The 72,089-nt window shown below is 37.9% G+C and overlaps 1 protein-coding gene and 3 pseudogenes across 3 annotated transcripts; 3 read left to right on the top strand and 1 right to left on the bottom strand.

Annotated features, from left to right (window-relative positions):
* The first annotated feature begins 459 nt into the window (after window positions 1-459).
* Window positions 460-12,479, top strand: Neurod4 (neuronal differentiation 4). 3 transcript variants are annotated; one of them, XM_028785158.1, is made up of 2 exons: window positions 460-691; window positions 9,200-12,479. In XM_028785158.1, exon 2 carries the CDS (start codon window positions 9,209-9,211, stop codon window positions 10,199-10,201), a length of 993 nt encoding a protein of 330 aa, XP_028640991.1. In that variant the 5' UTR covers window positions 460-691; window positions 9,200-9,208; the 3' UTR covers window positions 10,202-12,479. The 3 variants fall into 3 exon arrangements, with proteins under 3 accessions (XP_028640991.1, XP_028640990.1, XP_028640992.1); XM_028785157.1 differs by having other exon boundaries at window positions 460-557; XM_028785159.1 differs by having other exon boundaries at window positions 576-832.
* Window positions 12,480-29,256: 16,777 nt separating this feature from the next.
* On the top strand, window positions 29,257-35,302 carry LOC114637031 (annotated as a pseudogene).
* LOC114637032 lies at window positions 32,675-33,592 on the top strand (annotated as a pseudogene).
* A 30,405-nt stretch (window positions 35,303-65,707) lies between the features above and the next one.
* On the bottom strand, window positions 65,708-66,708 carry LOC114637027 (annotated as a pseudogene).
* Window positions 66,709-72,089: the final 5,381 nt, after the last annotated feature.

A 72,089-nucleotide genomic window follows, 5' to 3' on the forward strand; every position in this document is an offset into this window, starting at 1 on the left:
GTCCAAGAAACAAAACCAAAATCCTTTGAGAAAACAACAACCAACCAATCAAACCAATAATCTCCCCATGCAATGTAGTAGGGTCACTAGCACTGTGTCCTTGCCATGTAGTTTTCCCAGGTTTTGATTCTTTATAAGCATGGGCCACCAGCCTCATCTACGTTTTTAACTTTCTTTCCAAGTGTGTTTCCAGTTTTCTGACTCCCTCCTGTTCTGCCTGCTCTGCTCTACCTTGTACCTTTTTAACCACAAGTCTTTTCAGTTCTCTTAGTTTTCACCCCTCAACTTCAGCAGCCCTCCCCTCCAGCCCCTTCCTGGTTTAAACAAAAACAAACACGCAGTGGCAAAGCTGGACCTGGTCAGAGAAGCCTTGTAAAGGAGGTGTGTCTTTAGGCTAGGAGGGGGAGGGGCTAGCCTGTGGGCAATATCTCCCGCTCTGGTCAGCAGCCAAAACCAGCAAAACTGCAGCAAGTCAGAAGCTCCAGTCAGATCTCAGGAGCTGCCCAGACACTGTGGTACTGAAAGAGCTACTCGCGGGAGCTGACCCCGGGAAAGAGGTACTGAAAAGACCTAGGAAACCAGCTGTGGTGGAGGCACTGACCTGAAGGCGTCTTGGTGGTGCATCAGAACTTCAGGAAAAAGTAGAATAAATAACGGCCAGGGTACCCAGACCAGGAACAGTCACTAGAAGGTAGCTACCAGCTTAACATGGACGACTGAAAGTGTCTTCTGTTTCCCACAATCTGCCTGGTCAGGTCAGGATAGATCTGACTGCTCTGATAGTCCTTCAGGATTCAGATTAGAGTTTAATCTTGGAACTGGACTGCCGGAGGTGAGCTTGTGGATGGGATGTGGTTACTAAAGTTTCTGTGTGAAGTTCCCACAGATGCAGAAGAAAAGAGGTTGCTGGTGACTCCTCTGTCACTGTGAAGCTCAACCTTCCATCTTGCTAATGCTAAAAAGCTGCAAAAGTTTAGCTGTTTCCCCAAAGTGGCTTATCAAGCAAGTTGGAAGAATTGGCTCATTTGAGTGCTTTGTTCACAAAGCCCAAGGTCTTGGCAAACAGTGCATAGAGAGAAGAGAAATGAAAATTAAATAAGGAGAGGGAGATCATGGGAGGTCACAAGTGAAGATTCTCCTTACTGTCTCCATTTGCTTTGCCAAAAGTTCTTCAGTGGTTTGAATGGGATAGAAATGTATTTTCCCTCAGCTGTTTGAGATTGTAAATTAGACGAAAATGATTGTCTAAGTGTATCTTTCCTCTTCTGTCATCACTTTTCCACCAAAAATATATTCAAGAAATACTAACAAATGCAAATGGCCTCACCTTAGTTTTTAACACAGTAAAGAATGTGGAGAGAAAATTGGACACTCATTTAACTTTTGCTAATGAAGTTCACTATTATGATCTGAGGCTGTGAAACTGAATGAAGTTTAGTATGGCCTTGTATATTCTCTCTCTCTCTCTCTCTCTCTCTCTCTCTCTCTCTCTCTCTCTCTTTCTCTTTCTCTTTCTCTCTCTGTGTGTGGCATGCACATAGTTAATAATCAGTGGGAAATTGTAGTTGTAGATTTAAAAGCTTGGCTATGAAAGACTTACTATTCTATTCACTGTTCCCATAGAGTGCCACTTGTGAACTTTTGGTTTGTGTTTTTTGGTTTATTTTTGTTTTGTTGTAGGCTCTGCAGCTCTGAGCAAAGTATTTAGTTTATATGGTCCTTAAATTCTTTAGACATTAGCCTGTATAATCCCTTTCTGTTGTATTTAGAGCCATAGCAGCAAGAGGTAATCAAGTACCTTCAGCTTATAAGAGGAAAGACATTGGCCAACCTACCACAAATACATGTGTAAATACTTTTCACTCACTTTTCAATTGAAACTTTTCCAGAAAGAGTGAAAGTAAAGGTATAGGAAGAATTCCATGCTGTCCTTCTCCACATAATAGAAACATACAATGACTATGACTTCATTAGCCAAGATACAGAAGTCAGAATTGTCTATGGCAAATACCTTTTCAAAACAGGTTTTAAAGTGAAAAAATGAGATTAATATAGAATAAATAGAGAAAATAGCTCAAAACTGAGATTTTATTGAAGGAAATAAAGAGGTAAATCCTGTAATGCATGTGTATGTGGAAATCCAAATACCAACATCGAAGACTAGAATCAACTTTATAAGATCAGAATGAGTTTGTATATGTTGGGTGTAGTAGAATTCTGTACTCAAAAGCTAGTATTCAATAATACATTTTAGCCACACTGGCATATGTCCTATGTATTTTGAAAACTAATTTTTCTTCAAGAAATTGAGAGAATCCTGACATGATTTTATCTCTATGTTCTATGAGGCAGAACCATAACCTTTAATATCCATACAATATCTACAAAACATTAAAACAATTTTGCTATGTTCATCTCACACTTTAATGACAAGAAAGTATCTTAGTTTTGTGTTTCTTTCAGGATACCTATGAGATGGCATATAAGCAGGTTAAAGGATGAATTGGGCTTCGATTTTTGCTTTGAAGAGAATCCACTTAAGTTTTATTCATAAAAAATTAGAAGTGCATCATACATTTTCAACACTCAAATCTGAGTTTTGTTTTCCTTGTCTATCATGTGATACCTTGAAAATATCAAAAGTAGAAATTGAGAAAGCCCATTTTATCTTTTGAAAGTTCTGGCTTTTCCTTCTATTTGTGAGATACTTCACTTTTCTCTGGAGCTCATGTTGTGAATTGAAGATAAAACAGTCCTAATAGACGAGGGTTTCTGCATTCCACCAGAAATTTGATGAACATGTAACTAAGAATGAATATCAAGTCAAATTTCGTTTGCATGAGCGAGAACTTTCCCTCTTTCATCTTCCTTTCATCTACACAAATATAAACAGAATGAAAATTTGGAAGCTAATTTTATGTCTGACTGTAGAGGCATCTGATAGAGCTTGGAATCTTCATTCATCCCTTTTAGTCCTACAGGACCTGTGATATTTAGCTTCATTATTACATGAGTAAGCAGGAGATTTTTTTAAAAAAAATACCTTTAAACAAAAACTGAAATAGATCACTGATTTTCATTGTCCTGAAATTAACATTAAACAAAGATTTTAAAATTATATGTGTAATTATTGTCATTGTGACTCATGATATTTAGTAGTCATTTCTTACCCTTATGTGGAATTCATGACACTTGGCACTAATCCCAAGGGTTAAATGCATCAACTCATTCTATGCTGAGAATAATCTGTGAGTTAGATCTGTTATTATTATTATGTCCATTTTAGGAGGAGAAGATTAAGGTAGATAAAAGTTTAAGATACAAATATAGGAAGTAGTAAAATTGAAATTTGGATCCAGTCGATCTGACTCCAGAGTGTGTGCTGTCTGGTCTAGATGAGAAGTGAAGATTATTGGGCAGTTATCATATTTGCTTCTGTACCAAACAGGTGAGGTGGCACTCAGATAACAACATCATATACAGTGTATTTTATTTATTCATCTGTGGGGAGAATTTAATTTTGAATGAAGAAAACACATGCAAGAATGGATTAGATGTTTGAAATTCCAAAAATAGATTCAAAATAAATATGTAGATATTGTTTTACATTATACTTTGCCATACTTTTGTGTTGAACAATGTAAACTATATCTTATCTTTTTATTATATAAAATAATATAATAAATAAAACTAGGATTAGGAATCAGGAATTGAAAATATTGAGTTAGAGCTCCATCTGTACTTTCTAGTCCTCATGTTTTTGAAACCACATTTATATACCCACAGAATTCTCTTAGAGCTACTGTACCAATACATATGGGAATAGAGAAAATTAATTCAGAGCTATCCCTGTTCTTCTCATGGTTCTCATAAAAGAAAAATAGTAAAATTTCACTGCTTTGTTTTGCTTCACATTGTTTTTCCAAGTCCAATAGGCTTTTTCCTTTATACCCACCAACAGTATCATTTTATGAAGCCTCTTAAAATCACCAAGCTTGTTAAAGTCAAATATTAGTCAATTTTATTTTCCCAACCCCAATTCCTGATAGGGTGTCTATTGACATATATAGTAAGATCAAACAAGAGTTGCCAGGTACAGAGAGAAGATAGGAAAGCCAAATATAGAAGTGAGAGTGGTACTCAGATCCAGGTGGGTCAGGTGATTCTCTTCTCTTTCATCTCCTCTCCTTCCTCTCCATGCACATCAGTATGCCACAGTGCAGTGATAACAAGGAAGGTGAGAGAAAGATGAAGAGGAAAAGGAAAAAAGTACAGAAGAGAAGAGGAGTAGAATAAGTAGCTGAAAGCAACAAAGAAAAGCCTTTGAGATGGGAATTAATCCTGGAATGTGAGTTCAAAGCTGCCTCAGAGAACATCAAGGGAAGCCTTCTTTGGATAATGATCACTCCTGTTGCCTTAGCTCTATTGATCTACAGTTGCTAAAGACAAAATGGCTTTCTTCATTACTTGTGATGAAAGAGAAAAGGGAGGAAAAGAACTATAAAGCCTAGGATTTGGGACCAGAAATGTTTTTATGTGCTGTTACACTATGTATTTACATGCCCACCATTTAAAATACTGGCCTCATGGTGCTGCTGACTATACTCATCACCTTCAACAGTATGCTCTATTGGATATATAGATTAATGAGTGTAAAAGTGCTGCAAAATTAGAATGCTACACAAAAGCTATTGTAATTACACAGAGAGCATTAGGTTTCCCAAGCCCACCCCACCCTTTTTTGGCCTCAGCCTGCACCTGCCTCTGGAAGATCTGTGTTATTTTAACAGAAAGTTAATTAGGTCCTTACCCATCCCTCTGGATATTTGCCCGACTTAGAAGTGCAGCTCAGCACACAAGCTTCATCATCCATATTAAAAGTGGGATTTTCTGACTTGGCCTGGGCAGCCAGTTGACCAGTAGGTTCCAATGTGTGTTTTCAATAAAGCTGCTTACCAGGAAGCCTTATTAAGTGAGTAAGTCAAGCTGACATGATTTCTTTGCTGATTAATATGAAACCTGGACTGTTTTTGCAATGCAATAACATTAATTATTTATAGGAGGTAAATGAGGTTACAATGAAAACAAGTTCCAATTACCAGAAACAATTCAAATAATATTTTTATATTTTTGTAAATGCCATGTACTAATCCCTGAATTAATTGATTGGAGACTCCAGCTTCAAGGATCAAAAGGCATTTTATCATGTTCTTCCCTTTTTCATAATCAAAGGTGATGGAGGACTTAATGTTTCAAGGACTAACTAGTAAGCTGAGATGACCCAGCAGGGCTTATCTGATACTTTTATTTGCTAAACTATATACCTACGAATGACTCAAAAGATCTGAAAACTGCTCAGACTCTTGTAATATGAATACAAGATGTTTACTAAACCTATTTTTTGTATGGTAAAATTTGCATGCTAAGCATATCAAACAGTATCTGTTAGGCAAGTGAATTGAAGTAGTTAGGCTTTTTCTGTGTTTATCTAAAACAGTCCTTTGTTATGTTCACAGTCACTATATTCTGTTTTGTTTTACATTTGTTTCATATTTTTGTGTAATAAAGTATTTTCTGACTGTTTCATTGAAATACTCTTGAATAAGTTTGGTGGATCACTGACTTTTGCTTCTAACCATTGTTATAGTCTTTTCTGATGGTGTGAGATTCATGTGCAAAGGAAAGAGTTGTCAATACATGGGTAAATTTGTTAATGGCCAGCGGCAATTTTATTTCATGATTCTTTCATGAAACTGTGACACAAGTCTGACACTCCTAACCCCTATGAGAGAACACAGGGTGCTTATGAAGAATTACAATGCTCTTTTGGACATGGAGCAGCCCAGTCACACTGGAACTAATATAAAGTACTTGAAGTCATCTGTTGGCAGAGCCAGTGGGGAACATGGTAATGTACAAGTTAGATGCTTGTGAAACATCTCTAAATAGAGGCTAGCTAAGCCTCTGTAGAACAAGGAAGGTAGTCTTGATGATCTTGCTATAGCTAGAAACCCAGAACAGTTTACTTTCTTAACTTCTCAATATATGTTTTATTTGATAATATAAGTTTATTTTCATACTATATATCTATTATTTAAAAATAATTTTCACTTTCAGCAAATTTTCTTTTTCTTTGCTTATTATGTTGTACTTTTTGTTACAACTCTGACCAAAGTTTCCTCTTCCTTCATTCCTCCCACCACCCCACCCACCTCCCTTCTTCCCCACATCCACTCATCCATTTCCCTTCAGAAAAGAGAAGGCCTCACAGGGATATCAACCAAAAGCGGCATAATAAGTTACTAAGACTAGGCACAAACTCTCATACCAAGGCTGGATAAGGCAACCCAGTATGAGGAAAAGGATCCCAAGACTAGGGAAAAGAGTCAGCGATGCTTCCCATCCCCACTATTAGGAATTCCAAAGAAGAACATGCTGCAGACCCATAACGTATATGCAGAGGACCTAGCTCAGACCCATACAGGCTCCATGATTGTTGTTTGAGTCTCTGTGAGCCTCTATGGTTCCTAATGAGGCGATTCTATGGGCCATGTTCTTCTGGTTACCTTAACAGCTCTGACTCCTATAGTCCTTCCTCCTCTTCTGTGGGGTTCTCTGAGCTCCGCCTAATATTTGGTGTGTTTCTGTGCATCTGCTCCTATCAGTTGCTGGATGAAGCCTCTGATGATGATTGGGCTAGACACCGATCTATGAATATAGTAGAATATCATTAGGAATCATTTAATTGATTTTTTTTGCCACTTGTGTTTGGTTCTATCCTAGGTGCTTGAGTTATCCAGCCTCTAGTTCCTGGCTATCCAGGCAGTGTCAGATGTGGGCTCTCTCACATGGTGTTGGCCTCAAGTTGGACTAGTCATTGATTAGCCATTCCCACAAATTCTGTTCCATTGTTACTTCAGCCTGTTTTGCAGGCAGGACAAATTATAGGTTGAAGGTTTTGTGGCTGGGTTGATGTCCCAGTCCCACCACTGAAAACCTTACCTGATTACAAAAGATGGCCAGTTCAGGCTCCGTATCCTCCATTACTACAAGTCTTGTCTAGGGTCCCTCTCAGGACCCAGGGAGTTTCCACTACACTAGGTTTCCACAGTGCCTCCCTCCAAGTCCCCCCTTTCCAGTTTTCTTTCCCAGTACTCTCTACTTTCATCCATATCCCCCACTCACCCCTGATCCCTTCTTTTCCCATTCATACTCACCCACAGTCCACTTGCAAAATCTATTCTATTTCTCTTTTCCAGGAAGACCCATCCATCCTCCTTTGAGCCCTTCTTGGCTTAACCTTTCTGGGTCAGTAGTTTGTAGAATGATTTCTGAATGGTTAATATCTAAGCACATATCATGCTTGTCTTTCGGGGTCTAGGTAACCTCACTCAGGATAATTTTTTCTAGTTTCATCCATTTGTCTGTAAATTTCATGATGTTATTTTTTTGTAACATCTGAATAATACTCCATTGTATAAATGTACCACACTTTCTTTATCTATTCTTCAGTCAGGGGACATCTGTATTGTTATCAGTTTCTGGCTATTATGAATGAAGCTGCCATGAACACAGTTAAGCAAGTGTTCTTGTGGAAGATTGGAGCATTCTTTGGGTATATGCTCAAGAGTAGTACATCTGGATCTTGAGGTAGATCCATTTCCAAATTTCTGAGGAATCACCATACTGGTTTCCCGTGGCTGTACAGGTTTGCACTCCCTCCAGCAATGAAGGAATGTTCCTTTTGCTCTACATCCTAGCCAGCATGAGTTGTCACTTGTATTATTGATATTAGCAATTCTGACAGGTGTAAGATGAAATCTCAAAGTAATTTTGGTTTTCATTTCCCTTGTGGCTAAGGATGTTGAACATTTTTAAGTGTTTCTTGGCTACTGGAGATTTCTGTTTTGAGAATTCTGTTGAGATCTGTACCCCACTTTTAATGGGGTTATTTGGTTTGAGTTCTTTGTATATTTTGGATCTTAGCCTTCTGTCAGATGTGGAGTTAGTGAAAAAATTTTCCCATTCTGTAGGCTGTTGTTTGGTCATATTGATTGATGGCATCCTTTACCTTATAGAAGATTTTCAGTTTCATTAGGTCCCATTTATTAATTGTTGATCTTAGAGCCTGAGTTATCAGTGTTCTGTTCAGGAAGTTGTATCTTATGCCAAAACCATTCAAGGCTATTCTCCACTTTCTCTTCCATCAGGTTCAGTGTATCAGGTTTCACACTGAGGTCTGTGATCCACTTGGACTTGAGTTCTGTGAAGGGTGATAAAGATATGTTTGCTTTCTCTTACATGCAGACATCTGGTTATACCAGTGCCATTAGTTGAAGATTTCTTTTTCCATTGTGCACTTCTCTCTCTCTCTCTCTCTCCCCTCCCCCCCCTCTCTCTCTCTCTCTCTCACACACACACACACACACACACACACACACACACACACTACTCACTTTTAAATAAAAAAAATCAGGCATTCATAGATTTGTGAATTTATATCTGGGTCTTCTATTTGATTCCATTAATCAACCTGTCTGTTTTCATGCCAACACCATGTGGCTTTTATTATTATAATTCTGTAATACAGTTTGAAAACAGGGATGGTGATGACTCCAGAAGTTTTTTTAATTGTACAGGATTGTTTTAGCTATCCCATGTTTTTTCTATTGTGGCAATTATTTATATGCTCACCTATTTCCTTTATGTTATAAATTTGCTAAAGAAAAGAATGTGTGCTTGGAGTTTTACTTGAGTTATTTTGTATAAAATACTCACAATATAAATAATCTAAGAATAAAGAGTCAGACAGTAACACCACAATGAGGATTCAATTTTTTTCTTTTGTGTTTGCTTTTTTTCCCAATGTGCTGTAAATAGATGTATGTGTAGAACAATTCTTTGAGCCTTAGTTTAATTTAAATTGAGAGCTTGGCAAAGAAAGTACGAAACACAACTGCTCTATATCCACAGATTAAACAAAGTTTATGTGTCTTTTGACAATACGCAGCTCAGACTGGGGTTAAACTTTTTATGCTGCTAAAGATAAACTCCTATATACTGATAAAGACGAACTCCTGATTTTCCTGCCTCCATCTCTTAAGGGCTGGGGTCATAGGCATGTGCCATCATATCTATCTCAGTTTAGATTTACACCAGATATTTGGGGGTTTAACTTTTTATGTTTTCCTTTTTCCAGAATCTATAGATGGCAAAAATGTACATGAAATCCAAGGATACGGTGGAGCTGCTCAACACACAATCCTGGATGGACAAAGGTCTGAGCTCTCAAAATGAGATGAAGGAGCACGAGAGAAGACCAGACTCTTATGGAATGCTTGGAACCTTAACTGAAGAGCATGACAGTATTGAAGAGGAGGAAGAAGAGGAAGAAGATGGAGATAAACCTAAAAGAAGAGGTCCCAAGAAAAAGAAAATGACTAAAGCTCGGCTGGAAAGGTTCAGGGCTCGAAGAGTCAAGGCCAATGCGAGAGAACGGACCCGAATGCACGGCCTGAATGATGCCTTGGATAATCTTAGGAAAGTCATGCCATGTTACTCTAAAACTCAAAAACTTTCCAAGATAGAGACTCTTCGACTGGCAAGGAACTACATCTGGGCCTTGTCTGAAGTCCTGGAGACTGGGCAGACACTTGAAGGGAAAGGATTTGTGGAGATGCTATGTAAAGGTCTCTCTCAGCCCACAAGCAACCTAGTTGCTGGTTGCCTCCAACTGGGGCCTCAGTCTGCCCTTCTGGAGAAGCATGAGGAAAAATCTCCAATTTGTGACTCTACTGTCTCTGTACACAGTTTCAACTATCAGTCTCCAGGGCTCCCCAGCCCTCCTTATGGACATATGGAAACACATCCTCTTCATCTCAAGCCTCAACCATTTAAGAATTTGGGAGACTCTTTCAGGAGCCATCCACCTGACTGCAGTACGCCCCCTTATGAGGGTCCACTCACACCACCCCTGAGCATTAGTGGCAACTTCTCCTTGAAGCAAGATGGCTCCCCTGACTTGGAAAAATCCTACAACTTCATGCCACATTATACCTCTGCAAGTTTAAGTTCAGGGCATGTGCAGTCAACTCCCTTTCAGACTGGCACTCCCCGCTATGATGTTCCTGTAGACCTGACCTATGATTCCTACCCCCACCATGGTATTGGAACTCAGCTCAATACGATCTTCTCTGATTAGAGCAATAAATTAAGCATCAACATTTCAGAGAATGACATGGAGATGTTTTCCATGTTTCTAGTGGCTGAGCTAAACTCTCAGAAAATTTAAAAGAATCTTTGGATATACATCAAACATAGTAGTCTTAGTTTGTTCAGAAATTCTTGTACCTGCTAACTTTCTTCTCAATAACTTCTCACATTGAACCAATCCTATATTTGGGATCCTCAAGTGAACATATTTGACGATTTAAGGCCACATAGCAATAGAACAGAAAGCCTAGGCCCTGCTCCAGTGGTGGCAAAGACTAATTGAATGCTCTGCCAATTAACTTTCCATTTCCAGTGTTTGTTGCTTTCTGATAAACATGAAGCAACTGTTCTAAGTCAACATATACCTTTCATCTTTCATACATTTTTAAAATTAAAAAGCAATAAAAGAAAATAGCATAAATGGAATGATTATATAGAACTGGAAGGGGCATCAGGTACATGTCTGTTGGCTTATAGAACACAAAATTTGTGTGAATTTGACAAATCATCTTTGTGTATATTTAAATATAACTTCCAGAGCCTAAAATAATGACTTGGATATTACCATAAATAGTCAAGTATGTTCTTTAAGAGATTAACTCTACTTATTACTGTGCTGAAAGTTATACAAATCCTTTTTAGTGATTGCAGAATCATGATAGAAGCCTCACACAAACTTTATTCTTGATACTACTTAAAAAACAACTGTTTTAGTGGAGTCAAGCAAGAAAGACATTGAGATTTCTGTTCTGGGACACAGAAATATTACCTAGCTCATTTCTTAGTTTCCATGACTAAAGGGCTGTGGGAATTTTGCAAGTGTTCAGGTGCTTCAGTTAGAACCGGAACTCAGCCAGGTTCATATTGTAGAGCAATAAAATGGTGGTTGGCTGCCATCCCACTAATAAAACTGAAGGATTCTGCCTCACACATAGCCACTGGAAAAACATGGATATTCCCTACCAAGACGAATTTCACTGTTTAAAGCAGTGTGATTAAAGCCATAGAGTTTTGTCCACTCCAGTATCACAAATTCCAGGACTGCAGACACTGATCAATCTTGAATTCTCACAACATAAATGTAACTCCTTACTTTCCACCCTCCACTGATTGTTACTTTGTCTTCATTTCCAAGTTATTATGTTATTATATAGCAAAATTTTTGATTAGAATCAAAATTTTGATTAGAATCAAAATTTAGGGTCAATGAATGCTTTTATCTGTCTGTATCTTCAGCACAGGTTTTGATCAGTTTTAAGAAAGTTTATTTTTCTTTACGTGCTGTCTCTTTTCTTTGTATCCACACTGGCTCTGCCAAGTTTCTCTTCTCCAGAGAAATTAGCCCTGAGAAATTTTACTATCATGATCCATCTTCCATAACAATTATTTGGGTTCAACCCAAGAGTATAAATAGCCTTGATGAGGATACATCTCTAGGAATAAATTTTGACAATATTAATGACAGCTAAATATGCCATTTTATCTACCAAACCATGTACGTATCTTTTTTCTTTATTGCTCTTATTTATTTCTTCACTCTGTGAGTTATTTTGTGTCCATCTTATTGCAGCACTTACTCTGCTCACTTTGCACCTTTGACTTATAAATGTGTTTAAAAGTCTGTAAAGAAGTCTTAAACAACTCATGACAGTAACACCCCTCCCCCTACAACACCTTGAATCACCCTAGTGGGAATAAGAAAACAGAATTATTTATAGAGTCATTCTATGTAATTTTTTTGAGAATTTGCTGTTATTTGCCTAGAATTTATGTTTATAGATAATTGCTATCTGCATTATTTATTAGATACTATTTATTTAATCTATTTTTCCTTCTTTTTATGTAAAAATTTGAGTCCCATAGATATAGCCTTAAAGCTTCAGTGGGAAAGTAGCTTATAAGTTTGGAGTGAGAGAAAAGAAGGAAATCAATTCTTGATTGCTTGTGATGCTTTCATAAAAAAGAACAATAATTTGAATAGCTATGCAACTTAATGGCTTTAGATATTTTTCTTTAAGGTGCAGGAGAGTTATATTATTATTATGCCTTTGGAGAGTGTAGTACATGTGAATCAAGACTATAGACTTGTGAAGGGAGATTTTTATAATTAATACAAATTTAGTACTGTACTATGCTTGGAAAGAACTCATTCTTTAAATAATGTCTAGTCTTCTGAAAATGTGTTCAGATAAAATGAAGCAATTGTTTAAAAGAAATGACTGTTTTCTCTTCCTTTTCCAGTAGCAATAAAGCTTTGAGTATTATTACATAATGTGTTTTTCTTGACAATATTACTCTTTGGAGATTTCATTCAGTCTTTACATGTATATTTGGTGAGCAGCTAGCACAGTAAGTCCAGCCAGTGCAGAGGGTTTACACATTTCTTCTTATAGGTGATCTTGCCAGAAGATTTGGAAGGCCACAGTATAGTAGATAAATGTCTATATCACTCATACAATAAATTACAAAATTTGCAGTTGAGAAAAGAGGAATCTTTCAGGCTACAGAAATATTTAGAGTCTTAGTTCAACCCGAGAGAGGTTGGCCATAGAAGGATGGACTACTATCTGCAATTTAAGTGAGCTTGCTAACCTTTGAAACAATATGAAGTATGATTTTGACAATTGCCTTTTAATATTTTCTGATTTTTTAGGTTTCTCAAAATATTTTTCAATGAGTCCTTCTAGAATTAATAAAATGCAAATTAGAAAGATCTAATAATGATGAATGTAAATAAAATTGGTTAACAAAGAAAAGACTTGAGCTTAAGATTTATGAAACAAAACGTATAAAGGAAAGTCATCTTCCTGCCTGTCTCTCGAATCTACTGTTCCTGGTCTCCACAAAGAAACCATTGTTTCAAACACATTACGTTAATAATTACTAGAGATCTTTTATAGAAACAGAAGAAAATATTTGGTACATTTGTCACAAACATTATGATATATTGTCTCCTCTCCATTTCTATAAATAGTTCTGTGTATTGACATAATATTTAAGCACATATCTTCAGATTTTTTATATTTAAAAATATTTTGATTGTTATGCTTCATTTGGCTATCATTAAACAATAAAATTCATGAAACTAAGTTGAAGAATTTAGGTTGGAATACTGAATGACACATTATTTGGCAGTTACTGAGAGTCTCTTTACTTTGTAAAGACTGCTCCAAAGAGAAAACGACATGTCTCAGTTATAAGATGCTTATCACAAAATGTCAGGTCTCAAATAATTTGCATATATTTATTTATTTGATTGTAAAGTCATTCCCATAAAGCAATCACTCATTGCTCTCATTTTATAGATTAAGAAACTGAGGAAAAATTATCTGCTCATGTTTTCATTGCTTGTTAATGGTGGAGCCTGAAGCAAAATTGCTGTTTGATAAGCCGTAAGTTGTCTTTGGCCATGCTATATCCCAGTCTGATCAATTACCACATCCACAATAGAACCCGAGAGAGGAAGATTCTATTCCTTGGCAAAATATAAATGTTTTATTGGATGTGGCCCGTGTAGGCTATGAAGACAGTGGGGGAGAACCTAGGTTAATTTGTTTTTGCTTGAAAACACCCACCATTCCTAATACACATATCTATTTAATTTCATTTTGCATATTTTTATGATGTAAGAAAGATGTTTTACTAGTAAATCAGAGATATGAATATAAAATTTATCAGCAAAGAAGTATCAGATGTTCAAACTTAGCTTCTTCAGCCTGAGTGGCTGATGGGTACTGTGGTGTAGTGATTATATTGTAACATTTGAAGGTAAATAATAGCACTTAGCTAGAGAATTTACTGGATGAGCAATCTTTGTTCAGGTAGCTAACCGTCACAGCCTCATGTTCCTCATATTTATAAGAATGATCATGGAAATGCTAGTTGTACCATCTTCATGGAATTACGATGATTGATTAATTGAGAGTCCATAGCCAAAGTACTTAGAAAATATTTAATAAGATATGATTGCCACAATTTTTAATGATTCATTTATTTTTTTCATATATTAATGTTAACTTGTCTTTAAGCATAGGACTACTTTAAGCACAGGAACTCCACAGAGTTCTTTAGTTAAGAGTGTTGATTCAGAAAGAACTTAGATCTGAAGCTAACTGGATATGTAGTCCTAAGCAAGTCAATCATTATCTGTCTCAGCTAGGCCAGAAAATTGGTATGATGATTAAAACTGATTAAAATGACATAAAAGCACTTCGATCAGATTCAAGCATAAAAAAACCCTCTCTATTTCCTTTTATTGTTATTTACAATAGGCTGAAAATAGTCGAGGTCACTGAGAACAAGGGTTCTAGTTCAGGTCAACTAGAACCAGTCTCAAAATCCAGGATTGTCCAGAATCCATACACTGGTATTTTCTATTTCTAACTAGTCAATATTTTTAAATAGACATCCCCAAAAGCAAACTTTCTAAATTTAGGAAAAAGGAAACTTGAATTTTGCTTTCTTTATAGAAATTAATATATAACTGAAAGAAAACTTGTTGCAGCTTTTTGCTCTGATCTGGGCTGCAATGATGTACAAAAGTATACCCTTACCTCAAAATATGTAATAATCCTGAATTTTGATTCAGGATTTTTTTAAGTTGTTATTGAGACTATCTCTGGGCTAGGAAGTAAACCCAAAGCAGAACTACAGAAACCAATATTAGAATACACACTGATGACAGTCTATAGACAGTCTAACAGTCAAAGTCTTTTTATACATATTAGCGGTGTGCCTCACACCACTCAAATATTATACAAAATATTTAACAGAGAGGCTAGAGGCCTTTTCTTACTCACATGTCTACTGGTTTACAGTTAAAACAGACTATGTGGAAACTATGTATTTGTCTTAGATTAGTGAATTCCTACTTTATTAGTGGTTAAGTAAAATATATTTCCTGGGATGAGATTAATGTATTAATATGGAAATTTTGGGAAGACTTACAGGGGGAATAACCCTGATTAAATTAATTAATCTTGAGAAATCTCCTTTGTTTTGCTAAAATAAATTACAGCAAAATATTGGATTCAGGGAAACAGATGATTGTATTGAAAAGCCCCCATTTAGACTGTCATACTACACAGTATCGGGTATGTCTATAAGCAAATGGATAAATTACTAAAAGTGAATCAAAGACAATTTTAAGAAACAATAGCTAAGGGTGTGGTGACACACTTTTGGTGGCACAAGCCTTTAATTCCAGCAGAGGGCAGAGACAGGCAGATCTCTGTGAATCTGAGGACAGCCTGGTCTACAGAGTGAGTTCCAGGATGTCCAGGAATGCAAAGAGAAACCCTGTCTCAAAAAACAAATAAAACAAAATTAATAATAATAATAATTAATAATAATAATGAAAGATGGAAGGAAGAAAGAATAGATAAAAGTTTGAAGAAAGAGGAAATAGTTGTTTAATTGGCACATTACTACAGAAAAGTAAAGCAGTTAAGTTATTGATGATAAATCTACATATTTTTGAAGTAAGACTATTTCCCCCCCTCCTGACTCCCAAGTCATCTTAGGCCAGATCGCAGGAAAAAGCTACTGCAAATCTCTTTCTTTTAGCATATTGTCAGTTTCTAGAAAGGGGAAAATATATAAATAAGCCACTGAAGTAGGCTCTGTACATTGTAGAAATTTACCAATAAATGTATAAATAAATAGTAGAACATGACCCCTCTCTTTCAGTCCTCTGTCTACATGTGTCCTGTATCTCCAAGGGCAGGGACTAGATAAGGATGAGAGTTCAATAAACTCTCTAAGCTTCTATTATCATGCTTATAAAGTAAGATGCTTTCAACATTAGACACCTGTCATTTCTTTTAGTGAAATATATTAGTAATTCTATTAATACTGTCTGTTCATTTCCTCCATGACAAGAGAGCAAATTTACATACTTTTGGAAAAGAAAAAAATAAATGATTGAATAGAAGCTGATAAACAAGGAAATTATGATCTTCATGTTAAAATCTAAGTGCTATTTAAATGCCATTATGTAGTTGCTATTTTAAGGATGTGGTGTGTTTTAAATTTATTCTCATTTGGGAAAATTATTTTATTGGCAATGAACTTATTCTTAGGCTCCAGTTATCTAAAATATATTTCTCTAAGGCCAAATGGAGACATTATACTATTTTTATAACTGGGAAACTTCTCTGTTTCCTCTATAAGTTGATAAATTTGACTGTATTATTTATTTTTATTGCAAATATTGTAAATTCTGAGCTATCCATATACATAATCTGTGCTGAGGATTAGTTTTAGATTTTTTATTTTATTGACAATTTCATACATGTATAGAATGTATTTCAGTCATGTTCACATATATTACTTCCTCTTATCCCCTTCTCCTCCAGCTGAACTCTTCTTCCCAAGTATCATCTTGTCTCTTTTGTGTGTTATCCACCTAGTTCAATCTGAGTTGCTTTTAAACACATGGGTTTGGCATTATTTATCAATTCATAAAAAACTTGCCAGTGTTACATCACTTCTTTCCTCTACACTGAGGTCTGTTGAAAATACTTCATATGGGGGACTTCTGCCCCAAGACCAAGCAGAGAGGGGCCACCCAGAACCCCCTCTGTCAGGCGATCTGAATTCTTGCTTAGGCTGCGAGGCTAAGCACTGCAAGGGAATATAAATAAAAGATAAAAATATCTCTCTGGGTTCCCTGAGGGACAAGCCTGACTGCATAGGGGTTGATGTCAAAAGTATCCCCCTCTCCAGGAAAAAGACATCGGGATGGGTATGGCCCTCATGCCTCACTGGACAACGACAGGGGGACTGGAGCCATTACAAGGTCCCCTTCAAATACTGGAGGTCAGGCCTCTATCCCCGCCTTCACAAGATTAGAATTGCCACAGCCCTTCTATACTTAGAGAAGGGAGGAGATGTCAGGGGCAGCCCTCCTTACCCACTGAAGGCCTAAAATCAGCAATAGGCCTATCATACATGTATACTAACACCAAGTCTTGGGTCTCAGTGGAAAAACTTCGAAACAGATGGCTATAAGCTAATGTAAACAGGCAGCTTTTGGTGGAAATTTACAACCCTGAGTAGTCATAGACCTTGTAAATAGGTAGCCTTGGCAGACAATACCAACTTAGATAAGGACAAGCGAGTCACAGGCAGAGTCATAGTGACTTGTCCCCTGAAACTTCACCCAGCCATTACCCGGTTCTGATGATATCTGTATTCCTCCTGAACACCCACACTCCAGTGTCATTCCCTTCCCTACATCCTGCCTTTCTGTGTTTATAACCCCTGTGTGAATGAATTACGATTTGAGAAAAAATAAATTATATAAAAAAAAGTAAAAAAGAAAGAAAATACTTCATATGAAACTTATTTCTTAGTGTCAGCTCAAGTGTTCTTAATTTTACATTGTGTTTCTTTATATATATATATATATGAATGCATACATATTAAAATAAACATATATAAAGGTAAATGTCTGTTATGTCTATGTATATTTGAATATGTGGATAATTGAACATAGTTTGGTATACATTGAACACCAACTCTCTCTCTTTCTACTATATATATATTCTCAACATGTCTTTGTTTTATATATATATATATATATATATATATATATATATATATATATTATGTTTGAATACACTCTCAGTAAAAATACTTTTTGGTTCATTTAATTTTTGACAAGTCTATAGACAGTTCCTTCATTCACACTGTAAACACCTAAATTAGAAGTTTAGGCTTCAAGAGAGGAGATAGGGCAGAAAATAGGAAGAGAGAGAGAGAGAGAGAGAGAGAGAGAGAGAGAGAGAGAGAGAGAGCCCATTAGACTGGACCTAGAGGGGCACTTTAACAATGACAATCATTCTTTCTTATCTAATGCTGTTTCTCCTCCTTTGAGAACTGGCCTCTGTGCCAAGCCAGATCCAGGGCAGGCAGGCATGTGGCTGACCCACTGAGGGCCAAAAAAAGCTGCAAGCTGCTCGAGGACTCCTAGAGCAGACTATCCCCTGGCTCCTGCCCACCCCACTGCTGCCAGCCTGCAGCTTCCCTCCTGCCAGACTCCTGGGCATACTGATGGGAATGGCATAATTACCTAATCCCTGCCTAGGGAGATCTAGGACACATGCAGACAGATGGAGGGCCAGGGGGAATCAGAGTGACTTTCTGTTGGAGGAGGGATAAAGACAAGTTTAGGAATCACAGCCAGCCTGAGGGAAAGTTCTGAAATTTCCCACTTTCCTTGCAGCGCTAAGATAACTCATCTTCCATCTAAACAGGAACTCTGGAAGGAAGGACCTAGATTTTCTTTTAAGTATGGGAAAATGCCTTGAGAAAGAATACTGATCCTTAGAGTTTAGATTTCCACAAGGATGAATCCAACATGAGCAGTTAGTGACAGAAGCAATATGGGAGAATCAGAATTCCAGCAGGATATAGAGAGGGCAGAATAGAGTCAGATATGAAAAAGAAAGGAGAACCTTTACAAACGATCTGTCTAACTGCCTTCCATTCACCTGACTCCTCAGACATATTTCCTTTCCCTCGCTTTCAGACTTTCAGCATTCATGCATCTGAACTCATACAATAGTGATAATATTTCTTGTATTCAATGTCTCTTTTTCTCTATCTCTATACTCTGATAAACTATTTTAAAGTAAGGTCAGCATAATGGTATTTAAAAAAAAAACTTCCTTAACCTGGGGAAATGACTCAACAGGTAAAGCACTTGCCACACAAGCGTGAGGGACCTGAGTACAGACATCCAAACCCCATAGAAAGCAGGGTGCAGTAAAATACACATCTCTACAATCCCAGTGCTCCAACAGTATAGAATCAGCTTAATCTCCAAAATTTTAGGCCAGCTAACTGTGCTATGCTTATTGATTCTATGCACCGTAGTGGTCAATAAGAATAGAAGGTCAGATACCTGAGCTTTTCCTCTGATATCTTTATGCACTGTGATATGTAAATTCCTGTACTTACCAATACAAATATGTACTAACATGCGTATCCATGGACACACACTGATTTAAAAGTACTGCACTGATCTTCCTGTCATCATGGAATAAAGCCCCCACCTTCCAAACATAATATTTAGCCTCTCTCACCCATGTATTCATGGTCTAGAGTTCCAGACATACATATACCACTAATTCTTCCCTTAAACCCATAAGCTACCCACTCCATACTCTCTTCCTTTCTTTACTATTCTATGTAAGTTTATGTTGTCTCCCTGGGTTACTGATCTCCTGATCACCACAAAGTGAAATTGCTACCTGTCTTAGCTCAATGTAATGTTTCTTGAGTGCTCTCCTTAATTACTGTAACGGCCGTTTCTTTTGTAACGGCCGTCGGGTTCTGTTACTTTGTAAAGGCCGGCCGGTTCTGCTGCTCCGGTCAGCAGGTCAGGGTCTAGCAAGAGAGAGTGGGGACGGAGGAAGGGGAAAAAAGGGGCGAGAGACGCAAAAGATAGATACAAGCTAGAGTCCGGTGGAGTCTCTTCAAGTCTTCTTTATTCTCTTCTCTTCTTACTATATTCTCACTCCTTCAGTCTCCTGACACCTCTCACTTTCTCTCTCCTTCTTCTACTTCCTACTACTTACTACCTCCTACTTTCTACCTCTACCTCCTCGACTCCTCTACTCCTCTACTCCCCTACTCTTCTACTCTTCTACTCTTCTACTACCTCCTACTACTTACTACCTCCTACTTTCTACCTCTACCTCCTCGACTCCTCTACTCCCCTACTCCTCTACTCTTCTACTTTCTTACTCTTCTACTCCCCTATAGAAGGGAAATCCTGGGTATTTATACCCTTTATCACGTGACTTGCCCTCGTGGACAATCTCAACTGAAGCCACTACGTCACGTGCCTTGTAGCCATGGATACCAGGAGCACCTGGCAGCTGGGGGCACTAAACAGTGTAACAAGATGTTTATCAGAGTGCGCTCAGCTATTGCAGGCTGTTGAAACAAGTCTCTTGTCAGGGTATATGGCTCGAGATGGCTGTAAAGATGATAGCCACTTTCGGCTAAGAGCCGGCTCCCAACAATTACTAAATCTGTTCAAACATCCAGGTCTGGATGGAAATTATGTCTGGTAAAACATTCCCTAGCTATCTCTGTAGTTATTATATCGCTCATTGTTCACAGTTTAGAAACTCATGATGACAGATCCCAAGAGTTAACTAACAGTTTCTATCTGTTTTCAGTTACTGAAGAAGAGAAGCTGTTTAGGGTGCTTGTTATATTGATAGCCCCCAGGGCCAGAAATAAAAGAGTAAATCAAATTTTACAAGGAAATGTTTAAAGTATTTACTGGGAGTTGTGATGTTCACTTTACATTCCAAAAACAATCATAAAATGTTTGTTTCTTCCTTCCTACTTTGTCCATGCTGGCATCCAATTTGTGATTCTCCTGCTCCAGGCTACTGAGTGCTGGAATTATAGGCTTTATTCATTATCTCCTTCCTAATAATACACAAATATACTTACAATAAAGTAGTAGTAATTGGTGGCCAGTGAGATAGCTCAGAGAAAAAATTTGCATGTGGCAAAACCTGATGACCTGAGTTTCATGTGTACACGTGTGCCCGCGCAAGTGCATGCATGCATGCATGCATGTACGCATACACACACACACACACACACACACACACACACACACACACACACACACGAGAGGAGAGAAAATTTTAAAAAAAGGAAAAGGAAGGAAAACAAAATGAGTGACTTCATATAGAATTATTCTGCTTGCTTATTTGTTTGAGACAGGATCCCAAGTAGCCCAGACTGCCTTTATAATTACTATGTAGCAGAGAATGACCTTGATAAGTGCCTATTTCTGGTAATCCTACATTGGCTTCCTCAGGGCTAAGATTACAGCTGTAGGCCAACATGCTCAGTTTTATGTGACGTTAGAGAGTGAATTCAGGGTTTAGTATTCACTGGGCAATCACACTGCAAACTGAGTCATGTCCCTAGCTCCTTGAGTTCTATTTTCTTCAGAATGTTTTTGCACAAATAAAATGTAGAGTAAAATGCAGATAAAATAAACATTGTTGAAACAGCATAGTTTTAGAAAGCAGAACAATAGAACCAAAGTGAGAATAAAAAATAGTGGGTGCAACTTCTCTAATTTGAACATTTCAGAGTCTTTTAGATATTGTCCTGAAGGGCTAGGTCATTCATGAGGTAGAAGGGAAACTCAGCTCTATATTAAAACAATAGGCAGCTGTTGCCATTGTGTATCTTAAGCAAGGGCTATCCGTTTTGGTTCCTGCTGCCCAAACCCTGGGGCCCACTACATTGTGAAATATTTCCTCTTGAGTATGGTCTCTGATTTTGTCTTCAGAACAACATAAAAATCACTGGTTCCTTGTGTTATGTTTTTTTTTTATCATAGTGACAAAATATCTGAGAAAATATAACTCAGTGGATGAAGTTATTATTATTATAATTTTATTATTATATTGTTATCATTTGTGGTTTTTGATTCCAGTTAATGTCCCTATGACCATGGGCTTGTAGTGATGAGAAGAGAGAGAAAGCTCTTCAAAGGCATGATGCAGCAAGTTACTTCCAACAATATAGCTTGATGTTACACATTTTCCACCACATTTTAAGAGTTTACTCAATTACAAATACACAAATGGGCTAATATTTTCTTTTACTAGGGTGGAGTCCTTATAATTCAACTACATCTCAAAGATTGGGCTCATAATTTAGAGACCAAGCTTTGAACACATGGGACCTTTAAGGAAGTCTTTATATGCAAACCATAATTTCCAGTTTTTGTTTTAGGGTTTCTACATAATTCAATTCCCTTGAATACTTTTCTTGCAATCAAAAGCTTTCTATTTAGTCATTGAATATGTCTTCACAAATGTCATAGTGTAGCAAGCAGATCATTTTCCACCAACTGTACATATGAAGAAAGCTCTGTCTCTTATAGTCTTCAGAGGTTCATGATTTATTTAGGGATAGATAATCCAACAAGTCCTAGATAAGTACCAGGTTTGCCACATAATATCACTCACTGACTTTGGACAAATTTCAAAATTTTTTAAACATCAAAGTCTTCATCTGTAAAATAATTACAATAAGATTTAGTGATTTTTATTATATTAAGCATAGGTGACATGATATATAGTATGAGGCCTGGCACTCTTTCCTTTAATAACTTGTAGTCATCATTGCCTTCATCACCATCTACAGTTTCTCCTAGGAGAGTGAGATGTCTGCCACACTAAGCTGGTGAAACAGACTAATGCAGAATCAGAGCCAAGAGAAAAGGTGACCCATAGGGGCATGCATGGTTTTGAATGCTCACGAAAGCTATCAGAAGGAATTACTGGGTTACAGTCTAGAATATGTGACTCAGCTGGAGCCTGAATACAAAAGGTCCCTGAGCAGAAGCATCAGGGACAGACAGGGGACAGCTGATATTGTGTCCACAGTTGGCACAGTCCAACAAGATTTTCAAGGATAAATGAGAAAGAAAATCAGCCCTGGGAGGGAGCACTGCTGACATGTTTTCCTGCTTTTGAGCGGCAGCTGCAGGCAGATGGAGCAGCTGCAGCTGTTCCTAGGAGCCTGGATTCCCTGGGAAAGTGGGCATGAGGAAAGGAAATGGGAGGGAGGCAGGCATAGGCTCTCAGGATGGGAGATTCCATTGCACAGCATAAGGAAATTGAGCAAAGAGAGAGATGTGTGAGGTGGCAAGAAGAGGGTGTTATGAATGTGAAATGATGCTCTCTTTTGGAAACTGGCTGATATAACTGTAGAAAAGGCTAGATGTGATCTGGAACTTTGTCTATGCCCTTAGGTAACTACATAAATATGGGTAAATAATTATCCTAAAAGCTAGTACTAATTGAATGCTAGTTATGTTAAAAATGATCTTACTTGTTTGCATATATAAAATAATGTAATCCTTACTGAAGCATTATATCTGCAATAACAGGTTTTCCTATTTCCTACTACATACCTCTCTTAGGCCATATAACTAACATCTGTCAGTATTGAAATTTCACAATTGGATTCTGACTTTAGGACCTATATGTTTTTGGATTACACTTTAAATAGTTTTATTGACACATAATAATTTTATGTATTTTTAGTGGATACAATGTCTTATTTCAATGCACATAAGCAATGCACAATGTTAGATCTGTGAAACTGGCATATTAATCTAAAACATTTATCATTTCTTTATGTTGAAACAATTCCCTCTCTAGTTTTAATTGTCGTCAATCTGAGTTACCATGCTGAACTATAGAACATTAGAAGTAATTCCTTCTGGTTAATTGCACCCTTCCCATCTCTTCCCCTTCCCATTCTTTCCAGCTGTTGGCAATTACAATTCTCTTCTCCACTTCCATATGGTAAGCCTTTTCGTCTTGAATATGAGTGAGAGCATGTGGTATTTGCTTTCTCTACCTAGATGATCTTGTTTAAATAATGTCCTCAAGTTCCATTTTTGTTGTTACAGCTTCCATTCTTGTTATGGCAGAATTATATCCTGTTGTATATATGAAACACAGTTTCTCCATCTATTTATCTCTCAATAGATGATATTTATCTATTGAGATATACATCTATCTCTCAATCTCAGATTGTATATCTTTGCTGTTGGGGGTAGTTTTACAATAAACATAAGCATGTAGTTATATCTTTTACTTTGGAGATCTGTGGAGTGGAATTGCTAAATCACCTGATACATTTTTAATGCTTATGCCTTACTATTTTCTACAATGGCTATACTGATTTACATTTCAACCAACAGTATGTGAAAATTCATTTTCTTTTTACGTCTGACACATTTATTTATATTTTGATGTCATTCATTCTAACTGGGTGAATCTAAGTCTGCATTTCCATCTGCACTTTCATTCTCAACCAAATATGTCCAATAGAACATTGAGTTTTCAAATTTCTCTGGCACATCTAAGGAAATATTTAAATTTATTTAGTTATAATTAAACTCCAGTACTCTCATATGGCTAAGACCTATCATCAATAGGCTAGCTTCATACTGCCCCTTTACAAACCTATTATTAATACTTTCCAACACAAAATTGCTTGTTTGTGCTCATAAGTGACAAACATGAAATGGCTTTACTAACTCCAACCATACATAGATCATTAGTCAAGTATGATCCACTTTCTCCTGACCATGGACATTCCTCAGAATCTATCACAATAGTGAACTCAGCTTTCATGGGTAATAATGTAGACTCTTCATTTGAGAAAACATTATCTACTATGGACTGCAGAGCAAAATAGCTAAGAGAATCAATAGATTTAGGAAAAAGAGATGTCCTTACAGATGCTATCTCATATAGCCTCTTGAATTTAGGTAGCACAGCTTCCCTTTCCTCACTGACAGTTGTGATGTCATCACATTATTTTTTTCACATGACACTCCCATTCCTTGATGTTTTCCTCGAAAGGCCTGATTCTAGTCCTTATGGTGCCCTAGCTGTTATTTTTTTCCCCTAAAGGTAAATAGAGACTTTTTTTTCATGTTAAATATATCACTGAAGAAGACCTCAGCAATGGCTCATCAAAGGCTCATGAGTTGTTATTTCTTACAAATATATAAAAAAAATCTGTTCATATAATTATCTGACTAGAGTTTTATTTTGATCACTGTTGGTATCCTAAATAAACCACATGAGCATCAACCTACTGGTCCTCTAGACATTTCAGAGTTTTATTAGTCAAGTATTCCCTACTTGATTTCTCACTAACTTTTAACTTTTAGGGATGAGCTACCATCTTCCTTGCCTTCTCTTTTTTTGTTTGTTTGTTTTTTTGTTTGTTTTGATTTTTTGGTTTTTTTGTTTTTTGTTTTGTCTGTAAAATTTCTGCTTACATTTCGTGAGACAGATCCAATGTCATTTGCCTTTATCAGTTTCTTTGATTCTGCTCTGAACACAGTCATCATCCGAGCAAGTGAGGCTTCCCTACTCTGTGATCTACTAATTTCTTTTTGTAATGGTCACAAAGCATTTGATTCAAACCTGCATGAGAACATTTAACTCATTCTGCTGCAGTACATTGCTTCCAAACCTATCTCTGTTGAAAGCTTGTAACTCATCAGCAGCAGTAAGATAAGTTATAGCTGTCTTTCTTTAGCATATTCAAACTATGATTAATATCAAGAGATAAATATTCAGTGAATGGACAAAAGCATGAACTACTGAGCTACACAAGATCAGAATGTGTGGCAGAGCAAATCCATGTTCCTGACAGACAAGCCCAAGGTCAGGAAGAAAAGAACCTATTCTTTGGGCAACCTAACTTTTTCTCTTCTAAACAGAATAACCAAGGATGGAATCACTCTTCATTGTTTATTGACACCTCTATTGAAATTAAGTCATTTTAATGTTATCTTCACATTTGCTTTTCCCCAACCCCAGAGCCACCCATCCACACTGTTCTGAAACACTTGGCTTATTTTTACTCTGTCCCAATTGTTTCTCTTTCTATAGCATTGGAATTTCATTGTTAACCCTGCTCTAGTTTCTCCTGACCTCCTGACTGCTCATTGTTAGATGTCAGGAGGACTCTGCTGACAGCTGGGCCCCAGCAGGACAGGTCTGGCATCCCAAAGATACCTCTAAAAATGCTGGAATACTCAATAGTCAAGCTTGATATTGCCACCCCCAGCTCTCTTTCTTTAGGCCTGATAGTGTCTGTGAGATTAGCATGGCTGGTATAGACATAACAGGAGCAGACAGTTGCATGTTTACACTCTGTGCACGCTTCTTCTCAGTCATACTTATGTACTGCTAACCTCTGAGTCACCAAATCTTAACTTGGGGCCATTGTTACCCACTCTGTAAACTGTCACTATACATTATCTAATGATAGAAACTGTATGATAGACTCTTTCAATCACCTTAAATTCTGGGTATGCTTCTGCTATAACACAGGCCCCACAGTTTCTCTATGAGACTTTGTGTTATATAGCAACCTACAAGCCTAGATCAGTGCATGGTACAAGTTAATCAGTGTATCAGCTATGTACCAAGTAGATATTAGCAAAAATTACTTTTCCAAGTTTAACTTAGTTTGATATTCATAATGCTTATTGCAGAAGTGTTTTCCTCCAGTGGCATGAATATCAACATCAAGCTATAAGCCATCCTCACACTCAGGGGATGAACATTTCCATCAAGTAGGATGTTTTCATGCTTGCTCCTTTCCTGTCTTTATCCTATCATTTATATCTTTCAGTAAGGAACTCATGATCATTTTTATTTGATTGAAAAAGTTCCCAGTAAGACAGATTTAGTTAATAAATAGGTCTTGTTATTAAACAACTCATTATAAAGTTCTCAAAGGCATTAAAATGTGTCTGTATAAGACCATCAGTCAGGATTTAGCTCTAAACTTGTGACCCTAATGTTGACCTCATTTCATGCTCTTTGTTCCAGTCTATTTTCACAAAACCCTATGTGTCTGATGTAGAGTTAAGTTTAGAGAAAAATAAAGTACAAGAAGCACTTATTCTTTTCGATTGGAAATAAGAGAGATGAGGAATGTTCTATGATTATTTTGCTCCAGGCCCAGGCAAAAAGGATTGCATGTCTTAGTTCCTCCTGCATATTCATGTTGACTTAAGGAGGCAGTTAAACAACTAGTTGGTAATTCTTCAGTAATTTATTCTTTGAGAAAGGCTTGCTGTCTCATTTGGGATTTGCAGGATTGAATGTTGAGCTTTTATTCTCACTTTTGAATTCTACTCAGAGGTAACAGACAATCTGTTGGCTCCTTAGGCAAAAAGAGTAGGTAGGTTTTTGGTTTTTTTGTGTGTTTTTTTGTTATTTGTTTTACTTTTAAAAGATAAATAGCAGTTAAATACCATGGGAAACACAGGAAATGAATTCTATCATGAGCTATGAGCTACTTTTTTTTTTGGTTTTGCCTTATCTGTAACTTCAGTCTTAAGCTGTAGCCTTCTTCCCAAGCATTCTCCATTCCTACCATTGTGTATTATAGATTAGTGTGATTCTTTTAACATACATATATAATTTTATTATACTGGAGGTATGTGCGTATAATGTGTGTATGTGACCATGGGCATGGACAAGCTATAGCATCCATATAGAGGTCACATGATAACTTCCAAGAGTGATCCTGTCCTTTGACCATGAATTTGGGGATCTAACTCATGTCCTGATTTTACATGCTGAGCAATCTCATTGGCTCCAAGATATACTTTCAATAAGTCTCAATTGATCACTTGAATAACCTCTGAATTGAAAAGCTAAAAATGTATGCTCTTAAAAAGGGGAAAGAGAATAGGAGAGAAATTGATTTCTGTTATTTCATACCTAAGAAAATTACTCCAATGGCTGAGCATATTTTTAGAAAAATAAAAGATTACATTAAATTCACTTGGGGAACAAATCTAGATTATCAATCTGATTTATATTGATTGAGTTTTATCTTTACAGTAATTTTGTCTTGCTATGAGATCTGGAAGGAAATCATCAGAGATTAGCTAGTCTTGTTTTAGGAGATACAATGTAAGTAAGCCTTGGGCAGGAAGCTTGTTGCCAATGCTTCCTCTAAACAATGACAGTACCCATTAATATAAATCCTCAAGTATATTTGATTTGCATTGTTGAATTCAAATCTGTGATTGTACTTATATAAATAAATGATTATCAGATCACTAAACAAATAAATGGGAACAAATAGTCAAATATTTTATAGAGAAGAATCTGAGTAAACTATGTGAATAGTATGTCCTCAAGAAGGCAGACAGTAAATGGAGCTTAACTTACTTAATTCCTTTAGGGTGAACTATGAAGAATGGCATCCTTTGAAAGAAAGCAAGAAGGTATATATAGGAAGGTTTAGAGGGAGAAAAGAAATTATGTACTTATAATCTTGAAAGTAAATTTTTTTTTAAAAAAAGGATACATTATAGAAGGCAAAGATGTTCACAGAAGGAAACATTATTTCAGTCAGGTAGTGTAGATTAATATTAATAATAGTAAGGCCTGATAAATCACTATATCAACTTATACTTGATATGACAAAAATGACACTTTCTTAAAAAAATCCTCAATTTGATCTTAGGATAATATCAGAGAAATTTTTATTAAGGAACATTACACAAAATTCCTAACCAGTACTCTATCAAAGTAACAACAACAGCACCAGCAACAGAAAAAGGTTGGAAAAGTTTGGAAAGTTTAAAACTCATTTCAGACAAGAGGAGCTGGAGCTTTTTACATGATTACCAAATATAATATAGCAACTTGGAAAGGATTCTCAAATAAAAAAAATAGTTAAAACCAATAAATCCAATAAACTCTCAACTTTGGTTAATCATGAAGTATCAACAAATGTATAATAAATATATAATACCATCAATAGAGATTCAGAATTTATGACAAATATATAATGCTATTATAAGATGTTAACAAAGGGAAAAATCGATACTGGGAATATGGGTACTTTCTATAGTATTTTGAAAATATTTCATCAAATCTAAAACTTGTAAAATTAAATGATGATTTTAAAAGTTTAAGAAAGGTAAATGGTGAATAAAAATTATGAGTAACCCAAGGACCATGTACTAAGATGGAAGAGATATGCTTTGGACATATCACTTCTAAATGCTATGAGATGAGAGTATCCATTGTGTTGTAAAAGAGGAAAGACATGAAGTTATAAGACAAAGACTGAAGTCAGGCTCAAAAATCACTTTCTAGATGTTAAGTTTAGACATCTTGACTTTAATACTCATCTCCAAAAGAAGGAGCACTTTCTTCATATTACTGACATCAGAGGAGAGGTTGGGGCCACAACTGCTGTTCTTGGAAGGCAGGGCATGTCCTGCTGTTAAGGGATTCACACCAATTACACCAGTGTCTGAGATAATGTCTAGGAGATTACTTCAATTCATACGGGTTAGTTTATTAGTAAGCTGCACAGATTTTAACACCTTCTAGGTGGTCAATAAACATTTTGGGCCATCTGTTTCTGCCTGGGCTCCATCCCCTCCGCGACCCAAAGCACCTGAGCAGGAGACAGACCATGGGCATGTTGAGCAGCCTGGCCACCAAGCTGGGCATCCCACAGTCCAGCAAGGCCAGGATGAAAAGGCTCCCGAAAAAGAGCCAGAACACGGGAGATCTTTCCATCTTCTGAGATCTTCTTTGATTTCTTTCTTCAGAGACTTGAAGTTCTTGTCATACAGATCTTTCACTTGCTTGGTTAGATTCACACCAAGGTATTTTTTATATTATTTGTGACTATTGTGAAGGGTGTCACTTCTCTAATTTCTTTCCCAGCCTGTTTATCCTTTGAGTAGAGGAAGGCTACTGATTTGTTTGAATTAAGTTTATATCTAGTCACTTTGCTGAAGCTGTTTATCAGGTTTAGGAGTTCTCCGGTGGAAGTTTTGTGGTCACTTAAGTATACTATCATATCATCTGCAAATAGTGATATCTTTTACTTCTTCCTTTCCTATTTGTATCCCTTTGACTTCCTTTTGTTGTTTAATTGCTCTGGTTAGGACTTCCAGTACTATATTGAATAGGTAGGGAGAGAGTGAGCAGCCTTGTCTAGTCCCTGATCTTAGTGGTATTACATCAAGTTTCTCTCCATCTAGTTTGATGTTGGCTACTGACTTGCTGAATACTGCTTTTCCTATGTTCAGGTATGGGCCTCGAATTCCTGATCTTTCCAGGACTTTCACCATGAAGGGGTGTTGAATTTTGTCAAATGCTTTCTCAGCATTTAGTGAGATGATCATGTGGGTTTTTTTCTTTGAGTTTGTTTATATAGTGGATTACATTGATGGATTTCCTTATATTGAACCATCCCTGAATTCCTGGGATAAAGCCTACTTGATCATGATGGATGATTGTTTGATGTATTCTTGGATTTGGTTTGTGAGAATTTTATTGAGTATTTTTGCATCGATATTCATAAGGGAGATTAGCCTGAAGTTCTCTTTCTTTGTTTTGTCTTTGTGTGGTTTAGGCATGATTGTAATTGTGACTTCATAAATGAATTGGGTAGTGTTCCTTCTGTTTCTATTTTGTGAAATAGTTTAAAGAGAATTGGTATTAGGTCTTCCTTGAAGGTCTGACAGAATTTTGCACTAAAACCATCTGACCCTGAGCTTTTTTTTTTTTTTTTTTTTTTTTGGTGGAGAGACTTTTAATGACTGCTGCTATTTCTTTAGGAGTAATGGAACTCTTTAGATGGTTTATCTGCTCCTGATTTAACTTTGATACCAGGTATCTGTCTAGAAAATTGTTGATTTCATCCAGATTTTCCAGTTTTGTTGATTATAGGCTTTTGTAGTAGTTTTGACCTCAGGCTGTACTACAGAGCAATAAAAACTGCATGGTATTGGTACAGAGACAGGCAGGAAGATCAATGGAATAGAATTGAAGACCCAGAAATGAACCCACATTAATGGTCACTTGAGCTTTGACAAAGTAGTTAAAACCATCGAGTGGAAAAAAAAGGGTATTTTCAACAAATGGTGCTGGTTCAATTGGAGGTCAGCATGTAGAAGAAGTCAAATCGATCCAGTCTTATCTCCTTGTACAAAGCTCAAGTCCAAGTGGATAAAGGACCTTCACATTAAACCAGATACACTGAAACTACTAAAAGAGAAAGTGGGGAAGAGCCTAGAACACATGGGCACAGGGGAAAAGTTCCTGAACAGAATACCAATGGATTATGCTCTAAGATCAAGAATTGTCAAATGGAACCTCATAAAAATTGCAAAGCTTCTGTAAGGCAAAGGATACTGTCAATAGGACAAAATGCAACCAACAGATTGGGAAAAGATCTTTACCAATCCTACATCTGATAGAGGGCTAATATCCAAAATTTACAAAGAACTCAAGAAATTAAACTCCAGATAATCAAATAACCATATTAAAAATGGGGTACAGAGCTAAACAAAGAATTCTCAACTGAGGAAATTTGAATGGCTGAGAAGCACCTAAAGAAATGTTCAACATCCTTAGTCATCAGGGAAATGCAAATCAAAAAACAACCCTGAGATTCCATCTCACACCAGCCAGAATGGCTAAGATAAAAAACTCAGGTGATAGCAGATGCTGTCGAGGATATGGAGAAAGAGGAGCACTCCTCCATTGATGGTGGAATTGCAAGCTGATATAACCACTCTGGAAAACAGTCTGGTGTTTCCTCAGAAAATTGGACCTAGCATTACCTGAGGACCCAGCTATACAACTCCTGGGCATATACCCAAAAGATGCTCCAACCTATAACAAGGACACATGATCCACTATGTTCATAGCAGCTTTATTTATAATAGCCAGCAGCTGGAAAGAACCCAGATGTCTTTCAACAGAGGAATGGATACAGAAAATGTGGTATATTTACACAATGGAGTACTACTCAGCTATTAAAAACAATGAATTCATGAAATTCTTAGACAAATGGATGGAACTAGAAAATATCATCCTGAGTGAGGTAATCCAATTACAAAAGAACACACAGAGTATGCACTCACTGATAAGTGGATATTAGCCCCAAAGCTCGCAATACCCCAGATATAACTCAGAGACCACATGAAGCTTATGAAGAAGGAAGACCAAAGTATGTGTGCTTCAGTCCTTCTTAGAAGGAGTAACAAAATACTCATGGGAGCAAATACGGAGACAAAGTGTGGGACAGAAACTGAAGGAGGGGCCATCTGGAGACTGCCCTACCTGGGTATCCATCCCATGTGCAGCCAACAAAGGCAGATGCTTTTGTGGATGCCAGGAAGTTCATGCTGACAGGAGCCTGATATACCTGTCTCCTTAGAGGCTTTGTCAGAGCCTGATATATAGAGAGGCAGATGCTTGCAGCTAACCATTGAACTGATCACAGATTCCAATGGAGGAGTTAGAGAGAAAACTGAAGGAGCTGAAGGGGTTTGCAGCCCCATGAGAGCAACAATACCAACCAACCAGAGCTCCCAGAGTCTAAACCACCAGTCTGAGAGCACATAGGGAGGGACCCATGGTTCCAGCTGTCTATGTAAGGGAGGACAGGCTTGTCGGGCATAAGTGGGAGAGGAGGTTCTTGGTCATTTGAAGGCTGGATACCTGGGTGTGGGGGAATTCGAGAGGGGAGGTGGGAGTGGGTGGATGGGTGGGGGCACACCCTCATAGAAGCAAGAGGAGGGGGCATGGGATTGGGGGTTGGGGAGGATGGGGAAAGGGGATAACATCTGAAATATAAGTAAATAAAATATATATAAAGAGAGCCAGAATGAGAAGTACCTGCGGCTGTGCTCAGCAGGTAAGGGTGTGTTTGAAAATGCTTTTTATCTGTGATGAAATTGCTGGTCTTGAAGAAAAATGTCTTATAAGCAAAAAAAGAAAGAAGAGATTTCCTTTCTCTAGGCTGGTTCTGGCCCAGCTGCACCTGCGTGTGGTCATGGCTTCCTGGCTCCCTGCTGTTCGGTAGCAGCAGCATGAGTGGCACGCGGGAAGTGGGCTGAGTGGCCGCAGAGCTGGTCCTGGGCGCCAGCACCTGCTACTATATCTACCGGCTGACTCGAGGACCATGGCGAGGCGGGCACCGGCTGCATCCTTCGCGGTCTGCAGAAGACCTAACCGATGGCTCCTATGATGATATCTTAAATGCGGAACAGCTTGAGAAACTTCTGTACCTGCTGGAGTCAACCAACAATCCTGTAATTACTGAAAAAGCCTTGATCATCTTAGGAAATAATGCAGCCTTTTCCACAAACCAAGCCATTATTCGTGAACTGGGTGGTATCCCAATTGTTGGAAACAAAATCAACTCCCTGAACCAAAGTATTAAAGAGAAAGCTTTAAATGCACTAAATAAACTGAGCGTGAATGTTGAAAATCAGACTAAGATAAAGATGTACGTCTGTCGAGTCTGTGAGGACGTGCTTGTCGATTCCCTGAACTCTGCGGTGCAGCTGGCTAGACTGAGGCTGCTGACAAACATGACGGTCACCAATGACTACCAGTACCTGCTCCGCAGCTACATCACTGGCCTGTTGCATCTGCTGTCTGTCAGAAACGGAAGCACCAAGGTTCAGGTTTTGAAGCTGCTTTTGAACTTGTCTGAGAATCCAGCCATGACAGAACTACTGAGTGTCCAAGTGGATTCTTCATTCCTTTCCCTGTATGACGGCCAAATGGCAAATGAGATTCTTCTTCGGCCTCTTACGATGTTTCAGAATATAAACAATTGCCTCAAAGTGGAAGGCCGGTTAGCTAATCAGCTTCCTTTTGCTGAAGGGTCATTGTTTTTCCTGTTGTATGGAGAAGAATGAGCCCAGAAAATGAAAGCTTTGGCTTGTCATCATGATGTGGATGTGAAAGAGAAGGCTTTAGCAATAAAGCCAACGTTCTGATTGTTGCTCCTGTTTTACCAGAGAATCAAAGAGTAATGCAGTCTTACATCAGCACGCCAGAACTTACAACTTCCTATAAAGGGATCTTTCAGCTGATGGAGTTAAACAGTAAACGTCAGTGCGAGCAGCTCTAATCCAACATGATGCTCAAAATGTTAGATTTCAGAGTAGTTCAGATTTGGGGTTTGGGGACTGAGTATAGTCTGGAACCTTCAGAGGATGTGAATCACTTCTGGGGCAAACGTCTAGTTACAATCGTGGACAGATTGGCCATGTTCTTCGGGATTATTTTGAAGGATTCTACTACTATTAAATGACTATGAGGGGTTGCACTGAAGACACTTACTGAGGTGTGTAATGGTTTCCTGATGTAACAGTGGCCTTTCTCTGTGCAATCCTCACTTCTGGGAGAGACTTGCAGTTGCTCATGAGACAGTGTTAGGTGCTGAGTTGAAGACTGGAACTTCAAGGGCCTTGTTCCTCAAAGCAGCAAATACTGTAAGCTCCAGTCCACCCCCAAACCCCACCGTACTGCTTGCAAGTCTGAATTGATTGTGAGACTCTGCCCACAGCATTTTTGATCAGAAGAAATGAGGAAAAGGGATAGCATCTGAAGTGTAAATAAATAAAATATCCAATAAAAAATTGAGGGAAATAATAAAAACAAACAAACGAGCAAAAAAAAAAAAAAAAAAAGAAAGAAAGAAGATACTTGCTGAAGAAGCTCCTCAAGATTCATGCTCTAACTGAAGGGGAACCAGAGGCTGCTGCTCCTTCTCACAGCTCCAGTTTGCTCCTGGCTTATTGTGTCGCCAGCTCTGTGGGAACTATCCAGAGAGCTGGGCCCAACACTAGGACTGAGGAACCATTTGTGAAGAAATCCAAGAAGGAGAAGAAAGAAAAGGGCAAAGAGAACAGCAAACTGGAAATTCTGAAGGAAATATCCAGGAAAAAGAAAATGGAGGGAGGTGCTTGAAAGCTGGTTCAGCTCATCACCCTGGATCCTTCAGGACAGCCTGTGTTCCCCATCGGACTAGGGGGCCTGACAGTATATAGCTTGGGGGAGATCCTCACCAACCGACCTGGCTTCCATGATGAGAATGTCATCTATCCTGTGGGCTACTGCAGTACCCGAGTGTGTGCCAGCATGAAGTGCCCAGACCACAAGTGTCTGTATACCTGTCAGATCAAGGATAGTGGTGTACAGCCTCAGTTTGAAATTGTTCCCGGAGATGACCCCCAGAATACCATCGTTGGCTCCTCTGCTGATGCCTGTTATGAAGAACTGCTCAGGTCCATCAGTGTCACAATGGGGAAACTGATGCCTAACCCACTTTCACGCGGTGCTGACTTCTTTGGATTTTCTCATCCAATCATACACAACCTGATTCAGAACTGTCCAGAATCTCAAAACTGTGTCAATTACCAGTGAGTGAAATTTGATCCGTGCAAACCCAGGAAGGGGCAGCTCTCTAAGGAACTCCCAGAGAGCTATGCAACTTTGAGCCTTGAAGCCTTTCAGACACAGAGGTTTGATGACAACCATGATGATTCCGTTCTGCCAGGCTCCATGGACTTACCGGAGCTTCAGCATGAAGCTTTTGTGTCATCTTACCAGCCAGAGTTCCTGACACATGAACCCTTGGTTGAACTGACCTGCAGCTCCTGAAGTCTCCATCCCAATGTATCCCAATGAAGTCCTCAGATTGAACAGGAAAGGGGTGGAGTCCACTTCCTTTTCCTCATCATGAGTTTTAAACTAAAACTCACTCTGTGGAAGAAGGCAGCAGCTGAGAAACTGGATAGATACAGTTTCATCATGGATGTTCCTGTGATAACAATGCACCCCGGGGTAAACCTCAGTTGCTTTTATTTTTAGTAATAAATATATCTTGGCAGTTAAAAAAATAAACATTCTGGAAGCATAAATAGATTTCAAGGTTAAATTTCACTTTAATTCAAATAAGTTTCTCAACACTGAAATACTTTGTCTTACTATTTGTTTTATTCTCATAGCAATTCTGAAGAATAGAAGATGGATAAGACTAGTGGCATCTTAAACCATCAGCCTCGAGCTTTGCTTGGCACATGTCTGTACTTTCCTCATTTAATGACAGAGTTCATTGTATGGACTGGTCAAACCAATATGCACCACTCCATAAAAATATTAGTATTTTTCTTCCTCAAATATTTGCATATAACAGGACAAATGTAGAATGTGGGTAGATGGGATTGCCACCTTTTTCCTGTAAACCATCCTTTTGGAAAGTGTTGCTCAGGATTATGTTCTTATTTCATTCGTCTCCAGTCACTACAGTATCACCATGATCTGGGCTGTTACAACATAATGCCTCAGGCTGTGGTATTTTTACACAGCATGCATTTGCAGCTGGGAAGTCCATTATTACAACACCAACAAATCCATTGACTTCTAAGGATTTTCTTTTTTCAATAATGTGTCTTGTATCCTCATTTGGTAGAAGAATATGAGACTCCTTCAAGCTTCTTTGAGGAGAAGTGAGCACCACTCATGAGGACTTGCCTTCATGGTCTAACAACCTCCAAAAATTATCTGCTAATACTATCTCATTGTGAATCAAGTTCTGACATATGAAATTGAGAGGACGCAAGCATCCAGACAGCAGAGGCATCAATCATCTCATTGGGTAGCTTATATGTAATCCCTGATGTTATTTCTCTGGACTGACATCAAGTACCACAAGGATCTTGTGAACCTACCATATAAAGAATTAAGGTAAATTTTGATTAAAATCAACCCCAATGAAGAGAAACAGCCATTATAAACAAGTGTTCTCATAGGTCACAGGAAAATACTCCTAAATATTTAACCAAATGTCCCATTTTTGGTACTTAGAAAGGAGGACTGCAATACCATAAGAAAAAAATTGTTTTTTCTGCTTTGGACTACTCTTTTCTGTGAAGGCTAGTGATAGCTTATTTACTTGATTTTTCACTCCTCCTTTAACTCATAGGCATATCACATTTTCAAAGTAAGCTATGCTCAGTTATACAAAGAGTAAGAAACGTAATAAATACTACATGTTTACCAACTAATGCATGATGCAGATTTTATTGACTAACTTAGGAACATAATATGAGTCTATTCCTTCATCTTTGAGGACTAGTGGTTGCTGGATCACACAGGAGGGTTTGGAATGTCATTCTTCTGATTAGATGATACTGCTATGTGTCTACAACTGTTGCTTCATTTGTTTTCTTGCTTTGTGCTCTTGGAAAAATACACTATATTTTGTTTCTGTTTTTCATTTGTAAAGATAATAATCTTTCTTATGTAACTTTTTATGAGAATTACAAGTGATATGTGTTTAGATTAACACGTACACATGGTGGTTGTTCTATCTCCTCTCCTTCTTGCCATCCCTTCTTCATTTCCATTGGTTAAGACTAGTGGGAAAAAGTACCAATTAGGAAGGCAGAGGACCATACACAAATTGAAAATGCTTGTTCTGTTAGATGCTTTTTAGTTTTCAGTTTGTTCTGAAGATCAAGATCTCTCATTCCTGTACCCATGTATTTTATCTGGTATTATCCTTCATCTCCTTTTAGCTCATATTAGTAACTCTAATATGCTTCTTTTTTTTTTTTAACAAGAGGAGGGGAGAGAATCTGTGTATGTATGTGTACATGTTTTGATGCCTTTAATAAGAACAAAAAGAAAAACCAGTGACACTAAGTCCCCTCGCAAGTAGAATAAATCAAACAAAGAACAGAACTAATTAGACCGAAGATAGATTGGAAGGAATCATTGTCCCAGATAATCGACTTAAGACCCAGGATGGCAATGTAGGTTTTCCAGGTTTATTCTCAATATTAATAACTATATTACTTCAGGGATTTTTTGTTCCACAGCCCCTTGTTTGATATAAAATTGAACCAGTGTGCACCGGGATATAGTCTATGAGGACATCTTTTCTCTCTGCCAGAGAAGGCCAGTCTGTTCAAGAGGTTCTTATAAAAATAGAGACTTCTCTTCATCATAGCAGGCCCCTCAGGCTGATTTTAACTCCCTCCCTATAGGTTCGAGATACCTACACCACTGGCCTGCACAGCATCTTTTGGCACTATGAAAATAGCCAGTGGGAAGAAAATTTTTAGTCAGCCCCAGCTTGATTTCTCTATGTCCTGCAACCAAAGTGTGTTGTTCCTTCAACAATAGGGTCTTACCATCTGGCTCTGGTAAGCAACCAAGAGCAATGGTGATAGCCTGTGCTGTTTGTGGTGTAGAGCTCTTTGGCCTCATTGACCATTAACAAGTAGAGAGGTATCCCACTTGACATAGGTTTTAAAGATTCTGTTAAGGATTATACATACCAGAAATTTTATTTTAGTGAAAAGTAAATTTATTTATTTATTTATTTATTTATTTATTTATTTATTTATTTATTTTTAGTGAAAATATAGTTAAGAAATGATTTAGTTCCATGGTAAATATTTGTTAATTCAATGAAAAGCATTAGTCATAAATTTTATGTTTACAACAAATTATAATTTCAAACTAGGAGGAATGCTGTTTTCTAAAGAAATTGTGCCACATAGACTGCCTAAGCAGAACTTTCCTTAGAAAACATTAGGCAGACAAGATTTTATTTAGGCTATTTTAATAATGGAAAGAGGAGAAAAGTGAAAATGTTTTCTAAAAACAACTAGATGGGGTATGCAAAATTTTAAGCTCTGGACTAACCTAGTGGAAAAGCACTAGAAGATATAAAGGAGAAAATCATAAACTGTACCTGATAATTGGATTTATGCAAAGAAAAAAGTTTTGTCTTTAAGAATTTAAACACCTGGAACTTTAAGTAAAACAATGAACTCACTGAAACTGACTAGTCATCTCTCTCAGTGAATGGAAAATAAAACCAATATGATTTGGATATGAAATGGCCTAACAAACCCATAAGCTGCTGCTGCTGAATGGATGAGTTTTGGAGCTTTTAGGAGGTGGGACCTAGCTGAGGAAACGAGTGGCTAAGAGTGGGCTTTGGAGGTTACAGCTAGGTTCTACTTCTGTTTCCAACAGATAGGGACCATTACAGAAAACTGCAACTAATCAATATGCAGTTGTGCAGCACAGTCTTAAGGAAACAGTCACATAGGGGAACACTGCAGAATAGAGGGCAGTAAGATTGTAAGGGCCAGAGAAACAGGGAGTTTGCACTGAGGTAGTATCTCCTAGAAGTTATACTTGCAAAGTCCTATCAGCACCATTTACCAAAACATAAGCCAAACAAGAAAGCAGCAATAGACATGTCAAAATGGATAGGGGAAAGCCCTCATGGGTTCAATCTTGGTTCTAAGTTTTGTAAGGAAATGCTTTATGATAGAAGAAAAAGTACAATTTTAGCTCCTTTGTGGATCCACCATGTGGGTCTAAACTCCTCAGATCAGGTCTACTGGAAATTAGAGGTGCTTAATTTCTGTACTGGGGTGAGATACAGTTTTATTATTAAGGTTTGCAACTTCTTTAACTTTATCTTAGTATTTTTTTTTTCTGAGACCATCCACTTGTCTTACTCATGAGTTCATTTCTTGAACTAGTAAGGAACTTGTAAGGGTAGCACAGAGGCTAGGATTTCTGACTTTTCCACACACAATAGTTGTGTGACAAGCAGTGATAAGCCAAATCTTTCCTCTGAGGGTTAGTTCTAAATGCCTTCTCTCTCTAATGAACTACCTTGAGTCTGGGACTTCTATTTACATTACTTGGCTTTGTCTGGTTCTTGCCTTGACAGTGTTCAATTGTTTCTGTTGCCTTTCTCATATCTTGTTGTCCCTCTGGGACCTTAGATATTAAGACACAGCAGGTTGTCTGGTCATCTATAACAGCGATTGTTTTTCTGGGTTCTTTTAACTTCTGCTTACCTAGTATGTCTTGCCCCTTCTACTCACAGTGAAAGTCTGATGCTTTTTAGGCTATGATGAGAAAAATGCAGCAATCTGGGCAAGTTGACCCTAAACTTGATCCCCATAGTCTCCTGTGGATAATCCCTTACCTCTCCCCTCACTCCCTGCCAGCCTTTCAGGAGGTCAGAAATGACGTTACTGTGGGGGTGGGAGTAGGATTTGAGTTGCCTTCCCTGTCAGCTGGTGTTTGTTTTCATGACAGATGGTGGGTGATGACGTGTCTTTATTGTCCTCCCTAGCTTGTCCTAGAGGGAGCTTTTATTTGCCAGCAAATGTGCAATACTTATAGAGGAAATGGCATCTGCCTCTGAGGGGATGTCCAGCAGGCATCTCTGTCCTTTCCTTTGCATCCTTTGGCCTGAAAGCAATTCTGTGCCCCTTTTGTTGGCTTAGGAGACATAGTATTGGAGCACATTTAACCTTCCCTTGGAGTTATATATAGACACAGAATGAATATTTTTATACTAAGATTGTTTAATGAAACTTATGAAAAGTGTGAAATTTGCCAATAATCACCCTTGTGTCCCTACTAAATTCTTTCTCCACTCATTTTCTCTTTCTTTGTCTTAATAACTGTGATAGTTTCCCTTAAAGTTATTAAGTGAAAATATTACTTTAGATAAAAGGAAATGAAAATATGTATGGATGGTTTTTTGAGAGTTCATTATTCTCAAATGTTAACAAGCATTAGTATTGTAAATGTACACTTATGCAAAGTGTAAGGAACTTGCAAAGATCTGTTTTTTACTAGTTACATTGGTTAGTTTTTGTCAACTTGACACAAACTAGAGTCACTTAGAAAGAGGGAACATCAATTGAGGAGTTGACTTCATTGGATTGCCTATGGGCCTGTCTGTGGTGTATTTTCTTGATTAATGATTGATGCAGAAGAGTCATGTTCACTGTGTTTTTAGTCCTAAACAGTTGGGCCCAAGGTGCACAGAAAAGGTAGCTGAACAAGCCAGAGCCAGTCATGCAGTAAACATTCTTCCATGGTTTCTTCTTTAACTCAAAACAAACAAACAAATAAACAAACAAAAACCAAAAAACAAAAACCACCAAAAACCCACCACCAACAACAACAGAAAAAAAACCCAAATAAACCAACCAACCAACCAACCAACCAACCAAAAAAAAAAAAATCCAAACCCAAAAAACAAAAAATTAAGACAAAAGTCATGGTGAGTATGGTGTATGTGTTTTTAGCAAGAACTTAAGAGATAGTAAACTTAATCTTTTTCCTGAGGCTACAAACTGAGGTTAGTAATTTAACAATATTTAGAAGAAGAATAGAGCAAAGGTAAAGAAACTCATTGTTAGTGGAATGGAAAAGAAAGAGGGAAGAGTTATGTAGTTGGATAAGAGAATAAAGGTAGTTTCTAGGAGTTAAAGAGGCCACATGTTTGTGGAAAAAAGAATACCATGTAACCCAAGACCAATGTAGTCATAGGCCCTGGGAGAGAAATGTAGATGTATTTATTTCCTCAGAGGATGGGATGAGATGAGAGCCATACCAAGGCTTTCTGAATACATGGCTTTGGCTGAACCCAGAGTGTTTTTGTCTAACTATCCCTACAACTAAGCCTGGAAGCTTCTAGCCTTTATACAATCTATTTTTTTTATAAGCTTGGATCTTGAAGGCTTCAGCTTCTTTGTTTTGTCTTCTAACCTAGACCTAGAATGGTTTCAACCTCCCAGACTTACTGCTGAATAAACTTACTCTTTCTAGCTCTTTCTGAACTCTGGCTGGCTTCATTCAACTCAGGTGTTCTGTATCAAACTCCTCTCCAAGCTGACTTATTCAAATTGGCATTCCTCAGTTTCTGACTGAATTGCTCTATTCAATTCAGAATAATTGAAAAAAACTGCGTGTGAATTCCATGAACTGAATTGCATTGACTGCTAAATGGAACTGCAAAAACTCAACTGAACTCAATTCCACCTCTCCCTGCACTGATTTTAAATAGCCTTTCTTCCTTTTCTGCTCTTAAGAGAGTTAGGCATATCCTATCTCTGACACATTTTGTTAAATCTTTCTCTGATTCATTACTTTATCTGTCCCCTCAATTAGACATCATTGTTTGAGATTAAATGTGTGTACTAAGGGTATGTCTGTATTTCAGCCAGATCACACAGATCCAGGTCTTTGAGTGTGATCCTTTGCCAGAGTAGCTATGTTTTTGGATTAAAATTCCTCTACAAGAAACAACTATTATACTGGCTAAGTAGACATAACATTAAACTGACTCATAATGACATGGTTATGCTTATAGATCAGTATAGCTCATCATAGAAACCTCTATATTCAGTAGTTGGTAATTAACACAGAGACACACAACTAGCTAAGGTGTAGAGAACAAGAGACTTCAGAATTCTTAGCCTTAAATGGAGCTGAGAATTATGAAGACTCAGGGGTCAATGAAGAAAGAGAGGACAGAAAGAGTGTTAAGAGTCAGAGATAGTGGATGAGTACAAGAAAACAGTGTCTTCTGAACACCAGCAGGGCAGCTGCATATATGAATACATAATAGTTGTAATAGCAGCCACAAGACCTGTACAAGTTCAAGCTAGAACAAAAAATAATAAATAAATAACTAGCATGAAGATATATATAAAACCTCACCCCTAGCCATGGAATTATTAACAATTATTAGGTAGTAGAAAAATGAGAGACAGTTTTCTTGAAGAGTGTATTCCCTGGAAAGCTGACCTCACTTGTATGGAAGGCCATACATCCAAGAATATTTGGGAAGCATGAATGAGGCTTGAGAGGGTGTTATTTCCTTCAAAAAGGGCACAAAGTTGAATGGGTTAGGGAATAGCAGAGGGAGTAGACCTGGGGTGATCTGGAGAGGGGATACATATGAACAAAACACACTTTATAAAACTCCCATCAAAATATAACAAACAAACAGAAAATACTGTGTTTTAGAAGTGATAAGTGAAAGCGAAAGTGATGGAGCAGGGTAGTCCTCACTTATTTTCTCATTTCTGAGAAAAAATACTTAAGAGAGAAAAAAGAGATGACAAGTTGATTTTAAATCATGGCTTCCTTGGCTTGTTGTAGTCAGTCATGGCTGGGATGATAGGGTGCAGCTCATGGCAAGAGGGTCAAATAACTACAGGCAAGATTCTACTATAACCCATAAAGGCCTATCCCCAGGAATCACCTCTGGTAGTCATGACCCACCTCCTAACAGTTCAACAGCCTTCCTAATGAACATCAACAACCTTCTTAATGAACACCACAAGGTGCTCAATCATATGAGCCTGAGGGAGCCATTTCATATTTCATAACACGATTAAATATGAGAATACTTACAATACAGAGACACCTCAAAATAATAATTTACTTTTCTTCTTATTAAGTTAGAAGTAAAGTGATAACAGTCCTCTGATTTCTGGAGGCTTTTGATCTTCGTGGCTAAAATTTAGATGTCTCATTAAGATCTGCATAGTTGAGTGCCCAGAGCTGACCCTGTGCCATAGAGCTCCATTCTCCATTCTGTAGAGCCAGGAGAGAGCTGGTCTCCCAGGAGTGCCAACAAACCTGTGAGCACAGGTGAGACCACCACTTCTGCTCAAATTCCTGGCCCAAGAGACCTGCCCAGAGCCACCAGGACACAGAACCAAGGAGCAGCCATGGACAGGATCCTTCCGGTTTCCACCTGCACCTGGGAGCTGACCGGGTGCCACAGCTCTCCATACCTAAATTCCTCCCGGAGAGAACTGGTTTCCCAGGAGTACTGACAAACAGGCTTACAGGAGGGACAAGCCACAGTCAGAGACAGCAATACCAGCTAACACCAGATATAACCAGATGGCAAGAGGCAAGGGCAAGAACATAAGCAACAGAAACCAAGGCTACTTTGCATCCCCAGAACCCAGTTCTCCACCATAGTGAGCCCTGGATACCCCAACAGACTGGAAAAGCAAGACTCTGATTGAAAATCACATCTCATGATGATGATAGAGGACTTTAAGAAGGACATAAATAACTTCCTTAAAGAAATACAGGAGAACACAGGTAAACAGGTAAAATCCTTTACAGAGGAAACAGAAAAATCCCTTAAAGAATTATAGGAAAACACAACCAAACAGATGAAGGAATTGAACAAAACCATCCAGGATCTAAAAATGGAAATAGAATCAATAAAGAAATCACAAAGGGAGACAACCCTGGAGAAAGAAAACCTAGGAAAGAGATCAGGAATCATAGATGCAAGCATCACCAACAGAATATAAGAGATAAACAAGAGAATTTCAGGTGCAGAAGATACCATAGAAAACATTGACACAACAGTCAAAGAAAATGCAAAATGCAAAAAGCTCCTAACCCCAAATATCCAGGAAATCCAGGACAAAATGAGAAGACCAAACCTACGGATAATAGGTATAGATGAGAGTGAAGATTCCCAACTTAAAGGACCAGTAAATATCTTCAACAAAATTATAGAAGAAAACATTCTTAACCTAATGAAAGAAATGCCCATAAACATACAAGAAGCCTATAGAATCCCAAATAGAGTGGACCAGAAAAGAAATTTCTCCCATCACATAATAATCAAAACACCAAATGCACAAAAAAAAGAAAGAATATTAAAAGTTGTAGGGAAAAAGGTCAAGTAACATATACAGGCAGACCTATCAGAATTACACAAAACTTCTCAACAGAGACTAAGAAAGCTAAAAGATCCTGGGCAGATGTCATACAGACCTTAAGAGATTACAAATGCTAGCCCATGCTACTATACCCAGCAAAACTCTCAATTACCATAGATGGAGAAACCAAGATATTCCATGATGAAATCAAATTTTTTTATTTTATTTTATAAAGATTTCATGAATTTTTAGATGTAAGCCGTGCCCTTTTACTCCCTTCCCTTTAATGTTCATATTCCCTTGGTTGGAGTTAGCTAGAAAAAGAGACCTTTAGGTCCCTTGCTCTAAGCTTAACAGCTGCCAGGAGCCAGAATGCTGTACTTGGTCATTATTTTTAGTACAAATTTAGGGATCAGCCTTTCTGTTTAATCCTTGGCAGATAAACTAACAGTAGGGAGATTGGGAATCATTTATGAAGATGTGCTGGTTGTAGGAGATTGAGCAGTTGTTAATCTTTTTGGCTGAGGTTTGGGGAACTCATTTTAATCAGAATTTGTACAGGAATAATCCATTATATAAATTCTGACCAAATCCCTCCAATAATTGCAATGAGCACAGTTTTTTGTTTTAAGGAAAATATGGCTTTACAGAGATGAAACAGTGGAACTGGAGTTTCATAGAAGTACTCTAAAAGACTCTTGGGTATTAATGGCTCAAATGAGCAGAGGTATCTGGAAACCACCCTCTGATTCCCTTTGTCTAGGAAGATTTATTTAATGTTCTCATACTCATGACCCTAGAAAGTGAGGACCAGCATAAAAATAATTATGAATTTCTAAGACCTTCACTTCAAAAATATGGAAAAAATCCAAGGTTATTACACAGATTAGATATGTAACTGTGAGGAGAGAATATTACTCACTGTAAGGTAGCGATGAAGGATACCAGTTTAGAAGATTTGAGCAGCAGATAGCAAGGGATGATTAGATAAGCAAGGTAGTTTTTTGGAAGGGTGAGGTTCAAGATTGTGAGATATTCTTGAAGGATAAAGGAAAACCAACAGGAATAGTCAGGGAAAGCTCTCAGAGCATGGGGCAGTTCTGATACCTATGAAAAGAGAGGATGGGGGATGGCTGTAAACAGAATGAGCCAAGGTTACTGTTCTTGGATTTTTGACTATGTCAAAGAATAAATATCTCTGATTCAAAATTGTCTGTGGGAGACACTTGCTGCATGACTTGTCCTATGCTCATTTATACTGGGGTGCCACAGGATTGATGTGGCCTCATTGCATACTGGAGTGGATCCAGAGACCCTAAGAATGTACTTGTTTGTCAAATCAGTTCACTTCAGTGATCTCTTATGCATATAATCTTTAGTAATGCATTTCTATGGTGATCACCTCTGGATTCTCAGAGTCTTGATTTTGGAAAATGTTCTTCCTCATCCGAGCTTCAGTATTTTCATTCTAATCAAAGTGCTTTAGGCAAGACAGTCTCTAGTTCTCAGATATCACTTTCATTCTTGAATTTTGTGTGTACGCATGCATGCAGGCTGGAGGGTGTATTGTGAAAAAAAAACGAATTGTTGGCTGGAAAACTGGAAAGAAAGATCACTCTGTCATGTGGTCCCTCCTCCCTGCCTTGGCCTCTTCTCTTTTTCTTTGCTTCAACCTGGGCTGATTATAAAACCAGTCACAGCTCAGCCTAATCTAATCTAATCTAACCTAATCGAATAGAATCTATCAGAGAGGTAATGAACTATAAAAGTGTGGATTCAATTACAATTAGAGGGGAGATTTGTGTTGGCTGGAGTTTGGTGCTAGCCAAAGAACAGAAACTTGGGCTAGGTTGAAAAGCCCCATCTGTGTTAGTTAGGTCTGCTGTTAGGGATTGGGCAAATCTATGAACACAAGAAAGACAAATAGTATCACAGTAATGACTTTTAAGTAGGAAGGGGTTTTCACTGTTTTAGATTTTGTCCATTTTTATAGCTAGGCCATAGGAAAACAACTTTTTCTTTGATCTTTCTTGCCCTCAACTCCTTGATAGAGGTATACTGTCTTGGTCTACCACATTCACCTTTATGTTTCCTCTTTTGAATAGTAGTTTTGGCAAGGGGTAGCCTGTCCTTCGGGTTTTGAGGGCAATAATAATTCACTCTGTTGAAACGTTTACTTATATCACCAAAGAATTTTATGGGTTCCCATTTTTCCTTATTTTCTGCTTATCCAGTTATGACCTTTTTTGGTGGGTTCATAGAAGGATTCCTCAGAAGGCTGTCTGAAGGTGGGGGTGGTCTGTTTTTTGGATTTTGGTTTCTCTCTTTTGTTCCAAGCATCCATGGCACTTTGTGGCCTTTTTCAATAAAGCCTACCACATTTTGCCTCCATTAGAGACATTTATATTCTTATTTTGCCTGTTTTAATTTTTTCTCAAGATTTGTGTATTTTTATATGTATGAGTGTTTTTCTTTCATATATATCTGTGACTATGTACATGTCTGGTGCCTACAGAGGCCAGAAGAGATCATTGGGTCCCCTGGAACAGGAATAGAGAACATATGTGAGTTGCCATGTGGATGCTGAGAACTGAACCCAGGTTCTCTGCCACAGCAACCAGTGCTCTAATCTGTTAAACCGTATTTCCAATCTCTATTCTTAGCTTTTAAAAACTATATAACAAACTGACTTCTTAGATTACTTTTTCAAATCTTTATTTCTTATGCATTAAGCCCAACTCTAATTGCTCTATAATGGTCACTAAATACTCAGATTTACTGAGAACAATGAATACTTACTTGACATAATTTTGTATTATTAAAGAGAAAAACCAAACAAATCAATTAAAAAAATAAAATTTTTCAAAAGGAAGCTCAATCATTTCTTGTCAATCATTTTTTCCTTCTTACATCTGTTGATCTGATTATAATTATTCTTACTTGAGATTTTAATTTGTTTTATTTATTTATTTTTTGGATATTTTCTTTATTTACATTTCAAATGTTATCCCCTCTCCAAGTCTCCCATACTTGAGATGTTTTAAAGTATAGGTTTGAGTTGTACAACAATCTTTTGCTTTCCTAAAAATTGCATTGAATTTAGATAAGATTGTTTTAATATTAATTTATTTTTGTTATGGTCGTGTAGTTTGTATTTTTATTTTAAAATTTTATTTACAAAATGAAAGGAATTCTTATCTTAGTCCCACTTTTTACTAACACTATAACTTTGGACACATACAATTTCTCAGTAACTCCACTTCTTTGCCTTTAAAAGAGGCCTAATAACTATATGTCTCTCACAAAATGACTGTGAAACCATTTGGTAGTTTAACAAGTGATGTGTACTTTCTGTGTCTCTATTAAAAAGAGAAAAGTAAAATGAAATTTATCAAATTCAGCTAGAACCCACTAATATATGTTATATTTTTCTAGTAAAATATTAAATTGGCTAGAAATTTTCTTTTTTAATGATATATGCTTATTAGGGACTGAACAAATAATATTTTGAGGATTGCTAACATGTCAAAAAAGAGAGAAAGATAGCAAAATCTATTCTTTCACACAGGCTTCCAACATTCAATAAAAGCAACTTCAACTAGAGAACTCTGTGTCATACAGGATGAAAGAACTGATGCCTGATATTGAACAATGGAACTCATACTTGAGAGGACTCCAGCTTATTGAAAATAAGATAAATAACATGAAAATCAGATGCAAAATAAAATTCAGATGAGCATATAATCACATTAGCAGATAAATGAAGTCAGGAGCTCAGAACATTGTATAATAAGGTAGTATGCTTCAAAAGAAAATAAGAGAAAAATTCAAATTGTTTATCCATCCTTCTGTTTCAAAGTAGAACAAACGGCTTTGGGACCAGATGTGACCAGAGTCCCATCCAAGCAGTTCACACACAGTTCACTGTGTGTAGATCACAGTATCACCTACACTAGGGAACCTATAAGAGGGGATTAAAGATCATAGCCAAAGTGTGGTAGCCCCCCAAGTCCTGAGCGATTATAGTCTAATACATCCAGCTTTGCAGAAAATAGGACTCAGATGAAGATGTAACTTTATCTGTTTTTGTTTTGCAAAAGCTCCAACGGGAGGGATTTTTCAAAATCAATTAAAAAATATTCAATTAAATCCTTTCTTTCCTAGTCTGAAGGGTTAGGGACAACAATGCTGAACCTAAAAATGATACTGCATCTCTGAGTTAGAATGAATCTTTGTTTTATCCAGATTTCCACTCTTTTTTGAGTTTCTGATCTTTCTGATAAACTTCCCATCACCTGCCTCTCTTCCTCCATGCCAACAATAGATTATTTAGCTTATTAAGACCAATGCTTTACTATTCTTGAATGCTTAAGGAAACATGCCTACAGCCCTATATTCTATTACCACAACTTGCCTGGATCATTGATATCACTATGTGTACTTTTAACTATTCAAAAGATAATTTTTAAGCTTACTTATGCATAGCTCAGACACTTTTAACCTTCCCTTATTTAAACTAGTAAAGATGTTTCAGGACACTAAAAATTGTAGAAGACTTAAGGCTGTTAAATATCTAGGCTGGCCATAATTCATGAATTCCATTTGAGTTGGTGTAGCAAAATAAACAAGATGAACTTATGAAATATTTAACATGGTGTTTATGACTCTACATCTCACTATGGTATTGAAAAAAACTAAACCAACTCATACCTTTACAGTGTTCTTTTCACTATGGCTTGGTGTATGCAATCATTTAATAGTTGAATTTCCTTTGATTACTATTTTTAAATATTTCACAAAGTTATGATATTTATTCTTCATGTACTTTTGTAGAGGAAAAGGTTTGGTTTAAACCTGTAATGTTTTATTCTCACCTATTTTCTACCTTAAACTTGCATGGTACATTATACAGGGAAATAGAAGATTCTCAGAAAAGATTCATATTGCCTAAACTTTTCTCAGAAGTGTAGAAGAAATACAATAGCTGAAGCTGCAGGAGAAACATGTTAGCAAGTTTATTATCTTCATGGGAACATTGAGATCTATTCATTGAACATTCATTGAAATTGTACCACAATTTTGGCCACATTCTTAGTAGTCATTACTTATATAGTAGTAAGCTAGGACCATATCTAAGTTAAAGTTTTCTTTATCTGTGTGTCCTTCATAAGACAGTTTTAATAATAAAAAGGCATTCTCTAAACAGATGGTACACAGAGCCACTAACCAAATAGTAACCTGTGAACATATATTTAGGTTGAAATATGACTCTTGAGAATGACTCCCACTTACTGGACTTGGCATGAAAGAAAGGGGATTTAAAAGAAAAGTGCAGGGTAACAATAAAATTATCTTCAAGGGCATTCTTCAAAGCTGTCACTAGGATCTAATTTTGGAATGAAAAACATAAGACGACCGTGGGATGGTGGCACATATCTATACTCCCTGCCCTATGTAAGCAGAGGAAGGATTATTTACAAAAATTGGAAGCCACACTTAGCTACAAATTCAGATGTCAAAAAAAGTAGAATAAGACTTTTTTGAGTTTTTCTTGGAGATGTGTATCTATCAGACAACCAGATCATTCCATACCTTACCAGGGAACAACAATAAAGTGACAAAAACCCAACCCAAACCAAACCAAACCAAAACAAAAAACAAAACCTAAAAAAAAAAAAAACATTCAAAGTAAGTAGAATTGTAAAGAGAGAAGGTAATACTTTAGATCAAAGTTCCACTGCAAGGGGAAGTGATAGGTTCTGCAGTACAAAGCACACATTGGAAAATAACTGTTTATATTGAAGTAAGGACATTTTTAAGGGAACACATAGTAAGACTGGACATCATTATGACTGGCCAAGTAGCAGAAGGGGTCTGATCTTAGTGCTGCTGATCTAAGGATACTGAGGTTTCTACCCAGAAAAGCCAAGAGATTCATTGTCAGTCACAGCACTCACTCTAGGGATGGCTCATTTGGTGAACACATTTGAACAAACCAGTGCTGCTTGAAGAAAACATTTTTGAGTCTACTCCAAACCATTCAGGATAGGTATGGGTTACTTAGTGCTTCTTTTGAAAAGGGAGCATTTCAGGAGCAGAGACAGTTTGCTATCAGTCTGACCCCAGATATGGACATCATTCTGTCCTCAGCAGGGCCATGAAAAACTTTTCTAAGGTGCCTGTCTGATATTCATACCCCATCTGTCATGATTACCATCCAAGTCTTGACTCTAATTAAAGCAGTGGGCAGGGACAGCCCTACTTCCATCCCCTCCATCCAGCTTCTGATAGTCACACAATCACATTATAGTCAAGTTGATTGTTTCCTATGGAAATCAGCCATGTTGAGCCCCAGGGGGAAGGGGAAAGCTCTACTCTCTTGTTTTGTTTTCATCCAGTGTGGACTAGGACTGAGGAGGGGGGTTTCTAACTCTTCACATATTTGAGAAAGAGACTAGGAAAGGGGCATAGAGAGACCAAGAGGAATAACAAGGGTATATAGTGAAAAGGCATGAAAGTCATAGTGGAATTTCTTGCATAAGTCATAATTTTGTTTCTGGAGAGTTTTTGGATTTCCAGGATTCTGAAAACACAAAGAGTAATCATTTGACTAGTTATTCTAAATATAAGCATATGCAATATTAGCATGAAAGTGGATAGACACATTGTTAGTTATACTGTTATATAGCAAAAATTCAACAAGCAAACACATAAGTTTGAAAATGTTTTTCAGTTTTTTAATTTTGATTTGTCCTTATTTCTTATTCTACTGGATAGAGCTAGATGCTTTTTTTGTTTATTTACTTACTTTATAACCTGTTACTTAGGGATGTTCAGAGTGAAAACACTTGTGCAGATAAAAACCACAAGTTTGGGTGGGATTTTTAGCATCTGAGCTTCCACATTTTTTAAAAAAATTACACTAAAATTACTTGCAATTTATTAATGTCTCTTGGAAATCTTAATATTCTTATAAAACTTTGGTAAATGTTGTCCTCCACAGTCCTTGTTTCTCATTCTTTTTTTTAAAAAAAATTTGTAGCAAAGTCAAATATAAGCTACTTACTGTATGACTTCATTTAAAAAACAAACATGTGGTCTATGAGAAAAAAATTGATAATGTGAAATCAGAACAATTTCTGATAATCTGAGGTATTTGTATAAATTGGAGACTGAAGAAGACCAGGCCTCAGATGTTCTCCTCAGGGACAATTTGGGATTCAGAATAGATTAGAGGGTGAGGGACAGACTCCCACAGCTGAGATTGTGATTTTTCTATTTGATTGGAGGAACTTAGATACAAAATAACAGTGCCTCTTGCTATACTCTGCCTTAGTCTTTGACAGCAGTTTATCGGAACTGTTCTCTTTACAGGAATTACAAAGGCTCTCTAACTCATATTGTATTAAAGATGTGTTGGGAATGGGCTACATTCAAAGCCTACTCACATGATTTAACACACACTTCTGTGTGTCAGATCCTTCCTGATGACGTACTCCGTATCCCCACGTGAAAAATGCTTCTTGATGACATACACCACCAGCTTAATGTGAGCTCTGCTCTCAGATCTTTCTGGCTCAGAGCTCCCGGGCCCCCCCCCCCCCCCAGTATCTCTTTGTTTGGAATCCATATAATTGCCCTTACCCAATAGTTTCCCTTCCAGATACTTATCTAAATTTCTCCTAACATTTTAAAACCACCCAGAAATTATTTGACTTCTTCCTTTTAGTGTTAATGACACTTCTTACTTTTCTGTTATCACTTTTTGCTTTATTTTTTTAGTCACATTCAACTTCCAACTACAGTTAAGACCCTCGTCAACAATAACAGATAGCCTTTTCTTATTCCTACACCTGTTCTTCCTAAAAGATCTTTGTTCTGAAAATATTATCTCTTCTACCTCATCCAGCTATATTTATGTGTGTGCTATGTGCATGAATATGTAAGTATACACATATTCCTATATACAGTTGTCCCACTACCCATAAAAGATTGGTTCTAAGACCAATGTGTGTGTGTGTTTTACACATATTTGTGTGGTGTTTGTATAAAGCCTTTATATTTTAAGTACCTCCTGATATAATAGTTAATACAATATAAATACTAAGCAAATAATTGTCAAACTTCATTATTTAGCAAATAATGATAAAAAATAAGTCTGTAGATGTTCAGGGTGATGTGACTTTTTTCTGATTATTTTTATTCTGAGTTGGTTAAACCAAAGTAGTAGAAATTATGGATGTGAAGTATAGACTGTATATAAAATTCCTTTATCTTCAACTCTGAATTCTATCGTTCCCATATATGAAACTAAGGAGGTTTTATTTAATGATCTTCAGCATGTATAGACTTATTGGTACACCATAGCATATTTGATGACAGCTCTCTCTAGCTCCTTCATGAAGGGCATATTTCATGATCACTGGGTGCAAGGATTAGCCCTTTAAAATAAATGCATATTTCATAGGCTTGTTCCATAGATCTTGCTTATTTGGCTCTTGAGCAAATACCTACAGTTTTTTTCCCTGTGAATTTCAAAATAAACCTCTTTCTTCTTGGTCCTTTCCTTGGTTTCAGAATTCCACTGTGGTTGCAGCATTTCTGTGGGCTGAGGCCCCAGCCTGCTGGGAGCTCAGCTTTGCAGAAAGAGATACAGATGCTGGGAGCCTGACAGATGGCTCAGCAGCAGCAACAGTTTGGGGAGAAGTCACTGAGGGAAATGCAGGAGGGATGTGTGTCACACTTTCCTACAGAGCAGAAAAAAAAAAAAAAGACACAAGGGAGGGTTTGGGCATCACCAGTGACTTCATAGATGGGGATTTGCAAAATTGAACTAAAGAGTCAACTGCAAGGTGAAAACCATCTCCATTGGACAAAACCTTATTACTTACTCTCCTTGACATCCTCAGAAACCTTCTGGATCTGTCACCATGTCCCTGTTTAGTCAACCTCCTTTTGTAACTCCAGACAGGTTCCTGCTCTGATTCAATGGGCTCCAGAAACAGGCCATATGTCTACATAATAGAGGCCATAACCAGATACCTGACTCTAAAACAAGACTTCCAGAAGCTGGTTTTTCACCACAGAAGATTGTAGAAAAACCACTAAAATTAAATACTTGGGGGTCCAAAACCCTTAGAAGAGAAGGGTGCTACAGTGGCAGGTATAACTCTGCTGTAGAAAGGATAGAAGGTCTTCTGTGATTTTGTTCCCAGGCTTAACCCTCTGTAATTATTAAATCTCAGGGTTTAAGCTGTGATGCTGAGACTGTTTGTTCAAGTGCAGCACAAGCCAAATTCCACCCACCTCCCCACCCCCCGCCCCCAGCACTGGCTCTGGCAATTTGGCAATTCTCATCCAGTAGTTTCCTATTAGACCATGTGTCTGCCTAGCAAATGCCTAGAATAGCAGCTTTGAGGGGTTATGTTTTTGTTTACTTTTTTTTTTTTTTTTTTTGGAAGAGAGAAGGAAACCAGTTCTTCAAACCTTGTTCAGAAAAGTCCTCAGTCAAAGGAGGTCTATGAGTTGTAACACTTGTCATTTAGACAAGTTCTTTTGAAGCCCCAACCAATTCATTTTTTGCGAAAGGGTGAATCAACACCAAGTTTGTGGTTGCCAAATATAGTAAGACTTCCATGGACCTGCCAGTGGTATAAATAATGACACAGAGGCTTATTAATATTTAAAGCTTAGGCCTTAGTTTGGCAGTCTCCTGATTATTCATCCTTACTAATGTTGGCTTAAGTCCTACCAAGTGGCCAGATCTACCTCTTTCTCCACTCTGGCCTATCCATTAACCTTCAAGTGCACTGGTGAATCTCTTGCATCTTAATTCTCCCAGAGTGCCTATCTCTGTCTGGAAGTTCCATCTTCCACTTCCTGTTCAGGTATTGGCTGTCAGGTCTTTATTAAAGCCAATAAGATACAATTCTAGATTGCCTTAGGCAGGTGAGGAAGGAACAAATATTTACAAAATGTGAGACAGGTGATAAACCATAGAAATAACAATATCAAGGGCTAGTATTTAGCTCGTTGCTGATATAGAATTAACACTTGAATATACAGAGACATACCTTCTCACAATGTATCCCAACAAACACCAAATTGATTTTAGCATCTTTTCCTGAAAAGAAATGGTTACACACTCAGTGGTACTGCATTATGGCAGGGCTAGACAGGTTCACTGAAAATTCCTTTTTAGGTTGGTACAATGAATATATTTCATTGTACACAAGGATGACTCTGAATGTAAAATACAAGTTACAATATTGCTATGTAGCAATAGGTCAATAATCAAAGAGGATATATAAAGTGTTATTACACTAATGAAGAGCTCATGTGTAAGACTTTATTTTCATTTATTTATTTTATTGAAAATAGATTTTTTTCTCTCATACAATACATCCCGATCACAGTTTCTCCTCCTTCCACTTTTCTCAGCTCCCCTTTACAACTCCTTTACCTTAGATCTACTCCCCTTCTGTTGTTTCCTCTTCAGAAAAGTTCAGGCCTCCAAAAAACAACAGCCAAACACGACAAAACAAGATAGAATAAGGCAAGTGAAAGTCCTCGTACCAAGACTGGACAAAACAAACCAATAGAAGTAAAAAAGACCAAGGAACAGGCAAAAGAGTCAGAGATACCTGCTCCTGCTCTTAAGAGTCCCACAAAAACACCAAACAAACAGTCATGATACATACACAAAGGACCTAGTGCAGACCCATACAGGCCCCATGCTTGCTGCCATAGTCTCTGTGAGTCTGTATGGGCCCTACCTAGTTGATTTGCTGGGCTATGTCCTTAAGGTATCCTACATCCCCTCTGACTCCTGTAAAATTTTCTGTCCTTCTTCCCTGGGTTTCCTTGATCTCTGAGGGGAGAGACCCAATGAAGACCTCCAATTAAGACATAATATCTGGCTGTGGGTCTCTGTACTTGCTCCCATCTGCTGCCTCAGATGAGGCTTTCCTGTTGGAGACTGAGAATGCACTAATCCTAGGTTTCTGGGTTAACCAGTCTCTGGTTCCTAGCCATCTGGGTTGTGTAGAGCATGGGCTCCCTCTTGTGGTATGGGACTACAACCCAGTTCTACCACTGGGAGACTTTTATGGCTCCAAAGGATGGCCAGTTCAGACTCTATATCCTCTACCACTGGTTGGCCATTCCTTTACTTTCTGCTCCATTTTTGTCCTTGCATTTCTTTTAGACAGGACCAATTTTGGGTCGAAAGTTTTGTAGATAGGTTGGTGTTCCCATCCCTCTACTGGAGGTCCTATCTGGCTACTGGAGTCTTCTCTTCAGGTTCCATATCCCCACTTGTACTGGCTGATTTTGTGTCTACTTGACAGAAGCTGGAGTTATCACAGAGAAAGGAGCTTCAGTTGAGAAAATGTCTCAATGAGATCCAGCTGTTAGGCATTTTCTCAATTAGTGCTCAAGTGGGGAGGGCTCCTTGTGGGTGGGCTACCATCTCTGGGCTGGTAGTCTTGAGTTCTATAAAAAAGCAAGCTTAGCAAGCCAGGGGAAACAAGCCCATTCTATTCTAGTGGTTCACAAAATATGACTCAAATTTTAGTATTAGTAAAAATTTTATAAAACCAAATCTCACTTGACTAAAGTTCATTTCATTACACACTCCTATGGGTTTATATAATCAAGTTGATGTAGCTTAACAATAAAGCAAAGCACTGAAAATGCTTAGATGGATAGTTAATCCCATAAACACAAAGGTTTGGTCCTGGTCTTATAATTAATTGGAGGTAAGATTACATATGCAAATATCCATGTACCAGTATAAAATCCCTTAAACATTTACTTGAAAATTTAAGGAGAGTATATCAAGCACATTAAACAGCTTAAGACACTTTGGCTAGCCACACCCCCACAGGACCCAGCAGTGATAAATATTAAGTAATAAATGAAAGTTTGACTAAGCTATACCTCTTAGGGTTGGTAAAGTTTGTGCCAGACACCACGGCCATATAATTAACACAAACTATTCTCGGCATAAAACATGACAATTATAACTAAAATTAATAGAATTAAAATCCAACTTTATATGTGAAAATTCATTGCTAGGACCTAAACTCAATAACGAAAGTAATTCTAATTTTTATTTATACGATAGTTAAGATCCAAGCTGGGATTAGATACCACAAACTATGCTTAGCCTTAAACATAAATAATTAAATAACATCCCTCCATGGCCTCTGCGTCAGCTCCTGCTTCATGACCTGCTTGAGTTCCAGTCCTGACTTCCTTTGGTGATGAACAGCAATGTGGGAATGTAATCTGAATAAAACTTTTCCTCCCCAACTTGCTTCTTGGTCACAATATTTGTGCAGGAATAGAAACTCTAACTAAACCACCAACCAAAAAGTACACATGGAGGGACTCATGGCTCCAGCTGCATATGTAGCAGAGGATGGCCTTGTCTGGTATCAATGAGAGGAGAGGCCCTTGGTCCTGTGAAGGCTCAGTGCTCCAGTGTAGGGGAATGCCAAGGTAGGTGTGGTGGGAGTGGTTAGGTGGGTGGGGGAGCACCCTCATAAATGCAGAAGGAGGATTGTTGGGATGGGGGTTTGCCGAGGGGAAACCGAGAAAGGGGACAACATTTGAAATGTAAATAAGTAAAATATCCAATTAAAATAATTATATTTGTGATATTGAATACAGTAAGGACAGTGAAAAATAAATTAAACAAGAAATAAAAAACAAAAACAAAAAAAATCCGATGATTTTATAGATAGAGCAGACAAAATAATTTCAGTTAAAATATGACACATATTCCTAGTATCTTGCCTTGAAAAGAGACTAGACAAGGGAAGGTACTGAAAGGTTAGTGTCAGGTCAGGAAGAGTTGGGAGTAGAAGCCTTGGTAAAGGCTCATTTTATATTTCTCTTTAGTGTCAGTTATTTTAGCATCAACCACCACTTAGAGGCTTCAGGATAGAGAAAGGACACATATGGTTTGTAATGCTTCTAGGAAGCCATCTCACTGAAGCCAGGATTTCCCACTGGACACTAACTGGGGAAATCTGTTAGAAGAGGTATGATGTGGTCATGCTGCCACCTTGTGGTAATATCAGTTGTCTGCCAGGTTTAATTTATTTCTGGTTTACCTTATGTTGCTTTCTTATTTTTCTCCAAAGGAACACACACTTTTGTTAGCATGAGGAATATTTAGGGCATAATACCTTAACCTAGATCTTATTTCTACACATACATACTCATCAGTTATGTGGTCAGAAATTACTACATATTCATGTATAAAAGTACTTTGCTTTATTGATAAAATTAGTTCTATTTTTAAAGTTAGGAGACAAAGTCATTTATTTCTTAAATATTGCATATAAGATGGTTTTACTGCAAATGCTATGTATTTTTTCCTAATTAGTTTTTAGAAAACACATTATTTAGTACTTTCTTCCACATGTATTCCATAGTATAGAGGGTTTCTCACCAAGTATTTATTGTATGAACAACAAGAAACAGGGATAGCACGATTCTAAACAAGTGTGTGTGTGTGTGTGTGTGTGTGTGTGTGTGTGTGTGTGTTGAGACTATTCTTCTTTGAAGTTTAATAAAGGACAGCAGGTTCTAGGGGAGATAAGTCAGTGTAGCTGCCCTTTCTATGTTAAGTCTTGTTCTTTCAGCCTTACTTACTCATTTCAGAAGAGAAACTTCAGAACAAAAGCCCATTTGTCTCCAGTACTGTCCTTGCCTGGAACTTGAAATCCAAGCTCAGGGTCAAATATTTGACACCAAAAGCCAACTTCCTTAGGACCGAAGGACATGGGCTCCATGAACATGGAAGGCATCCAGGTCAACTAGAACCACTGACTTTCAGCTATGTTGGCTTTAGCTCCAAGCAGTAAGAAAGTCACTAAATACATCTGCAAGAACATTACAAAATACCTGACATTGCTGAGGTTTGGGTTTTTGTTCTGAATTGTAAATGCTAAATACTGGCCCCCAAGGTGTGGTTGTCCTCAAGGATGAGAGAATCTGCACATAGACCCAAGTGATGCTATATGACCTTGGCTCCCCACCCTCAAGTTATCCCTGATGAGTAAAGTTGCCTACAGCCTATAGTTGGGCAAAATTGAGATAGGCAGGACTTGGGGTTCCCAGACTTGGGGTCTGAGGAGAACCATGAAGAGGAGAGAAAGTGAAGAGAGGAGAAAGCTGCCACGAAGTAGGTGAGTCATGAAAACATAGCCATGAGGACTAGCCAACTGGGATTAAGGGCTGCCCAGATGAAACATAGCAAATTATAAAATGGAGTTATTGATGGAGAAATAGATTCTAATAGCATAGAGGGTAGATATCTGTCCAGCACTAGTGCTGATTAAGGCTTATTATAATACTAAAAGTTACGTGCCTTTTATCTGGGGACTAAATGATCAAAGATAGGGTAAAAACCCTGATTGAGATTAAATATTTCTACAACATGACATGATAGATTTAATGAAGCTGATGGGGTCAACTTTGCTGCATGGAATCAGACCCAGCTTCAATGGAACATGAGAAACAAGAAGATTAACCCCAGAATGGGGGATGCTGAGTCGTGAGTGCAGGGCTACAACAATCCCTGAGAGGAAGTACAGTCTGTGAGTAAGGAGTTCTTCTCATAGTGTCAGACTTTCCTGCTCCCAGAGAAAAGTAATTGAAACAAAATTCAGTTCCATTAAAAAGGTAGTTGAGTCATGAAGGGGAAGAAGTCCTACTTCAAGCAATGCCTCTGTAATTCAACACAATGAATGTGTATCTTGGTGAGTGCAACAACAAAACATAGCTAAGTCATAAAAGAGTGGAAAGACACTTTGCCTGCATCAGGCAAGGTAATGTAAGGAATCGTTTCCAAAGGGTATCCCCTCCCAAAGGCAACAGAGACATTTTATTTAGGAGTCACAGATTCATGCAGAGGGTCACTCATTCCTAAATTTGTTTAGTTAAAGAAGTCGGCTTCCAAGAATGTTCAGCATGAGCATCCTTTTGTGTATGCTTAGCTCAATGTCATGGATCACATATATAAAAGATTAAACTGGTAGGCAGAAATGCCTCATGCTCAGCTTGCACCAGAAAGTTTTAGCTGAAATAGAGGAACAGATACTTTGAAAGTGTGTTTAACAGAGGAATCTGCCCCTTTAGGCACCTGACTTGCTTGTTGTCCAACATCCCAACCAGACCTCTGAGATCTTTCCAGTAAGTGACTGGTGAAATTTCATGTCACTGGTGCAGCAGAGGAGAACATGGATTCTACAATATCTCAAATGAAAACAAAAGAAGAAATCCAGCTGAATGAAGATTGTTGAGCAAAAAGTAGCAGATGACTACATTTTTTGAGGTGATCAGTAAGGCATTTTCCTTAATTTGTAGAAAAATTATGCATATAGTCAAAGACTATGATTTGAGAAAACATTATCATACTGTCAAATTTTAGTCTATCAAAGACAGTCATAGGGTAAATAATAGAACTGAAAAATGTCCATCTTTTTAACAAATAGTTTCTTAAGGTTACAATTCAAACCATTATATGGTGTTATAGTTAATCTTGTTTGTCAATGGATTCACTGGGCCTGAGATCCACTGAGAGACATGTCTGGACAGGTCTGTGAGAGAATTTTCTGGAAGGATTAACTGAAAAGAAAGGCCCTCTTCTAAAGAGGGCAGCACATTCTGGCCCTAAAATAGTATGTTCTTCTGTAGAGTGAAAAATTATAGATACTGGGTATATAGAATCCTTCTTAGACATAAAATATTCTTTAGGCTTTCTTTACAAAGTCATGGAGGCATGAAGCAAGCTAAGAATGTGGACAGACTAATTACGAGAACTGGCTAGAATGCAATTTAGCCAGGTGGAACCAAGCTGAGAACCATAGTGACAGGGCAAGGCCGAAGTAACAGGGCAGGACCACATTCTTGAGAAAGATAAGCGTACAGAGAGTTTTCACCTGACCCTGACTCCCGTAGGTTGGGTTCCTTTGGAATGTTCCACTATTTTCATGTTACACCACCCTAGCAACCTCTCACCCCCTCCCCATTCCTTGGTTTGTGGTTTTTCCCCTTAAAAACCCTTCTCAAACTGTCTGTCGGGGTCAATTCAGCTCCTACATGGGCATACGAATTGACCGGCAGCTAGTTGTCACGCCCTAATAAACAACCTCGCAATTGCTCCGGTACATGGTGTCTCGAGCAGATTACTGGGTGGTCGCGACTTTCTGAGACTTGAGAGAGGGTCTCCCCTCTGTGGAGGTCTTCACTTCCAGTGAGAAATTACTCTCTACATCTAGAAATCAATGAATCAAGTACTAGTTCACACCTGGCTCTGCTAGTGTACAAAAGGAACTAGCATTTAAAAAAAGCCAGTTTATATAGACATGAGGCTTATATATTCCATATGTGCTCTCATCCTTAAATCTCTTTTAGGTCCCTGTCCCTGGTTAACTTTGAACAATTTAAACAGAAGCAGAAAACTACAAATCTTGGTCCCCTACCCCCTGGGAATGAGAAATTCACATGGCAAAGATAGTGACAGAAGTGTCTTTTAAAGTACATCTGTGCTGTTCCTTTTAAACAGGCTTTACTCAGGATCATGTTGTCCTTAGAGCAGAAGTATGCAGGCAAGAACTCAACAATAGTAGTTACCCTGTGCTGCTCCATTACAGGCATGTTCTTTGCATGGGATCAGTCTAATGGCTAGTTGTGTGCCAGTATTGTTTCCTTTTGTTACAGGAATGAAGCCTAACTAGAGATCAGTCCAAACATTTACAGACTTTTTTTTCTCAGTAATTCTTAACTTCAATTATGCTTGTAGCATGAAACTCTTCTTTCATACAGTTTCTAACAAGCCTGATATCTTTGAGTTGTTTTGGAAGTAGCACCCATTTAGCTAAACTCTCCTTTAAGTAAGTTAATATTTCTTAAGCAAGATTATTAGTAAATCCTTTACACAGTAAAGTTTATAGCATTTTTTTTATTACTTCACCTTTCTCCTGCATCACTGGCTGTCCATGTATGAAGAACCCGTAGGGTAAAGCTACTGTTTTTGCCTTCCTGCCTTCTCTCCCTGTTAGTGAGTGCATCTGCTCCATTGTCACAGCAGTTGGCATCCTTCAAATTCTTCTGCCTTCCCATGTTGAATCCTTCAGGCATTCATCACCGAATTGGGACTACTCAGGTATCAAACCTCTTGTACTGAGAGGCTATCAGATGTGCAGATGGCCATGTTAGGCTACTTGGGCTGAGTTATGTAGGCCCAAAAGTAGTGAAAAGGATATTTATCTAATAAATATTCTTTTCACTATATATGAATTCTTTCAGTTTTGGTTCTCTGGGAATCCTGACTGTTATGTGTAGCAGTACAAAAATATCACAACCATTTATTGATGGTGAGTTTTTTAGGCAACGTATAGAGAGTATGGAACATATAGTATTCTGTGAGGAAAAAATAGATATGAGATGGCTAATCTTGGTTTTCAATTTGACTACACATGGAATCAACTAAAACCAGGCATCTGGAGTCATTTATAAGGAATTTTCTTGGTTGTATTATTGGAGATGGCAAGACCCACCCTAAATTTGGGTCACATCTGGTGTCAGTCTATAGAAAGAGGTGTTTTTTCCCCTGCTTGCTCCTACTCTTGCTGGCAATTTCATCTATACCATTGTTGAGACATTCCTTCACTTTGATTAAAAACCCACTTCTTTAGGATTTTAATGTAAACTGAAGACCAGAAGCTTTCTAGAAATTCCCCAGTGCTACAGGGGATGGATCCATACATTCATAAAACCAGTCCTGTTCTTTTAGAGAACACTGCATGATGCTTTTAAGATAAGTTTGTCTCATCAGATTATGCTTGGGAAACCGATGTAATTGGAAGAGAGTAGAGCAACTGCCTTTTAATTGTGTACAGTGCTGATGACAGAAGGGTAGCTCAGCTCCACCTGTGTGAGTTCCTGGTTAGTTATGTGCCATTAAAAGACATAACTAAATCAAGAGATTTACACAAGGGGAAATAATGTGTCCAAGTGATAGATACTACTTTCTAATGGTGTGACAATATTAGGCAATAAAGAAAGACTTGCAAAATGAATGGAAGGTATAATTGCAGTTTCAATTTCAAGTTGAATAAAATATCATTACATAGTATAGCAAGAAAATGTATGCTTAAAATAATTAAAAATGGATAATGTTGGGAGTCCTGAGCCTGGCCCTGCCTGAATTTGAAGTTCTGTCATCAGTACTTAGATTTGGATCTCACAGATACAGAAGAGGCGAAAGTAGGAAGAGAATGTGTTAGGAAGCAAGGTATACAGGGAATGGGGATAAGAGAGCACAACAAAAGTACATATAACCAAACACGTGGCATGTATTTGTGAACATTTCAAAGAATAATTTAAAATGTTTTAAAACTCATTCCACAACATGATGATGAAAGCTGAATTATCGATTAAACATCTTAGTGAATTTAAATATTCATATGAATGAATAAAAATGTATCTTCCAGATGGAAACTATACAATGTTTCAAATTATATTAGCATTCTAAATCAAACTGAAGATATGGCAAGCTCAAATTAGGGCAAGCAAAATCTTGCATTTTGACATGTTGCTTAAACCCAGTTCTATGGAGAGTAAAATATGCAGCATTGACATTGATTTGTTGCAAAAGTTCAATTTTTAGACTCATGCTTATACGCAAAATATTAATCCCATATCTGAAGTACAGCTGGCAATGAGTGGCTCCTATTGTGTAGGCTGTCAACTCATTCTAATGATAGTTTCTTTTGCTGTATAGAAGACTTTACGTCTTATGTAATTTGATCACTTACTTTGGGGGGCTAGTTCCTGTGTTATTGGCATCCTGTTCAGGTTATACCTATACTTGTACCATGAATTATTTTCCATATTTTCCTCTAGGAGTTTCAGCACTTCAGGTTTTAAGTTGCAGTCTTCAACTAGTTTGGACTAATTTTCTTTTACACAATGAAGATATATGGATGTAATTTTATTTAGGATATCCAGTTTGGGGGCCACTGTTTTCCACAATGATTGAATGTCAGGGGCCAGCCTCAGCAGCTCTTCTTTCTTGTTCTTGGTTCTTCTTGAGGCAGTGGAGAGGGGAAGAGCACAGTGGGGGTAAGACTTAATGTTACATGAGAAATGGTTGCTGTATAATAATAAAGCATTTTTCCTATCTCAATTCTAAGTCACTTTGCTTCAGGAGCCAATCTGCTTTCTGAGTTCCTCTGAGGCAAGAAATTGCTTAGCACCTCATTCTAAAACAGCAGGAGATTAAGTAAAGGATTAATTGCCAGAGCCTTTTCCCTTTGGTGCAGATGCCTCTTATTTGTCAGACTAAGGGAAAATTTGGAGTAATAAACTTCTTTGGAACCAGAAGAAGAGAATGATGCTCACAGAAGGAAAAACTTCTACACAAGCAAATATTGATTAAACTCACATAGATTCACATATGGATTCATCCATACACATTTCTTTTTTTTTTTATAATTTATTTTTTCTCAAATCGTAATTCATTCACACAGGGGTTATAAACACAGAAAGGCAGGATGTGGGGAAGGGAATGAGACTGGAGTGTGGGTGTTCAGGGGGAATACAGATATCTTCAGAACCGGGTATCGGCTGGGTGAAGGTTCAGGGGACAAGTCACTATGACTCTGCCTATGACTCGCTTGTCCTTATCTAAGTTGGTATTGTCTGCCCAGGCTACCTATTTACAAGGTCTATGACTACTCAGGCTTGTAAATTTCCACAAAAGCTGCCTGTTTACATTAGCTTATAGCCATCTGTTTCAATGTTTTTCCACTGAGACCCAAGACTTGATGTTAGTATACATGTATGACAGACCTATTGCTGATTTTGGCCTATGGCTGATTTTAGGCCTTCAGTGTGTAAGCAGGGCTGCCCCTGACATCTCCTCCCTTCTCTAAGTATAGAAGGGCTGTGGCAATTCTAAACTTGCGAAGGCGGGGATAGAGGCCTGACCTCCGAAGGGGACCTTGTAATGGCTCCAGTCCCCCTGTCATCCAGTGAGGTATGAGGGCCATACCTGTCCCGATGTCTTTTTCCTGGAGAGGGGATACTTTTGACATCAACCCCTATGCAGTCAGGCTTGTCCCTCAGGGAACCCAGATAGATATTTTTTTTCTTTTATTTATATTCCCTTGCAGTGCTTAGCCTCGCAGCCTAAGCAAGAATTCAGATCGCCTGACAGAGTGGGTTCTGGGTGGCCCCTCTCTGCTTGGTCTAGGGGCAGAAGTCCCCCCTTTTAGGTTGGGTGGAGATGGGTTTTGGAAACACCCTGTATAAAGTAACAACCTCATCTTGAGTCTCGTCATCCTCCATAGCTAACTTATGATAATGTATCTGAGTAGGTTTTGCTACCAAATTATTTATCTGTTGTATCACAGAGTTAGTCTGCCTATTTGAGAGCCAGGGACCAGCAGAAAAAAGCAAAGAGAACCCAAATAATGGTCCCAAGATGGGAGGATATAGGGTTGACAACCTTGGAGAGGCTGAAAACCAATTCTTGTACCAGCATTCATCTGTCTCTTTCTCTCTCTGACTTTTCTTAGGGCCTTCACTACCTGTTTCATGCTCTCTTTAACCCTCCTTGTCTTGTCTATGTAAAGGCAACCTTCTTCTTTAAGGGCTGTACACAGTCAAGAGCTGTACACAGCCTTTTCTATTGTAATAGAGTAAATCAAGTCCAATAAGGATCTTTGCGATTTTAGGAGGTCTCTTCAGACAGCAAAACGAGGGATTTCTTCAGATTAGTGATGTCAATCTCTAGCTGTTTGATGTTCTTGTCAGTGGCCCTTCAAAGGTCTGAGTAGTATAAGTTCGGAGGCCAGCATCTGGATTAGAACTTTTTTTTTTTTTTTTTGCTTTGAAATTTAGAAACAAGTTTTATTTAAGAACTGAAATACAATTCCTAAAATATCAACTTTTCAGAAAACTGTGGCTACACAATAATGCATTGCCTCTATCATGTTAGAACGTGCATTAGACACAAATACAAAAACCAGGAAACAAATCACCATCCTTCAACAATTTGAGCAAAGATAGAATGCATGCCTAAGGAACAACAAAGATGGACTTGCAGAGGATGGGCTGTTTACAGACGTCAAGCACCAAAACAAAAAAAAAAAAACACAAATGCATGGGTTTCCAGGTATATACATTAAGTTGAACCTTTGGCACTAGGAACCAGGGCATCTCATCACGTAGCATTAACACATATTAGAAAACTCTGTAGTGTCAAAGGGATAGAGCCACCAGCATTCAAGCACTGTTGTCAACTAGGCAATAAAATGGTCTACTTAATTTCTTCTTTGTCTAATTACTGCATACACTGGTAGCAACTTTGAAACGAGGAAAGGAGCTGGGTACTCCTTTTATTTTCTGTCTATAACAGAACAGGAAACAAACTGAAACATAAGCCCTGTTTTACACTGATAGTTTTAAAGAACATCAATTATACCACGAAAGGACTAAACAGAAGTGTTTACAGATAGCAGACAGTAGTGAGTGCTCAGTAGACCTTCACAGGGCTTTGAGATGATAGTAAGCAGAAGCCACTTTGTAATCACTGGCAGTAAACAGGGAGGCAGAATTTTTTTGCCAGATACTTAAGAAAATCATGCAGATAGCCCAGCAATAATGCCAGGTTTTTCTCATTAAGGGGAATGTAAGCCAACATTGCCCCAATTCTCACGAATAATCTCAGTAGGTGTGGCGCCCCATAGATCTGCGACATAGGCGCATCAGGGTGAGCCAGCAGAATCTCAGCATACTGAGGCCTTTCAAACTTGTACAGCAGCTGAGTGCCCAGCATCACATTGAAATACTCTTTTATGCCTCCCACAACTTCATTAACTGCATACTCCTTATTATCAACATTTCCCTGCGACTTCTTGCAATTAGCATACTCCTCAAGAATGGCATCTACATTCTTTTTAGCAGGGAGCTGGAACAACTGCTTCTGCCTAGTAACCAAGTCCCAGTCCTCCACCAGCCATGGTTTTAATTCTTCAGGGATCTTCACCTTCACCTCCATCCTACTCTTTAATGCCTCCTCGCTCTCCACAGTAGGGTCAGCCTTTTCTTCCGAGGGGGCTGGGGGACTTCACTGGTACTGCCACTGTCTCTGTTGCCAGGAGTCTTCTGCTTGTTCTTCCTTGTCTTCCGCACAGAACCAGAAGGGGGGTTCTCAGCAGAGCGACCTCCCCATCTTCCTGGCAGGGCTGGATCAAGATTCTTTGGCTGCGAACCAGCTGACTTCTTTCCTGAGGCAGCTCCTCTCATCTTACTTCTCTGCATATTGCTTCGATTTGGTTTCTTAAAGTTGTCTTCTTCAGCAGATTGTTGTCCACGAGTTTGAGAAGCCTGCTTTCTGGAACTCATTCAACCCTGTTTTTATTCCAACCAACAATGTTCCTTCTTTCCCTTCCAAGGACTCCTAGTAATCTCCTAGGATGATCTGGAAAGATGAAGTGGGAATACAACCCTGTGTTCTGCAACCAGGAATGGTTCTGCAACCAGGGTCAGAGTTCCTGATCCTTACTGTGTAGCAAACTTAGCTTTTCTGATGATGACCTGAAACGAGAATCCAGTTCTTTCCAGCAGCTGACGTGTGATCACTGCTGCTCTTCCAACTGCCATAGTCTGGATTAGAACTTCTAACAGCAGACATCACGGGTGATTCATTTGTACGTGGAAAGGAAAAAGAAGGGAACTCTCAGGGAGATTTCTCTTCCCTGGATGTAAATTGTTATTCATCGTATTTATAGTTGGGCCTGCCTTTGTGGGGGTATCTATTTTTTTCATTAATCTTTTTGGTAGCCGGTTAGCTGTGTCTTCTGTGGTATCAGACAGGCATATCAATCCTCGGCCCCGTAAGGGAACTGGGTCTGGGCCATTCCCTTTAAGGGTAAGAGGGTCCTTCCCCATATCTGTGGCAAAGTTTTGATGGTCTCGGTGGTGCCAGAGGCAGTCAGTAGCAGATCTGCCATGAGCTTTGAGCTTTAGAGAGGTAAAAGTGAACAAGGGGTACTATTCCCTTTTGTTTTTAAGCCAATTTTTCAGAGTTCTTGTAAAATCAGGGCAGAAACGCCAGCAGTAGCTCCTTCCACACTCAGAGAGTCATGAAGACCCTATTTAAGGATATATAAATCTATATTAATAATCTTTTGACAAAGGACTGTTATAGCACCGCCGACAACTAATCAGACTGTATAATATATTGATTAGTAAAAGCTTCTTCTACTTTTTGTGAGATTACCTCTCTTTTGTCAATTAATTGTTGAGGAAAATTAGGATTTACATCTTTCTTGAGAATATTGAACAGAGACTTAAATTCTTTTGTGGAGAGCTTAAAATAGGATCTTAGCCAATTAACAACTCCTATAAACTTTTGAAAATAATTTAAAATAAGTAAACTCTCTCCCTTTCTTTTTTTTAGACCCTTTATCTGTGTGTTTTTTTATTGGATATTATACATATTTACCTTTCAATGTTATCTCCTCTTCCATTCTCCCCCCAAACACCTTATCCCATACCCCCTCCTCCTAATTTTTGTGACGGTGTGCTCCAAACATCCTCCCAGTCCCATCTCCCTGCTCATGAATTCCCACACAGTAGGGGATCCAAACTTTTGGGGACCATGGCCCTCCACTTTCACTGAAGTCTAACAAGGTCACCCTCAATTCCCTATACAGGTGCATGAGTCCCTCCCTTTGTGCTCTTTGGCTGGCGGTTTAGACTTTGGGAGCTCTGGTTGAAACTTTTGATACTCCTTCTAGAAAGGACCAAAGCATCCACACTTTGGTCTTCCTTCTTCTATGTGAGTTTTATGTGGTCTATATGTTGTTACTTAGAAATTCATACACATTTCGTAAATCTCCATTCAAGCCAATTGGGCCCAACTTACATACATTCTCATAATTATGTACTTACACACATACATCCATACTTACATATCTATATGAGGCAAAAGACCAAGTGCCAGTACAGAAAGAACTCACTCATTCTGGATAAAAATGAGCTCCAATCTTTATTGCATAGAGAAAGAAAAACCTTATACCGTTTTAGTACTAAATGAATTAAACCCGAGTCTGTAAGAAAGCTTTGTTTTCTATAATAAGACTAAGCCTGCCTTGCTATTAAGAAAAAAATCTGTTCTGTCCTATGGTAAGGAGAAGCCTGCTTGCTCCTGTTCTCTCTGTAGCTTATTCCTTTTTTCCCCTTCCTGTTAGCATTCTGCATAATGCTTTCTTAGTATTTTAAGTTGCCTTGTAGTTTCTAAGTTATTCCCTCTGCATTCTCCTAATATTCTTCTCTTTTCCTGCTCTCATGTCACAATAATGCCTTTACTCTCAATACCATTATCCCCAATGCTATACCTTTACTTCTAAGTTCTTCTTGAGTTCAGTTTGGTCTAAAAGGTGTTCCGTTTTTAAAAAGGTGTCTTCAGCTCAGTTTTCATTCCTTTCTTTGTCCTCAGCACTTATACATCTTTCGGAATTGTGATCATATGTTAAAAAGTTCATTACAAGTTTACACATAAATTTAAATCATATTTCAAATAAGAAGTTTACAACAGAATATATTTACATGCATATCCATTAGGAGTAATTGTCTAGCTAAAGATTCATCACCTGCCACAGTTCCACAGGTTCATGGAGAGTTAAAAATCATAACTAGGTCATTAGTGAAGTTTTGTATAGATAAACCTGGTCAATGTTTTATCTTCTGTCCTAGCACCTATAATAAATTGTAGTTCCCTTTTTATAACCTTTGGTTAATGGTTTTATGACCTCTTGAAATGTGCTTTGAGTAGTAAAATGCCTGCTTACTATTACAGAAGCAATTAACTGGTGACACTTGGAGACTGGCAGAGTTCTCATTGTAGTTTGACTTGTGAAAGGACCTAATAGCAGTCTCACTATAAAAGAGCTTAATAAATACTGATATAATTTTAGGTATTCTTACTGAATCATCATAAAGAATTGAGAAATCATCTATTTGTCCATATAGCATCACTATAAGACAGTACATCTTTGTAGATCTGCTCAAAATCACTAGGCTAATACCTAATGATTGTTATATATATTTAATAATAACAAGAAAAGCATATTAATAGCAGGAATCTTTCCTAAAATGAATTTCCCTTGGGTTTTGCCTATGGGAGAAAATTTGTCATGGATTATTAATCCAAGGCAGACATCTCACCTGCTAGTTATTATCTTGTCCTAAGATGACTCCTGACAATTGGACTAATATTCTTGCCAGTAACTAACTTTTCTTTTACAAGTGGGTTTCAATTGTAGATAACTTCTGGGTTAAGGGTGGGAATTCATGTTCACATCCCCTTCTCAGTCCTGGGACCCTCATCTATCTTGAACCTGTTCAGGGTCTGTGTGTGCTGCCATGGTCTTTGTGAATTTATATGTGAATCAGTACTGTTGTGTTTGGAGGAAACTGTTTCTTTGAAGTCTTTTATCTCTTTGATCTCTTATAATCTTTCCATCTCCTCTTCTACATATTCCCTGATCCTTGAGGGGAGGGGTTGATGAAGATATTCCATTTGGAACTGAGTGTTCTAAAATTTCTTACTCTCTGTGTATTTCCCAGTTGTGGTTCTCTATGTCAGTTCCCATCTACTCTAAGAAGAATTTTTTTCTGATGATAGTTGAATTATGTACTAATTTATGGCAATAGAAGAATGTTATTAGTAGCCATTTCATTGCTATGTTCTTTGAGCAGAACAATAGTATTTGATTTTCTCCTAGGCCAAATGCCTATCCAATCTTAGGATCTTGGCCACCCTAGCAGTGTCAACCATGACTTCATCTTACTAAGTGGGCATCAAATATAATCAGAGAGTAGTTGGTTACTCATACAATGTTTGTGCTACTATTGCTACCTTGCCTGTAGGTCACCATTGTAGCTGAGTTTCTCCTTTGTTAGGGTAAAGAATACATTCTAGTATCACGAATTTTGGTCAGTAGTGGCAACTTCTCTATGTTCAATGAAAAAGGTAGGTGTTATCTCCAGCAATAGGGCCTTATTCTCATTTTCTAGAGAGCAACCAATAGCGTCATCAATAGCTTAATATATTTTAGGGCTGTTTGGTGCTCTTTTGCCAATGACTCAATTACATGTAACCTATTCCTGGCAGTGGAAGTTTCACTTGGTGGCATAAGATGTTTACTTGGGGCATTGTCTCTCCATTGTTTGATGACTCTATTTAGATTTCTTTCATACATGCATATGTTTTAGGAAGCTTCTACAGAAATTGATTTCCATATGACCCCTCAAATGAGCCTTAGTGTTAATTGTCCCTCCCCATAATTCCTCCCTTTTGTCTCTTCCTTCCCCTTCCCTATTTAGCTTCCCTATTCTTGTCTCCTCTTGTCTCTCTAAACAATATATTCTATTTCTCCTTCCTTGGGAGATTCTCTCCTCTCATGAGTTTAATACTAGATACCTAACTTATCTAGTTATTTAGATTGTAACATATGCATCAATGACTTAAAGCTGACATCCACATAAAAGAGACTAATATGTACAATATTAGTCCTTTTGGATCCAGGTTATTTTACTCAGGGTGATTTTATTTTTACTCCTGTGAATTTAATAACTTCATTTTTCTTAATGGCTGAATAATATTCCATTATGTAAATATAAATTACTTTCTCATGATCTATTCATCAATTGATGGACATGTAAGCTGGTTCTAATTTCTTGCTTTCATTAATAGAGCAGTAATGAACATTACTGAGCAAGTATATGTGTAGTATGATGTAGAGTTCTTTGGGTATATGCTCAAATGTGGTATTGCTGGAAATTGAGGTAAATCTATACCTAGCTTCTGGATGAATTACTTACTGATTTCCATAATGGCTTCACTACTTTGTACTAGCAATGAATAAGTATTCCTCTTTCCCCCACATCCTCACCAGCATGAACTTTTAAAGGTCCCATAGACTTGAAAAATGAAAACAATTTCAAAGTTAAGTCTCTTAAAAAATACCCAAAGTTTCCCTAAAAGTCTAAAGTTTCTCAACTGTGGCATTCTGTAAAATAAAAATGTATGTTAAATACTTCTTATTCCATGAGGGAAGGAAGAATCAAGGCACAGTCATAATCACAGTTAAATAAAAAGAAAACTAAAATCTTACAGTGTAAATAAAATCTTGCATCTCAATGTTCATCCTGGGACTCACTAACAATTTTTTGAGCTCCAGAAAACCTGACCATCTGGACTCTCTGGCTCCATCATCCATAGCACACAAAGACTTCACTCCACAGCTGTTACTTGGTGGTCACCCTGCAGTCCTGATATCTTAAATAATGCTGGCATTTTCACTGTAACTGAAATAGCACCTACACTAAGGGCTTTTCTTAGACTATCTTCATGGAATCCAACCCTGACACATGGTGCCAAGCCTCAGCCTAACTAACTCCATTATCCCTTCAAGTCTGGGATTTCCACTGCATTTTTACTTTCACCAATGAACTCTCCTGAGTTTTCACAGTGCCAAGATTTAGCTGCTCTCCATGACTCTTACAGGCTTTCCAAGGCAGCAATAGATGGAAGACTTACACATCACCAAATTTGGCTACCAGGATGAGATACAGCGTTGGTCCTATTTCACCTTAGTGATGTTGGTCTCTACTTTAATAGAGCCATTTTCTCAGTTCCAGCTAACCAGTATCAATTGTCCCAGTAAAGCCAAGTTTTCATTTAAGTGGTGTGGTTTCTTGTTAATTATAGATGAGTCTTCAGCCCCAGACTCAGTAACAATTTTAGTGATTGTTAACACTAAATGCAATTAGTAGCTGTTAGTTTCTGCTCTGAAAGGTATCCTGGCAGTCAGGAGCCAAGGAATATGACAAAGTCACACTGAACAACGAACTTCAC

The sequence above is a fragment of the Grammomys surdaster genome, unplaced genomic scaffold (genome assembly GCF_004785775.1).
Source record: "Grammomys surdaster isolate TR1022 unplaced genomic scaffold, NIH_TR_1.0 125125, whole genome shotgun sequence".
Classification (NCBI taxonomy): Eukaryota; Metazoa; Chordata; class Mammalia; order Rodentia; family Muridae; genus Grammomys; species Grammomys surdaster.

Bases quoted from the DNA above. Each gene is read 5' to 3' on its own strand.
- Neurod4 (XM_028785158.1), top strand. From the start codon at position 9,209: ATGGCAAAAATGTACATGAAATCCAAGGATACGGTGGAGCTGCTCAAC.